Below are 72,089 nucleotides of genomic sequence, written 5' to 3'. Positions count from 1 at the left end.
AGTAGGAACTAAGCTTGGGGATGTTGATACGTCCATAACGTATCTATAATTTTTGATAGTTTCATGCTACTTTTATGCTTTTGATAAAAAAATTATATTAAGTTTATGATTTATTTGGACTAACCTACTAATATTTGCAAAAGTGCACAATGTTCTTGTTTTACACTTTGATGTGTAGGAACTATCAAAAATAGAAGAGGAAACCTTGTTGGAGTGGGACTGTGACTTTCCTGAAATTTGTCCCCCTACAGATTTTAGAGATCGTCTTTTTCTGCCTCGACGATGACGTCAAATGGAAAAATAATAGACGCGAAAGTTGTGGGGAATTTTATGATGATAATTCTAGACAGAAAATTAGGCCCATTTGGAGTACGGGCGCTCTAGGAAAACCCGTTTCACTGGAGGACAAATATCTGATTACAGGGAATCGGTGACGTGATTGAGTCCAACTCTTACCATATTAGATGGATTCAGCCAAGCCACGACTTGGGGACCTCAATAGGGCTGAGAGTGGTTCCTAGGAAGGTTTAGAGGTGTCCAAGAGCCCTTGGATCAAAGGGGCATCCATCAGAGAGCCAAGTATGATCTTCCCGACTCATATAAGGAGAGGAAAACGTGGTTTGTGGAGGGCCACCAAGAGCTATGAGATTTCCTCCTCCGAGGCAGCCTCCTTGGGGTGGAGAACCACCTCCATACCAGCACCATCTCCAAGGAATAAGGGGGGCCAAGGGCCGTGATACGTCCATTTTGCATCATAATACTTTCATGTTGATATTTCTCACTTTTTGGGCTATTATTACACTTCACGGTACAATACTTATGCCTTTTCTCTCTTATTTTGCAAGGTTTACATGAAGAGGGAGAATGACGGCAGCTGGAATTCTGGCTTGCAAAAGGAGCAAGTTTGAGATACCTATTCTGCGCAACTCCAAAAGTCGTGAAAATCAACGAGGATTTTTTTGGGATTTATAAAAATACTGGACCAAAGAAGTACGAGAGGGGCGCCAGCAGGAGGCCACAAGCCTGCTAGGCGCGACCTCCCCCCCCCCCCCCCCCGCTGGTCGCGCCTAGCGGGCTTGTGGGCTCCCTGGTGGCCCTCTGTCCCCCCTCTTTTGCTACAAGAAGGGTTTCGTTCCATAAAACATTAGGAGGAGGCTTTTGGGAGGAATCGCCGCCGCCACGAGGCGGAACTTGAGCAGAACAAATCTAGAGCTCCAGCAGGACGATCCTGCCGGGGAAACTTCCCTCCCGGAGGTGGAAATCATCGCCATCGTCATCACCAACACTCCTCTCATTGGAGGGGACTCATCATCATCAACATATTCATCAGCACCATCTCATCTCCAAACCCTAGTTCATCTATTGTAACCAATCTCCCTCTCACGACTCCGATTGGTACTTGTAAGGTTGCTAGTAGTGTTAATTACTCTTTGTAGTTGATGCTAGTTGGATTACTTGGTGGAAGATTATATGTAAAGATCCTTGATGCTACTCATTACCTCTCTGGTCATGAATATGATTATGCTTTGTGAGTAGTTACTTTTGTTCCTGAGGACATGGAATAAGTCATGTTATAAGTAGTCATGTGAATTTGGTATTCGTTCGATAATTTGATGTATTGTATGTTGTTTTTCCTCTAGTAGTGTTATGTGAACATCGACTACAAAACACTTCACCATTATTTGGGCCTAGAGGAAGGCATTGGGAAGTAGTAAGTAGATGATGGGTTGCTAGAGTGACAGAAGCTTAAACCCTAGTTTATGCGTTGCTTCGCAAGGGGCTGATTTGGATCCACTAGTTTAATGTTATGGTTAGACTTTGTCTTAATTCTTCTTTCGTATTTGCGGATGCTTGCGAGAGGGGTTAATCATAAGTGGGATGCTTGTCCAAGTAATGGAAGTACCCAAGCGCCGGTCCACCCACATATCAAACTATCAAAGTAGCGAACGCGAATCATATGAACGTGATGAAAACTAGAATGACAGAAATTCCCATGTGTCCTCGGGAGCGTTTTACCTCCTATAAGAGTTTGTCCAGGCTTGTCCCTTGCTACAAAAGGGATTGGGCCACTTTGGTGCACCATTTTTACTTTTTTTACTTGCTACTTGCTACGAATCATCTCACCACACAACTACTTGTTACCGTTAATTTCAGTGCTTGCACATATTACCTTGCTGAAAACCACTTGTGAGATCCTTCTGCTCCTCGTTGGGTTCGACGCTCTTACTTATCGAAAGGACTATGATAGATCCCCTATACTTGTGGGTCATCAAGACTCTTTTTTGGCACCGTTGCCGGGGAGTGAAGCGCCTTTGCTAAGTGGAATTGGGTAAGGAAACATTTATATAGTGTGCTGAAATTTATTGTCACTCGTCACTATGGAAACTAATCCTTTGAGGGGTTTGTTCGGGGTATCTTCACGTCGAACGGAAGCGCAAAGAGTTGTTCCTTGATGACCCACAAGTATAGGGGATCAATCATAGTCCTTTCGATAAGTAAGAGTGTCGAACCCAACGAGGAGCAGAAGGCTCTGATAAACGGATTTCAGTAAGGTAATAACTGCAAACACTGAAAGTAGCGGTAACAAGTGATTGTGTAGCGAGGTGAAACGTAGCAAGCAAAGAGTAACAAGTAACAAGTAGTAGCAATGGTGCAGCAAGTGGCCCAATCCCTTTTCTAGCAAGGGACAAGCCTGAACAAAGTCTTATAGGAGGAAAAACGCTCCCGAGGACACATGGGAATTTATATCATGCTAGTTTCATCATGTTCATATGATTCACGTTCGTTACTTTGATAGTTTGATATGTGGGTGGACCGGCGCTTGGGTACTGACCTTACTTGGACAAGCATCCACTTATGATTAACCTCTCTCGCAAGCATCCGCAACTACAAAAGAAGAATTAAGACAAAGTCTAACCATAGCATTAAACTAGTGGATCCAAATCAGCCCTTCACGAAGCAACGCATAAACTAGGGTTTAAGATTCTGTCACTCCAGCAACCCATCATCTACTTACTACTCCCCAATGCCTTCCTCTAGGCACAAATATGGTGAAGTGTTATGTAGTCGACGTTCACATAACACCACTAGAGGAAAAACACCATACAACATATCAAAACACCGAACGAATATCAAATTCACATGACTATTATCAGCATGACTTATCCCATGTCCTCAGGAACAAAAGTAACTACTCACAAGACATAATCATAATCATGACTAGAGGTGTAATGAATAGCATTAAGGATCTGAACATAAACTCTTCCACCAAATAATCCAACTAGCATCAACTACCAAAGAGTAATCAACACTACTAGCAACCTTACAAGTACCAATCGGAGTTGCCAGACGAAGATTGGTTACAAGAGGTGAACTAGGGATTGGAGAGGAGATGGTGCCGATGAAGATGTTGGTGAAGATGCCTCCCCTCCGATGAGAGGAGTGTTGGTGATGACGATGGCGACAATTTCCCCCTCCGGGAGGGAAATTTCCCCGGCAGGATCGTCCTGCGGGAGCTCTAGATTGGATCTGCTCAAGTTCCGCCTCGTGGCGGCGGCGAAACCACGAAAAAGCTCCCGATTGAATTTTTTTCCAGACCAGGACGCTTTATATAGCAAAAGAGGGGGGCTAGTGGGCCTTCAGGCAGCCCACAAGCCTGCCCTGCGCCACCAGGGGGGTTGTGGCGGTGGGCAAGCTTGTGGGGCCCTGGTGGCCCCCCTCCGGTAGTTCTTTCGCCCAGTAGTTTTAATATATTCCAGAAAAAATCCACGTAAATTTTCAGGGCATTTGGAGATGTGCAGAATAGTGGACTAGGATTTGCTCCTTTTCCTGTCCAGAATTCCAGCTGCCTGAATTCTCCTTCTTCAAATAAACCTTGCAAAATAAGAGAGAAAAGGCATAAATATGGTACCACAAGTAATATAACAGCCCAAGAAGCAACAAATATCAACATGAAAGCATGATCCAAAATGGACGTATCAACTTCCCCAAGCTTAGACCTCGCTTGTCCTCAAGCGAAAACCAAGTTCCATAAACATGTCCACATGTTTGGGGACGAAGGTATCGATAAAACATAATACGGACATGAGGGCATTATGATCACACATAGAACAGCAATATATCATAAAGATTCGTATGGGAAAGTAACAATTCCTTCACAAAGCAAAGCATGAAGCAAAAACCTTACCGAGAAGTAACCAACAATAGTCCATAGTCATTGAAGCAATTGCAATTTATCACAACATCAGAAAGAGTCAAATAAGAGCTTGTAAGGAAAACCCACATACTCAATCCTCTCTTTCGTTTTCCACAATTGTTACAACTCACGTGGTACTCATGGTGTCAAAGTTTCAGCTGGACACAAAGGAAGATAGGGGCTTATAGTTTTTCCTCCCAACGGTTTACCTCAAGGGTAAAGTCAACAACAATAAAGCATGAGTACTCAACTCCAAGGTTATGTATGAATATAGATCTTTCCAAAGCATGTGACGGTAGCCAAGACAAAGGCAAAAAGGGAATTGGTGATGATCACCATGACTCTTACAAGGGTAAAAAGTAAAGGTACAAGATAGGCCCTTTGCAGAGGGAAGCAGAGGTTGTCATGCGCTTTTGAGGTTTGAACGCATGTCCTCTTAGTGCGGAGGAACGTCACTTTATATTGCCTCCTGTGATAAAGAACTTTATTATGCAGTCTGTCGCTTTTATGTCTTCCTCATCACAGGTTCGTACAAAGCTTATTTTCCACACACTAATAGATCATACATATTAGAGAGCAATTTTTATTGCTTGCACCGATGACAACTTACTTGAAGGATCTTATTCAATCCATAGGTAGGTATGGTGGACTCTCATGGCAAAACTGGTTGGAGGTTTATGGATGCACAAGTAGTATCTCTACTTGGTGCGGGAGTTTTGGCTAATATGAGGTGGAAGCAATCGTCACATGCTAAGGGATCTCTAATCATATAACATTGTTTGGAACCCAGCAAACACAATTCATTATGTCGTCTTCCTTGTCCAACATCTACTCCTAGGCATGCAATAGTTTGGTGAGTGCTCACAATTGTAAAAAGTGTCTAAGATGATATATTTATATGTGAACCTCTCTTTCCTTATTACTTCTTATTAATTGCAACAATGACTGAGGTCTATGTTGATTTATTCTCAACAAGTTTCAATCATCGTACTTGTCATAAGTGAAGTTATCATTTTCCATAAGATCGTCTCATGATCTTTCATGCTATCATTCTTTTCATACTTTTGATCATGGCACAAAGCAAAGCCCTTGACTATGACACTCTTTATTATATAGCTCGTAAGCTCGAATACAACGGGGGAGAGACAAAAGCAAAAGACTCAAACAAGAACTAAAGACTTATTCCTCTAAAAGAAGAAATAAAAACTGAAAAGGAAAGAACTAAAACAAAGGTAAAAGCAAAAGATATAAAGGTGATACGATACCAGGGCAACTCCCCCAAGCTTGGCAGAAGCCAAGGGAATTGCCCATACCAATGCTTAGTTGTCTTCCTTTGGTGGTGATGGTGGTGTTGTTGGAGTAGTGTGATCCTCCGTCTTCCAAGGCATAGGTGCTCCATCATGGCAAGATGAACGAGTCACCGGAATCCTCAAATCTGCAGCCAACCTTATTGATTTAAATCTGTACTCATACTCACAGTTTTGATTCTGCAGGTCATAGATCTGGCCCTGAAGTTGGTCAACCCTATCGTAAAGCCTCGAGAGGTGTTTCCCAATATCAATGGCATCCATCTTGTGATTTCTAGTGAACTCCGTGATCATCGTGTGGTTGGCATTGAGCCCACGCTCAACCATACCTTGGCACTTGAAGACTTGTTGCTCCATTGCTCCGAGCCTCGTCTCCATGCTTCCGGTCTTCTTAGGCCCCTCAACATCACGGATGTGCAACATCCCCTCGCTCATCTTGATAGATTGAGGGTGTTTCAGTACTTCCATGAGGTAGGGATTGATGACCTTCTCGAAGATCTTGTCCTTAGGAGCGTTTGGGGAAGTCATGATGATCTAGATCTGCGGCAGAAACAAGCTCGAAATGAAAACGGAGGAAAACTACGCGATACTGAGATCAAAACCTTCGGGCGACTATATATTGATTTTTTCTGGGCCAGAAGGAGTCTTCCGCAAGAAAACGGAGTCCGGGAGGCACACGAGGTGCCCATAAGCTTGCCCACCGCCACCAGGGGGTGGTGGCGGAGTGGGCCCTTGTGGCTTCCTCGTTTGCTCTCCGGACTGCTTTTTATTTTTCTAATTTTCCAAAAATTCCAAAACTGAGGAAATTTCCTATTGGAAAAGTATCGGAGTCAAATTTCTTGCCGAAACAGATACATCTTTGTTTTCAAGGTCTGAAACAGGCTGATAAACATCCCTTATGTACTCCTCTGGAGTTATGACATTGATGATATTGGTCTCAACATTTATGGGAGTACCAGAGATGTAATGCTTGATTCTTTGCCCATTTACCACTCTAGGAAAATTTCCTTCCGTGTTATTGATTTTGATGGCACCAGAATGATATACTTCCTCGACAACATAGGGACCTTCCCATTTAGAGAGAAGCTTGTCTGCAAAGAATCTCAAACGAGAATTGTATAGCAAGACATAATCACCTACATTGAACTCTCGTTTCTGTATTCGTTTGTCGTGCCATCGCTTAACCTTATCCTTGAACAACCTGGCATTCTCATATGCCTGGGCTCTCCATTCATCTAACGAGCTGATATCAAACAACCGCTTCTCACCGGCAAGTTTGAAATCAAAGTTGAGCTCTTTGATTGCCCAATAAGCTTTGTGTTCTAGCTCAAGAGGTAAATGACAGGCCTTAGCGTAAACCATTTTATACGGTGACATGCCCATGGGATTCTTATAAGCAGTCCTATAAGCCCATAGTGCATCGTCAAGTTTGCTAGACCAGTTCTTTCGAGATATATTGACGACCTTTTGTACGATCAACTTGATCTCCCTATTACTCAACTCCACTTGACCACTAGACTGAGGATGATAAGGAGATGCAACTCTATGGTTGACATCATACTTAGCTAGCATCTTGCGGAAAACACCATGAATGAAGTGTGCACCGCCATCAGTCATCAAGTATCTAGGGACTCCAAATCTTGGGAATATGACTTCTTTAAGCATCTTAATAGAGGTGTGGTGATCAACATTTTTAGTGGGGATAGCTTCTACCCACTTAGTAACGTAATCCACAACAACTAAGATGTGAGTGTACCCATTGGAACTCGGGAAGGGTCCCATATAATCAAACCCCCAGACATCAAATGGTTCAATGACAAGTGAATAGTTCGTAGGCATCTCTTGACGCTTACTGATGTTCCCTATCCTTTGGCATTCATCACAAGACAAGACAAACTTACGGGCATCCTTGAAGAGAGTGGGCCAATAGAAACCTGATTGCAATACCTTATGGGCAGTTCTATCTCCAGCATGATGTCCTCCGTAGGCTTCAGAATGACACTTCTGCAGGATCTGTCCCTGTTCATGTTCAGGCACACAACGTCTAATAACACCATCTACTACTTCCTTATAAAGGTGAGGATCATCGCAAAAGTAGTGTCTCAAATCAAAGAAGAATTTCTTCTTTTGTTGATAGGTGAAACTGGGTGGTATGTATTTGGCTACGATATAGTTTGCATAATCGGCATACCACGTGCACTAAGTGAAGTGCGGATGACACTTAATTGCTCATCAGGAAAGCTGTCATCAATTGGTAGTGGGTCATCAAGGACATTCTCTAGCCTAGACAAGTTATCTGCTACAGGATTATCAGCACCCTTTCGATGAATGACGTGAAAATCAAATTCTCGTAGCAAGAGAACCCATCTAATCAGCCTAGGCTTAGCGTCCTTCTTCTGCATAAGGTACTTAATAGCAGCATGATCAGAGTGAATAATGACTTTGGAGTCAACTATGTAAGATCTGAACTTTTCACATGCAAACACAACTGCTAAAAATTACTTCTCTGTGATGGCATAGTTTCTTTGGGCACTGTCTAGAGTTTTACTAGTGTAGTGAATGACATTCAACTTCTTGTCAACTCTTTGTCCTAGAACAGCACCAACAGCATAATCACTAGCGTCACACATGATTTCAAAGGGCAAGTTCCAGTCAGGTGGTTGAACGATAGGTGCGGTTATCAAAGCCTTCTTAAGTATTTCAAAGGCTTCCTCACAATCCTCATCAAAAACAAAAGGAACATCCTTCTGCAAGAGGTTGGTAAGAGGCCTAGAAATCTTAGAGAAGTCTTTAATGAACCTTCTATAGAAACCAGCATGACCTAAGAAACTTCGTATACCTCTGATATCTGTGGGGCAAGGCATTTTCTCAATTGCATCAACCTTAGCCTTATCAACTTCAATGCCTCTTTCAGAGATTTTGTGTCCTAAGACGATACCTTCATTAACCATAAAGTGGCACTTCTCCCAATTCAAGACGAGGTTGGTTTCTTCGCATCTCTGTAAGACTCGATCAAGGTTGCTGAGGCAATCATCAAAGGAAGACCCGTAAACGGAGAAGTCATCCATGAAAACCTCAACAATCTTTTCACAAAAGTCAGAGAATATAGCCATCATACATCTTTGAAAGGTGGCAGGTGCATTACATAAGCCAAAAGGCATACGTCTATAGGCAAAGGTACCGAAAGGGCAGGTGAAAGTGGTTTTCTCTTGATCAGGTTGTGCAACAGGTATTTGCGAGAAACCTGAATAACCGTTTAGAAAGCAAAAGTGTGTGTGCTTTGATAGCCTTTCTAGCATTTGGTCGATGAACGACAAAGGATAATGATTTTCCTGGTTGCCTTGTTCAGTTTCTGGAAGTCTATCACCATTCTATAGCCGGTAATAATCCTTTATGGGATTAGTTCATCCTTATCATTAGGAACGACGGTGATACCTCCCTTCTTAGGTACGCAATGTACTAGACTTACCAAATCACTATGAGCAATAGGATAAATGATTCCTGCTTCCAGAAGCTTTAATATTTCTTTTCTAACAACCTCTTTCATCTTAGGATTCAATCTCCTTTGATGATCAGCAACTAGTTTAAAGTCAGGATCGGTTTTAATCTTGTGCTGACATAGAGTAGGACTAATACCCTTAAGATCATCAAGAGTATATCCAATAGCAGCGCGGTGCTTCCTCAGAGTTTTTAGTAACTTATTCTCTTCGCGCTCTGAGAGGAGAGTGCTAATAATGACAGGATATATCTCCTTCTCATCAAGATAGGCATACTTAAGAGTATCAGGCAACTGTTTAAGCTCGAACACATGATCACCCTTTGGTGGGGGAGGATCCCCAAGCAGTTCAACAGGCAGATTATTCTTGAGAATAGGATGTTGTTCTAAGACAATTCTATCTATCTCATCTCTCTCCTCCATATGCATATAATTTTCATGCTCAAGCAGATATTTCTCTAAAGGAGCCGTAGGAGGCACGACAATAGAGGCAAGAGCATCGTCATCATCGCGTCGTAGCATTCTCTGCCTAGGTTCAATTGAGCCCTCAGAGCCATTACTTGCGCGATGGCATCCAGCTGACAAAGCTCAGTCTGCTCGTGGAGAGGATGTTTTGAAGACTCCAACATTTCATAGAAGGCCTTTGCAGATTCCTCCATCTCATCGTCCGAATCCCGAGCATCATCAAAGTCTTGCACCATGTCTTCAATCCCGGTACCATGCTCGTCGGTGCGACGACGAATCACCTCAGCTCTGGCACGTTGGTCAGACTCACCATGAAAAGTCCACACCATATAAATAGGTGTAAAACCCCACTTCTGCAGGTGTTTACCCATTTCAAACTTTGTCTGCTTTTCCAGTTGTCGCAGTTGGGACAGGGGCACTGTCGTGGTTTTGTCACGGCAGATGTCCTCGAGAAAGGACTTAGTACTGGAGCCATCGCACCTTGGTGGCGACTCAAAGGGGTTGAACAGGAGAGACACGGCGATTTACCCAGGTTCGGCCCCTCGTGAGGAGGTAAAGGCCTACGTCCTGCTTTGATTTGTATTGATATGGTTTCGATTACAAGGAGGGCGTAACTCGCCAAACCTAGCACTCAATGATTTCTAACCTGCCCTCTGCTTCCCTGGGACTCGCCTTTATATACAGGTCGAATCCCTAGGGTTTACAAGGGTACTTTCCTTCCTACAAATCGTAACCTCTACGGTCTCCAAGTCGCCATCTTCCAAAGCTTGGAGACCTTCCGGAGATTATAAACCGCCACACGACTTTCGGCCTTGCCAGGCCAAGGCCCGAATCACGCTCAGATGAATCACCTGATTCGGTGACCCGGCCCAACTAGGGCGGGTTATTAACAGGGAATATCCCCAACATTAGGCCCCAGATTGACTTGAATTCTCTTCACGCCAATATTTTCGCTCAGTTAAAGGTGATTCATCCTTCATCCTTCTCCACACGTCAGAAACTTTAACCCGCCATCTGTCACGGAAGAACTTAAATCGCCAATCCATTTCTCGTTGGCATCTTCTTATCCCTTGGATTCCGGGAAGACTGACACAATCCTAACGGATCCTTTGATATCGTTATCCCAAAAATTTTGGAGCGCCATTATAGCAAATCTTTTTATCCTTCGGTGGTTCCCGCTCACGGCGCCTCGATTCCAGCGCCTACCCTTTTAAATAGGTGGGGGGGGGGACAGGACTGGTGCTTTCCACCTACCAGTCTCGTCAATCTCCTCCCATTATCACAGCGAGGAAACCTTACTGCCTTCTGAGGGCTCCGCCGCCGACCGCAGTTCCTGTCGTCGCCTGAAAGCTTTGGCGACGCCCACAGATCTTTGTCGCCGTCAAGCTCCGTACCGCGGCTGAGCTGCTCGCCACCATCGACCATCTCACCACCGTCGACCACCTCGCTGTTGCTAGGCACTCCGTCGCCGCCGAAGATCTCCGCGCCCAACCAAGACTTTCGTGCTCCGCCAAAAGCCACCATCGCCGTCGACCACCTCCGACCGAACACATCAGGTTAGGTCACCGCTTATTTAAGAACATATCCCCATCCCTATTCGAAGTTTCATCATCGCCATGTTCTTGATGCCTTCGCGAATATCTGTTGCCTGTCCTTGACTGATTAGAATTAATGACGACGAGATAGCTAACGTTTTTAATACCTTCACTTATACGCCCTTGATTTGCGTGTTTAGAGCAATATTTCATCAAACGAACAACATTATCTTATCCTGGTAGTAAGTTGCCGTGTCGAGTCATTTTTCTCATGTTTTTTCGGCTGTCCAGTAGATCCATAGTTTACCGTTCATCGCGTAAAAGCTGTTTGTAGTCTTCATGCTTCACCATTTTGAAAAAATGTCTCCGACGCGTTAAGACACAACTCTTGTGAGTAGCCAAACTTCGTAAATTGCCATAGCAACCCGACCCGGATCTTTATATGGCGGGTCAAAAATTTTCCTCAGTCCGTGAACAAATTACTTGGCGAGTCAAATGAACTTATTTCACCTCTTACGGTAGATGTTCAAGCGTGTAAACTCACCCGTACTTTACTCCTTTGTAGCATGGCCACCGTCTTCAAAAGTGACTGGCTCCCTACCAAAGTCGACGATACCATACTAGCAGATTATGTGAAATCGGGCAATTTGGATCCTCAGGATGTTATCGGTTGGCGTACCGGGTTCGGAGAGGATCTCCCCAACCCCAAAGAAGGGGAGATAGTCGTTTTCGTCGAACACATTGAGCGAGGTTTTAAGCCGCCTGGATCAAAGTTCCTTAGAGACGCCATGGCTTTCATGAACGTCCGCCTCCAGGATCTGGGACCTAATTCGATAAGTAACCTATGGCAGTTCCAAGTGTTCTGTGAGGCTTACCTGCGGATGGAACCCTCAGTTCCCTTATTCTCGTACTTTTACCACTTAAATCGCCAAACGGAATTTCACAATGGCCCCAGCCTGGAACTTGGCGGTGTAAATGTTCAGGGCCGCAGGGATAGCCCGTTTCCCTCACTCGCCATGCCAAGCCATCCCAAAGGCTGGGGCGAGTCTTGGTTCTATTGTCAAGTGACCTCGCCTGCAGGCGAAAACAACCTTCTGGGCTATAGGAAAGATCGCCTTCCAACGAATTTCAAGCTTCCGAACAAGCTCACCGAAGAGGAGGAATCAGATTTTATCGCGGTATTGTCCGAGTTAAGATCTTTGACAAACAACGGCCTTACTGGGGTCGACTTGATCCGCTGCTGGGTCGAATGGCGCATCCTCCCTTTGAGTCGCCGGGACGGGCTAATGTGCGAATTTGATGGCACCTTAGATCATCCTCAATGTTATTTCCATACAACTTTAACGGAAAAGGATATTGTCACCATCATCAAAAAGCTGACCGGTGAGCCCGCGGGAAAATGCGGCCAAATCGGCCTCAAACCCTTCTGCAAAATTAATCCGGCGCCCAAGGTAAGCAATTTTAACCCGCCTTTTGTCTTTACTTCTTATGTTTCATTCGAATTGTGGTCCTTTATAACATATGTCATTCCAGAAAGGTGATAAGTTTTGGTACAAGAAACCCAAAAGGCCAGCCATGAAGCAAGCTAAGCCGCCCCCAAAGAAAACCAAGGGCAAGGGCAAAGCTGCTGTGGCCGAGCCATCCGAAGCCGATGAATCTCAAGTCGGTGATGCACCTTCAAAGGTAAAAACCTATCCTCTTTTCACTCGCCATCCGCTACTGTTAACTTTGTATTTATGTCTCTGCCTCTCTTGAATAGAATGAAGACAACGAAAGCCAGGAGGATTCTATAGAGGTAATTTCTGTTTCCTCCTATTCATCTCCTTCTCCACCTAAGCCGGCCAGGCGAATTTGTGGGAAAGTTACCTTCTCACATCCAAATGCTTGTTTGGAGCCAAATTTTCTACTGAAGAAAGCACAACATACTTCAAATCGGAAGACCCGAAGTCATTCCGGTGATCTGGTGTCCGGCTTACCAGCAAAGAACAAGAGGAAACCAAATGAGGTACCCATGAACAACACTTCTTCATGTTTCTTTGGATCACGTCTGTAACCCGCCTATATCTTTGACGTATAATTCTTGCAGAATTCTCCTCCTACATCTGGCGATTCAGTAATGTCGACACTTCCGCCAATGATTCGAGTCCCTGGGTAAGTCCTTTGATAATTTTACTTTGAATCTGAGGGTGAGAAATTTTCAGTCTTTTAATGCGCCTCTCCCCTTTTTTAGGGCACATGCGAAGAAGAGGAAGACCAGCGGGTCAACTCCTATCATAATTTCAGAGCCCATCAAAGAGTCAATGCTGATCCAAGATAACCCGGATCAAGACGAGCCTGAGGATCAAATGGATCTTCCTAGCTCGCCCAAGGAAACAACGGATGCCCCTAAGCCGCCAAGTCCATTGACAACAGCAGAAGACCCGGATGCTGTAATATCATGGGTACCAGCTTCTCTAAACCGGCCAGAACGGTTTTGTCAAAGCATGTGCCATCAACCTCTCAAACCATTCCTGAGTCTGGACTCTCCAAGGCTAAGCTTTCTGAATATGAACATCTGGAATTCAAAGAACTCTTCTCTGGTTTTGCAAGTCGCCTGGAGGCGAGTTAAGAGATGGAGAAAAGCCTGCTTCGGATGCTAAAAATTAAACATGAGGTAAGCTTTGTTATAGATTATACTATGCCCATTAACCCCCAAGGGCCGGGTCATCAGTAAAAAGATGACCCGGGACTTGATTATTTAGAAAAACTTTCGACCAATAACCCCCAAGGGCCGGGTCATCAGTAAAAAGATGAGCCGGGTCTTGATCACATAGAAAAACTTTCGACCAGTAACCCCCAAGGGCCGGGTCATCAGTAAAAAGATGAGCCGGGTCTTGATCACTTAGAAAAACTTTCGACCAGTAACCCCCAAGGGCCGGGTCATCAGTAAAAAGATGAGCCTGGTCTTGATCACTTAGAATTTTTTTTCACCAGTAACCCCCAAGGCCCGGGTCATCAGTAAAAAGATGAGCCGGGTCTTGATGCTGTATAATTTTATCTAAAAAAAATTATACATTAGCCCGCAAGTGTCAGGGATATTGCTTGCAATAGTTCTGAGACTTGCCCCTTATCATGTACTTCAACTGGAAACTCTTATTCAGACTGAATCAGCACTTGGCGATTTAAAGAAAAACTTATCTGATCAACAAGATGCCCGAACCAAGTCGGAGGAGAAGTATCAATTGCTCTTAGCTGAGATGGAAAAACTAAAAGCCGATTTAAAAAGGGCTCAAGCTGACCAAGATGCTGCAACAAAAAGAGCAGAGAAAGTTGAAGCCAAGCTGGATATTGTGCAACAAGAGCTATCTAGCTTGAAACGTCATATCTCAAACATGGCGCAAGCCGTCTTTGGTAAAATACTCTAAACTTTGATCTTTGTTTAAACCAATAACTCTTATCCTGAGTCGCTGATTATCATTACCCCTTGCACAGGTCCAAGAGCCGCCAATCTTCAGGATGATTGCGTGCTGATGCTGAAGGCGATTTACACGCTGACAGAGCAGTTGTATACCGACAGTGTACTAACTGTTAAAGCAATGATGGGCGCCAAGGAGCCTATAACCTCCATAAAGAAGATGCTTGGCTGCCTATCCACGCTTCCTCCCCAGATTGGCGAGTTGACACATTCAGCCGCCCGGAAGGGAGTGCTGACTATATTAAGTCGCTGCTTAGCGTATGCTCCAGAGATTAACCCGGAAGAAGTAGCAACGGGCTTTCCTCAACTCAAGGATGACGGGTCAGAATTCATTGAAGAGGACTATCAGCGTGTCGTCAAGGACTTCCGGCTGGCGGCGACTCAACTTGCTGCAAGTCTGGACTTATCAAAGTATCAGGTTGCTTATGATAGCAAGAACAAGAAGGTCAACCCGCTAACCTTTGTGACGACCAGCGTAACTCCACGGCGACCCAAGAACCCTTTTGATTTGGATGCAGATCTTTCATCACTCCTGGCCGATGAGGATGACTTCGCGGCTCTAGCCAAATGTAACTGGGTTTTGGGCGACTTGCAAATTGAGGTCGGCCAAAGCTCGCAGCAAAACGATCCAAGGGCGCTAGCAGAATAAACTTCATTGATTTGGCCCTAAGAGATCTTCTTTGACTGAAGGAAGATGGAGGTGCTCGAGATAGACATCACTCAGGACTGGTCTCCGAGTGGATCCGAGTTTTGCCAACTCGTCGGCTGCTTGGTTCTTCAGTCTTGGAACATGATGAAGTTCTAGACCCTCAAACTTCTTCTCCATCTTCCTGACTGCATTGCAGTATGTCGTCATGGTGGGGTTCCTTACGTCCCACTCTTTCATCACTTGATTGACCACCAAATCCGAATCGCCGTAGACCATCAGGCGACGGACGCCGAGTGAGATGGCCATTCGCAATCCGTAGAGGAGAGGTTCATACTCCGCCTCGTTGTTGGAGGAATCAAAGTGTATCTGGAGCGCGTATTTGAGCTTGTCGCCTTTGGGTGATATGATCACAACACCAGCGCCGGATCCATTCAACATCTTAGACCCATCGAAGAACATTGTCCAATGAGCCGAGTAGATGTGAGTCGGTTGCTTTTGTTCTACCCATTCTGCTATAAAGTCAGCCATGGCTTGAGACTTAATAGCTTTCTTGGCCTCGAACTTGATGTCACAGTACATCATCTCCATTGCCCACTTCGCTACTCGGCCCGACGCGTCTCGATTGTGGAGAATTTCCGACAAAGGAGCATCAGAAACGACAGATACCGAGTGGTCTTGGAAATAATGGGCCACCTTCTTCGCAGTCATATAGATCCCATAGATAAGCTTCTGATAATGGGGATACCTCTGCTTGGAAGGGGTTAGGATTTCGGAGACGTAGTACACTGGCCGCTGAACTTTGTATGCTTTGCCTTCCTCTTCTTGCTCGACTGTAAGAACAGTACGAACGACTTGATTTGTGGCCGCGATATATAGAAGAAGGGGCTCTTTACTGAGCGGAGCAGTAAGAACCGGCTGGGTGGAAAGCAGGACTTTGAGGTCGTCGAATGCGACTTGGGCTTCGTCTGTCCACTCGAAGGTATCTGACTTCTTCATGAGTCGGTACAGAGGAAGTGCTTTTTCGCCGAGTCGACTGATAAACCTGCTCAAAGCCGCTAGGCAACCTGTGAGCCGTTGAACATCGTGTATTCTGATCGGCCTATCCATTCAGACGATGGTCCCGATCTTTTCGGGGTTAACATCGATCCCTCGTTCGGAAACGAAGAAACCGAGTAACTTTCCGCTGGGAACACCGAATGAACATTTGGCTGGGTTTAGCTTGATATCGTACCTACGAAGGTTGGCGAATGTTTCTGCCAAGTCAGTCAGCAGGTCGGAACCTTTGCGTGACTTGACTACGATATCATCCATATATGCCTCCACATTGCGACCGATCTGGTCGAGGAGACATTTTTGGATCATGCGCATAAAGGTAGCTCCTGCATTCTTCAGACCAAAAGGCATAGTGATGTAGCAGAAGCACCCAAACGGGGTGATGAAGGCTGTTTTCAACTCATCGGGACCATACAAACGGATCTGATGATAACCCGAGTAGGCATCAAGGAACGAGAAACGCTCGCATCCCGCAGTCGAATCGACAATTTGATCTATGCGGGGGAGCGAAAAATGGTCTTTCAGGCAGACCTTATTGAGGTGCTTGAAGTCAATGCACATTCGGAGTGACTTGTCCTTCTTGGGCACCATGACGACATTGGCGAGCCACTCGGAGTGGTGAACCTCGCGAATGAAGTTGGCAGCCAGCAGCTTGGCCACCTCTTCTCCGATTGCCTTCCTCTTGTGCATGGCGGACCGACGCAGGCGCTCTCGGACGGGCCGAGCGATGGGATCCACATGCAGTCGGTGCTCAGCCAACTCCCTGGGTACACCCGGCATGTCAGAAGATTTCCATGCGAAGATGTCCCAGTTCTCACGGAGGAATTGGGTGATCTCGGCTTCCTATTTAGGATCGAGGGTGGTGGAGATGTTCGTCGGGGCGGCAGACTCGTCCGTCGGGTGGATGCTGATTTTCTTCGTCTCTCCCGCCGACTGGAACGCGGATTCAGAAGCTGGTTTCTTCGAGCGCATCAGGTCGGCAGGGTCGACTGTCTTCTTGTATTCGTCGAGCTCGAGCACCGCCATCTGATGGTCGGTGATTCTTGATCCCTCTTGCAGACACTCCTCGGCTCGCTGGCGGTTGCCGGTGATGGTGATAACGCCTTTTGGGCCCGGCATCTTCAGCTTCAAGTACACATAGCACGGGCGTGCCATGAAACTCACGTACGCCGGGCAGCCCAGAATTGCATGGTAAGCACTCTGGAAATCCACCACCTCGAATGTGAGCTTCTCCTTGCGAAAGTTTTTGTCGGAGCCGAAAGTGACGTCCAACGCGATCTGGCCGAGTGACTTGGCCTTCCACCCGGGGATGACTCCGTGGAACTGCATATTGCTCTCGCTGAGTTTGGACATCGGAATGCCCATTCCCTTGAGGGTGTCGGCGTACATGATGTTCAGTCCGCTACCGCCGTCCATGAGAACTTTGCGCAGTCGGACTCCTTCCACCACCGGGTCGACGACCAGAGCCTGTCTTCCTGGAGTGGGGACATGTGTTGGATGGTCCGATTGATCAAAGGTGATCGCAGTCTGAGACCATCTAAGGAACTTGGGAGCAGTCGGAACGGCCATGTTGACCTCTCTGTTCACCAACTTTAGACGACTCTTGCTTTCGACATCAGCAAAAATCATGAGGGTTGCATGGACTTGGGGGAACGGATCCTCCTTGTCTTCCTCGTCCTGCTCGGGATTCTTCTCACTCGGTTGTCCTTCGCTGAACCCCTGGATCAGGAGACGACACTGCCGAGTGGTATGCTTCGCGTATATGGGATTGCCTTCTTCGTCCATATTCGTGTGTATTGGACAAGGCTGATCCAGGATGGGATTGTTGAACGGCTTCTTCTTGGGGGCAGACTGTGCTTTCCCCTTGCCCTTGAACTTGGTGGTGGTCACAGCTGCAGCTTCTGCCTGCGGTGTGGGTGGAACTTTCTGTTTCTGCTTCCGAGTGTTACCTCCGTCGGCATCGCCGACTGTCTTGTGTTTGCCGCTCCGGATGCGGTCTTCTTCCTCGCCATTTGCATAATGAGCAGCTATCTCCATCATCTTGCTCATGGAGATGTCGCCTGTCCGGTCGAACTTTAAGTACAACTCTCGGTACCGTACGCCTGCCTTGAATGCACAGACCGCTTGATGCTCGGTGACGCTCTCCACCGTGTGGTAAAGAGTCATCCATCGCTGGATGAAGTCGCGCAAGGGCTCATTCGGCTTCTGGACACAGTGCTGAAGCTCCACAAGGCCTGCAGGGCGTTTGCACATCCCTTCGAAGGTCCTGATGAACACTCGGGCAAGATCTGCCCAACTGTAAATGCTTGAAGGGGCTAACTGGTTCAGCCAAGCTCGCGTCGAGCCGTCGAGCATCAGAGGGAGGTGCTTCATAGCGACATAGTCGTCCCCTCCTCCGATCTGGACTGCCACTCGGTAGTCGTCTAGCCATGTTTCAGGCTTGGATTCCCCCGTAAATTTGCCGATTCCCGCTGCCAATCGGAAGTTGGGCGGGATGTCAGCCGAGCGGATGGCTCGACTAAAACACTCGGGGCCGGACACGATGGTCCTGCCACCACTTGGATGATCTAGATCGTGGCCATCGCGGTGGGCTCGACCCCTGTCGACTCTTCGCTGGGCGATTCGCCCTCTTGCGTCGGGTCTCGGGTCGTAAGTGTCGCCGACTGAACGCCGATCATCATGATGTCGGGACCCATAGGGCCCACCCCACGGAGGGGTGCGCGAACGGCGACGATCTTCACGGACCATGGAACGACTGCCTCCCCTGTGGTGCTGATAGGAGCCGGGGCTGTGAACCGACCGATGTGTGTTTGCATGGGCGGAACTATTGTGGATCCGATTGTGCGATTGGGAGACTGCCGAATTCTGCTGCTGCGCCGTGTGCAACAGAGCACGGATCTGCTCGATTCCTCTTCCTGCCTCTGAATCAGTCGGCTGGAGGGAATCGGCGATCTTGGCTGCCGCAGCCAAGTTGAGGAGAGGTGTGTGGAACAACTCTACGTTGCTCTGCCGGGTGTGCCGACTGGCAGAACGGCGAGGCGGACGGCGTGCACCGGATGCTTCACCGACTTCGCGCTCGTTCCGGCCGGCTTGATGGGGATCTTCATGGGTGTTGGCCATGTGAACTTCTGCTGCAGGCCCGCGGCCCACGTACTCGGAAGGGAACTCAGTCGGAACCGAGCCCGAGCACTGGGGACGCGGGGCAACCACAACAGACTCCAGAACCGCCACTTGAGAGGACGCGAACTGACGCGCTCGGGCACGCTGCACCCAACGTTGTAGACGCGGACTGCGAGATCACCTGTTGCGGCGCGTGACGAAGGTGCAAGCCGGCAATGGAGCCGATTGTTGGAGAAGAAGAACGCTGCGAGCGCCGGCACGGAAGTGTGTGGCCCCGCGACGGGGAAGCGCCTCGACGTCGAGAGGTGCCTCCCGAAGCCACGCCGAATCGTCGGCGACGAAGGAGAGAGCGCCGAAGAGGATCTGGTGACCCATGCTTGAACCTCCACCAGACGACATGACGAAAGGAAGTAGTCGCAAACTCGCCGGAAGTCGCTTAGACGCCTGCCCCACGGTGGGCGCCAACTGTCGTGGGTATAAGCCTGACAGTAGATGTGTAGGGTACGAATGAGATGGGCAGAGTCCTAGCTACGGCGAGGTTGTATGAGTTCAGGCCCCTCTGCGCTGGAGGTAACAGCCCTACGTCTCAGTGCTCTCGGAGCTTGTTACCGAGTGTGATATGGAGTACAAAGATTTGCTAACCCTTTTACCAGTGGGGGAGGGCGGCTTATATAGAGTGCGCTGCCCTCCACAACGGTTCTGATTCAAGGGTGGAGTAGTGGCGATTGAATGCATACGTTACAGGTAACGTATGCTCTAAATGCTAGTAAATGCACCCGGAAACGTACAACAGTTTCCCTCCAGAGAGGTTACGGCGCACCGAGTGTATCCAGTCGGTAGGCCCGGTGTTCTCCGAATGTTAGTCTCCGACTGGATGTATTGATCGTGTCGTTTTATTGCTATTGTTTTCTGCGTGTCAAGTATTTGTTCCTATGACCATGGGATCATATAACTCACCGGCACGGGAGGAATACCTTGTGTGCATCAAACTTCACAACGTAACTGGGTGACTATAAAGGTGTTCTACAGGTATCTCCGAAGGTGTCCGTTGAGTTAGTACGGATCAAGACTGAGATTTGTCACTCCATGTAACGGAGAGGTATCTCGGGGCCCACTCAGTAATACAACATCACACACAAGCCTTGCAAGCGATGTGACTAAGTGTAAGTCAAGGGATCTTGTATTACGTAACGAGTAAAGAGACTTGCCGGTAACAAGATTGAAATAGGTATGCGGATACGGACGATCGAATCTCGGGCAAGTAACATACGGAAGGACAAAGGGAATAACATACGGGATTGTATGAGTCCTTGACACTAAGGTTCAACCGATAAGATCTTTGGAGAATATTTAGGATCCAATATGGGCATCCAGGTCCCGCTATTGGATATTGATTGAGGAGTACCTCGATCCATGTCTGTATAGTTCTCGAACCCACAGGGTTTGCACACTTAAGGTTCTGCGATGTTTTAGTATAGTTGAGTTATATGTGTGGTTACCGAATGTTGTTCGGAGTCCCAGATGAGATCACGGACGTCACGAGTGTTTTCGGAATGGTCTGGAAAGAAAGATTGATATATAGGATGATTACATTTGGTTACCGGAAAGTTTCGGGCAATTCCGACAGTGTACTGGGAGCGATGAATGGGTTCTGGGAGTTCACCGGGAGGGGCCCACTCACCCGGGAGTGAGCCCAAGGCCATAGGGTGGCGCCACAAGTCCCTAGAGGGCTGGTGGATTCAGCCCAAGGGGCCCATGGCACCACATAAGAAAATACCAAAGAAAAAGAAAAGGAAAACGGAAAAAGGGGAGGTGGGAAGGAAGGAGTGGACTCCTTCCCCCAAACCGAATTGGGGTGGGAGTCCACCTCCCCCTTGGCCGGCGCACCCATGAGGGCTTGGCCCTCAGGCAACCCTCCTCCCCCTCCCTCCTATATATAGTGGTGTTTTAGGGCTGATTTGAGACAACTTTTGCCACGTGCAACTCAACCCTAAACCACATAGTTCTACCTCTAGATCGGATTTCTGCGGAGCTCGGGCGGAGCCCTGCAGGAGTAGATCATCACCACCACCGGAGTGCCGTCACGTTGCCGGAGAACTCATCTAATTTTCCGTATTGCTTTCTGGATCAAGAAGGTGGACATCATCGTCGAGCTATACGTGTGCTGAACGCGGAGGTGCCGTCCGTTCGGCACTAGATCAGAACAGATCGCGAGACGGTTCGTGGGACGGTTCGTGGGGCGGATCGAGGGACGTGAGGACGTTCCACTACATCAACCGCGTTTCTTAACGCTTCCCGCTGTGCGATCTATAAGGGTACGTAGATCTAAATCTCCTCTCATAGATGGACATCACCATGATAGGTCTTCGTGTGCGTAGGAAATTTTTTGTTTCCCATGCAACGTTCCCGAACATGAACATCATGGAGCATATGAGATGTTTCATGAATTGAAGTTTATCTTTGAGAAGAATGCCCGGATCGATAGCTTTGAAACCTCTGATAAGTTCTATGATTGCAAAATGGAGGAGAATGGGTCTGCTAGTGAACATGTGCTCAGAATGTGTGGGTACTCTAACCGTCTGGCTCAGTTGGGAATTGTTCTCCCACCAAAGCCAATCACTGACAGAGTTCTTCAATCACTTCCACCTAGCTATAAAAGCTTTGTGTTGAACTACAACATGCAAGGGATGAATAAATCAGACGCCGAGCTATTTGCGATACTGAAAGTCACTGAGTCAAAAATCCAGAAAGAAAATCAAGTGTTGATGGTCAATAAGACCACTAGTTTCAAGAAAAACAACAAGGGCAAGAAGGGTAGCTCCAAGAAGAGTGGCAAAGGTGTTGCCCCTCCCACGAAGAAACCCAAGGTTGGACCCAAGCTAGAAACTGAGTGCCATCATTGCAAGGGGACTTGTCACTGGAAACGGAACCGCCCTAAGTATCTGGCCGATAAGAAGGCGGCCAACACCAAACAAGGTATATTTGATATACATGTTATTGATATGTACCCCACCAACTCCCATTGTAGTGCGTGGGTATTTGATACCGGTTCGGTTGCTCTCATTTGCAACTCAAAGCGGGAAATACTGAATAGATGAAGATTGGCGAAGGACGAAGTGACGATGCACGTGGGAAATGGTTCCAAGGTTGATGCGATCGCCGTCAGCATGCTCTCACTTAAATTACCGACGGGATTAGTGATGAACCTAAATAATTGTTATTTAGTGCCTGCGTTAAGGATGAACATTATATATGGATCTTGTTTATTGCGAGACGGTTACTTAATTAATTCAGAGAATAATGGTTGTTCTATTTATATGAGTAATATCTTTTATGGTCATGCACCCAATGTGAGGGCTTTGTTCATGTTGAATCTCGATAGTGATGACACACATATCCATAACATTGAAGCCAAAAGATGTAGAGTTGATAATGATAACACCACTTTCTTGTGGCACTGCCGCTTAGGTCATATTGGTATAAAACACATGAAGAAACTCCATGCTAATGGACTTTTGGAGTCACTTGATTCTGAATCACTTGACACATCTGAACCATGCCTCATGGGCAAGATGACTAAGACTCTGTTCTCCGGAACAATGGAGCATGCACGTGACCTATTCGAGATAATACATACTGATGTGTGCAGACCAATGAGCATAGAGGCGCGCGGTGGTTATCATTATTTTTTCACCTTCACAGATGATTTGAGTATATATGGTTATATTTGCTTGATGAAACACAAGTGTGAAACGTTTGAAAAGTTCAAGCTATTTCAAAGTGAAGTTGAAAATCATCGTAACAAGAAGATCAAATTCCTATGACGTGATCAAGGAGGAGAATATCTGAGTTATGAGTTTGGCACTCACTTAAGACAATGTGGAATTGTTTCTCAGTTGACACCGCCTGGAACACCACATCGTAATGGTGTGTCTGAACGTCGTAATTGTAATTTATTGGATATGGTGCGTTCTATGATCTCTCTTACCAATTTGCCGTTATCATTTTGGGGTTATGCATTACAGACAGGTGCATTCACTTTAAATAGGGCACCATCAAAATTCGTTGAGATGACACCAAATGAACTGTGGTTTGGCAAGAAGCCAAAGTTGTCGTTTCTTAAAGTTTGGGGATGTGATGCTTATGTCAAAAAGTTTTAGCCTAAAAAGCTGGAACCCAAAGCGGAAAACCGCATCTTCATAGGATACCCAAAAGAGACAGTTGGGTACACCTTCTATCTCAGATCCGAAGGCAAAGTGTTTGATAAGAACATATCTTTTTTGAGAAAGAGTTTCTCTCGAAAGAATTGAGCGGGAGGAAGATAGAACTTGATGAGGTTATAGAACCTTTACTTCAACCAGCTAGCGGTGTGGCACACAAAGAAGTTTCTGTGGCGCCTACGTTAGTTGAAGAGGAAGCTGTTGATGATGATCATATAGTTTCAGATCAAGTTGCTATCGAACCTCGTAGTTCGACAAGGGCTCGTAGGGCTCCTGAGTGGTACAACAACCATGTTTTATCAATCATGTTGTTAGAGAACGATGAACCTACGAGCTATGGAGAAGCAATGGTGGGCCCGAATTCCAACAAATGGTTAGAGGCCATGAAATCCGAGATAGGATCCATGTATGAAAACAAAGTATGGACTTTGGAAGTATTATCTGAAGGGCGAAAGGCTGTTCACAATAAATGGATCTTTAAGAAGAAGACGGACGCGGACTGTAATGTCACCGTCAATAAAGCTCGACTTGTGGCAAAGGGTTTTTCACAAGTTCAAGGACTTGACCACGATGAGACTTTCTCACCCGTAGCGATCCATTTATTGACAAAGTATGATGACAAAGTATGCAAACTCCAGCGATATGTTGGTATCTGAAACTCATTATTATTTGCTCGCTAGCTGATTATGCGATTGACATTAGTTTACCGTGAGACCTTTGTGTCACTTGCTTATGTGGTTAACTTGTGATCTTGCTAAAATTCTGGTTATGAGTTAGACATAGTTGCAACAACAAGATCAAACATAGTTTGTCAAAGTTTTTCTTTCTCTTTCAGTTTTTCAACTGAGTTGCTTGAGGACAAGCAAGGTTTTAAGCTTGGGGGAGTTTGATACGTCTCCATCGTATCTACTTTTCCAAACTCTTTTGCCCTTGTTTTGGACTCTAATTTGCATGATTTGAATGGAACTAACCCGGACTGATGCTGTTTTCAGCAGAATTGCCATGGTGTTGTTTTTGTGCAGAAATGAAGGTTCTCGGAATGTCCTGAAAATTTACGGAGAATTTTTGAGGAAAATATGAAAAATACCTGCGCAAAGATCCACCGGACGGGATGGGCCAGTGGGCCACAAGCCCTGTTGCCGCGGCCACCCCCTGGCCGCGGCAACCAACTTGTGGGGCCCACGTGGCTCTTCCACCCCTAACTCCAGCTCTATAAATTCACTTTCGCCCAGAAAAATATCAAAAGAGAAGATTTCGTCGTGTTTGCGATACAGAGGCGCCGCCACATCCTGTTCTTCATCTAGAGGACAGATCTGGAGTCCATTTTTGGCTTCGGAGAGGGGAAATTGTCGCCATCGTCATCATCAACCTTCTTCCCTCTCCAATTCCATGAAGCTCTTCATCGTTCGTGAGTAATCTATTTGTAGGCTCGCTGGGCGGTGATGAGTAGGATGAGATCTATCATGTAATCGAGTTAGTTTTGACGGGGATTGATCCCTAGTATCCACTATGTTCTGAGATTTATGTTGCTACTACTTTGCCATGCTTAATGCTTGTCATTAGGGCCCGAGTGCCATGATTTCAGATCTGAAATTATTATGTTGTCACCAATATATGTGTGTTTTAGATCCGATCTTGCAAGTTGCAGTTACCTACTATGTGTTATGACCCGGCAACCCCGGAGTGACAATAACCGGAACCACTCCCGGTGATGACCATAGTTTGAGGAGTTCATGTGTTCACCAAGTGCTAATGCGTTGTTTTGGTTCTTTATTAAAAGGAGAACCTTAATATCCTGTAGTATCCTTTTGGACTCCGCTGGCACGGGAGGGATGGACAATAGATGTCATGCAAGTTCTTTTCCCTAAGCACGTATGACTACATACGGAATGCATGCCTACATCACATTGACGAACGGGAGCTAACCACATATCTCTCCGTGTTAGAACTGTTGCATGATGAATATCATCCAAATGAATCACCGACCCATTTCCTACGAGTTCGTCTCTCTGCTACTGTTACTGCTGTTACTTGCTCTGCACTGCTGCTGTTACAATTGTTGTTACTTGCTATTGCTGTTACTACTGTCGCTTGCTCTGCTGCTACTTGCTACTGTTGTTACTTCCTACCGCTGTCACTACTGCTGTTCCTTGACACTGCTGTTACTCGTTACACTACTGCTACCTGCTACAATTCTGGTTTGCTCGGCGTTGATGGGAAAAGACAATTTCCGTCAACGGGCAACTTCTGGCGCCATTGATACAACAGTTAGGAATAGTCTGCCGTCAACAGATCGTTTCTGACACCGTTGTTATCATACTACTTTGCTGCTGATACTTTGCTTGCAGATACTAATCTTTCAGGTGTGGTTTAATCTGACACATTCATCTGCTAATACTCGAGAGTATTCTCTCACCTCCTGACTGGCGTACCAACAAATTTGGGTCGAATACTCTACCCTCGAAAACTGCCGCGAACCCACGCGCTGGTGGGCCATTGCAAGACAATTGCTACTTGTTGAGCAACTGGGAGCAGTTCTGGCTCTGTTGTCGCGAAGGCATCAAGTCAGAGACTCATCAACAACATTCTTCTAGTGTCGTTGCCGGGGATTGCTAAGCATCGACAAGACCCAAACTATTGACGTAGCATGTGATCGTGTCATTTTATTGCTACTGTTTTTCTGCATGTCAAGTATATATTTCTATGACCATGAGATCGTGTAACTCACTGACACCAGACGAATACCTTGTATGTATCAAACGTCGCAACGTAACTGCATGACTATAAAGGTGCTCTACAGGTATCTCCGAAGGTGTCCGTTGAGTTAGCATTGATCAAGACTAGGATTTGTTACTCCGTATGACAGAGAGGTATCTCGGGGGCCACTCGATAATACAACATCACAACAAGCCTTGCAAGGAATGTGAGTAAAGATTAAGCCACGAGATTTTGTATTACGGAATGAGTAAAGAGACTTGTGGGTAATGAGATTCAAATAGGTATAGAGATACCGACGATCGAATCTCGGGCAAGTAACATACCGAAGGACAAAGGGGACATTATACGATATCAACTGAATTCTAGATATAGAGGTTCAACTGATTAAGATCTTCGTAGAATATTTAGGTTCCAATATGGACATCCAGGTCCTGCTATTGGATACTGACCGGAGAGTGTCTCGGTCATGTCTACATAGTTCTCGAACCCGCGGAATCTGCACACTTAGTTTTGTGATGTTTCGGTATATTTGAATGATGGATGTTGGTAACCGAATGTTGTTCGATGTCCCGGATGAGATCTTGGACGTCACGAGGAGTTCCGGAATGGTCTGGAGACGAAGATTGATATATAGGAAGTATCCACTTGGCTTTCGGAAGGATTTCGGGCATTACCGGTAAAGTACCGGGAGTGACGAATGGGTTCCGGGGTTCCACCGGGAGGGGCCACTCAATCGGAGGGACACCAAACAGGCCTAAGGGTGGCGCACCAGCCCCTGGTGGGATGGGCAGCCATCCAAAGTGGGCCTATTCGGCCGAAGTGGAGAAAGAGAGAGAGGTGGGACAAACCGTCGAGGAGGAGGAGTCCTCCTTCACCAAACCGATTTGGAGGAGGACTCCTCCCTCCTACTTGCGTCGGCCGAACCCTAGGGAAAGTGCCTAGGGCGCCACCCCTCCCTCCCTCTTATATATAGTGGAGGGTAGAGAGGCTTTTTCCACCACAAGCCATGGCACAACCCTCTCTCCCTCCACAACTTCGTGACACCCCTTAGTTATTTCGGTACAACACGGCGAAGCCCTGCCGGAGTAGCTCCACCATCATTCCCGTCACGCCATCGCGCTACCGGAGAATTCAGCTACCTCTTCGCCTCTCTTGCTGGATCAAGAAGGCAGAGATCATTCATCGAGTTGTACGTGTGCTGAACACGGAAGCACCGTCCGTTTGACGCTAGATCGTGATTGGATCGCAGGACGACTTGCGATTTGGATCGCGAAGACGTTCAACTACATCAACCGCATTTCTTAACGCTTCCCGTTTAGAGATTTACAAGGGTATGTGGATCAGATCTCTCCTCTTGTAGATGGTCATCGCCATGGATAGATCTTATGTGTGCGTAGGAAATTTTTTGTTTCCCATGCGATGTTCCCCAACACAAAGGTAGACTATACACGAGCATGGCACACGGTTAGAACGTGGGAACCGTGTCTATTGGCTCCACAATTGCACATGGTTGTCTCATTCGACTCGTTTGCTATGTAAGTTTAAAAAAGGACTCGTCTGCCATTTATATAGCAATATTTTAAAATAACGCGGGAAAGCAAGGGTCAAAGCACAGACACACCTGCATGTGCACTAAATATATGCATGGAAAGGTTGTTGTGGTGTTCAAACACGGAATGCACAACTTCCATCTGACACGCATGTCCAGCAAAGCGCATGGTATTGTTGGTCTGTGCGCCCCTCACTCCGAGTCGTCAAGAGAGAATGGTAGGTACAATATATGAACATATGCAAAATAGGTCTCTAATCTCACCCAACCATAACACAAAACCAATAGGAATACATCATGATCGTCCCTTGGTGATTTATCTAGGAGGTATAGACTATGTGGGCCCATGGATGGGAGCGTTTTGAAAACTTCAGGAGATGGGTGAGACCGCAACCACGTGCATGTGGCCCAAGTAGTTAAGCTGGTGTGATATATCAATACTGTATGCATAACTTTTTGATGTGGCACATGCCTCTCTCACAACTCAAATGTTACCTGACCTCGCGAAGGCTTTGTCCCGTCCGGCTCCACCCTCTCCCCCGCTCCACACACACTTTGAGCCACCGGGATGGCATGTATATCAGCACAACCTAGCTATATCGTAACACATACCAAGACCTAGATAACATGGTCAAATTACCCCCTCCCCCACCAACTTCGAGCCATCCATCGAGAGGCCACATATATGTGATCTATATATAGTATACTACCATTGATGACATGTAAAGTGACATGCCACATGAGCACATAGATGGTGTGTCGTCCATAACAACACATCATTTCCACTTCAAAATATCTACATGGCGTATTTATGAACGTGGTGTGGGATGTTTAAATACCAAATGTACACAACTTTGATGTGACACATGCACACATACATCCTTGCAAGTGAGAAAGTACAAGTACACACGTAAACGACTCGTATTATGCGTTGGTTTAAGTGGGAGGGTCGATGGTTCATCTATGTGTGTGTGTATGTGTGTATGTGTGTGTGTATATATATGTATGTGTGTGTATGTGCACGGTCAACATTTGTCTTGGCATATCATAATGCATATAAAAAAGGATCCACCTTGGTCAAAACCATAATAGGTCACAAGTGATTGACCACATGGGCATCATTTATAAGAGAACTTTCAAGCATGTTGATACGTCTCCAACGTATCTATAATTTTTGATGTTTTCATGCTATTATCTTGTCAAACTTTGGATGTTTTGTATACCTTTTATATATTTTCTGGGATTAACTTATTAACTCAGTGCCAAGTGCTAGTTCCTGTTTTTTCCATGTTTTTGACCCCTTTGAGAGGAGGATTTTGAACGGAGTCCAAATGGAATGAAACTGCAAAAAGTTTTTTTGCGGAACAGAAAAAGATTGGGAAGCCGGAGAATCAGGGCAGGGGGGCACCAGGGACCCCACAAGCCCTCATGGCGCGGCCAGGGGGAGCCCCCTGATGACCCACAAGTATAGGGGATCAATCGTAGTCCTTTCGATAAGTAAGAGTGTCGAACCCAACGAGGAGCAGAAGGATCTGACAAGTGGTTTTCAGCAAGGTAAAATCTGCAGGCACTGAAATTGTCGGTAACAAGTGATTGTGTGGTGAGATGATTCGCAGCAAGCAACAAGTAACAAAAGTAGCAACAGTGCATCGAAGTGGCCCAATCCCTTTTGTAGCAAGGGACAAGCCTGGAAAAAGTCTTATAGGAGTAAAAACGCTCCCGAGGACACACGGGAATTTCTGTCATGCTAGTTTCATCATGTTCATATGATTCACGTTCGTTACTTTGGTAGTTTGATATGTGGGTGGACCGACGCTTGGGTACTGCCCTTACTTGGACAAGCATCCCACTTATGATTAACCCCTCTAGCAAGCATCCACAACTACAAAAGAAGAATTAAGACAAAGTCTAACCATAACATTAAACTAGTGGATCCAAATCAGCCCCTTACGAAGCAACGCATAAACTAGGGTTTAAGCTTCTGTCACTCTAGCAACCCATCATCTACTTACTACTTCCCAATGCCGTCCTCTAGGCCCAAATAATGGTGAAGTGTTATGTAGTCGATGTTCACATAACACCACTAGTGGAAAAACAACATACAACATATCAAATTACTGAACGAATACCAAATTCACATGACTACTATTAGCATGACTTATCCCATGTCCTCAGGAACAAAAGTAACTACTCACAAAGCATAATCATATTCATGACCAGAGAGGTAATGAGTAGCATTAAGGATCTGAACATAAAGTCTTCCACCAAGTAATCCAACTAGCATCAACTACAAAGAGTAATCAACACTACTAGCAACCTTACATGTACCAATCGGAGTCGCGAGACGGAGATTGGTTACAAGTGATGAACTAGGGTTTGGAGATGAGATGGTGCTAATGAAGATGTTGATGGTGACGAGTCCCCTCCGATGAGAGGACTGTTGGTGATGACGATGGCGACGATTTCCCCCTCCGGGAGGGAAGTTTCCCTGACAGGATCGTCCTGCCGGAGCTCTAGATTGGTTCTGCTCAAGTTCCGCCTCATGGCGGCAGTGAAACCACGTAAAAGATCCTCTCTGACTTTTTCCTAGATGAAAACCTTCATATAGCAAAAGAGGGGGGCAAGTGGGCCAGCAGGTTGCCCACAAGCCCTCATGGCACGGCTGGGGGGGTGGCCGCACCGTGCAGGCTTGTGGCCAACCCCTGGCGCCCCTCTGGCACTTCTTCGGCCCAGTATTTTTGATAAATCCAAAAAAAAATCCTCGTTGATTTTTACGGCGTTTGGAGTTGCGCAGAATAGGTATCTCAACTTTGCTCCACTTTCAGGCCAGAATTCTAGTTGCGGGCATTCTCCCTCTTCATGTAAACCTTGCAAAATAAGAGAGAAAAGGCATAAGAATTGTACCATTAAGTGAAATAACAGCCAAAGAAGCGATAAATATCAACAGGAAAATATGATGCAAAATGGACGTATCAACTCCCCCAAGCTTAGACCTCGCTTGTCCTCAAGCAAAAGCCTAGCTCAATAAATATGTCCACATGTTTAGGGAGAGAGGTGTCGACAAAACAAGATACGAACATGCATGCATCATGATCATGATCAGAACAGCAATACCAACATATAATCTCTCATGCTAAAGTGATAATTCCTTCACAAAGTAAAGCATGGATCAAGAACCTTACCGAGAAGTAACAACTGATAGCCTTTAGTCACTGAAACAATTGCAATTTATCACAATATCAGAAAGAGTCAAATAAGAGTTTGTAAAGCAAATCCACATACTTTCATTCTCTACAATTGCTACAACACACGTGGTACTCATGAGATCAAAGTTTCAGCTCGACACAAAGAAAGATAGGGGCTTACAGTTTTCCCTCCCAACTACTTACCTCAAGGATAATGTCAATAGTAATAATTCATGAATACTTACCTCCAAGTTGACATATGAATATAGATCTTTCCCAAGCATATGACGGTAGCCAAGATAAAGGCGAAATAAGGAATTGGTGAAGATCACCATGACTCTTTCAAGGGCAAAAAGTAAAGGTACAAGATAGGCCATTCGTAGAGGGAAGCAGAGGTTGGCATGCGCTTTTGAGGTTTGGATGCGTGTCCTCTTAGTGCGGAGGAACGTCACTTTATATTGCCTCCTGTGATAAAGAACTTTATTATGCAGTCTATCGCTTTTATGTCTTCCTCATCACAGGTTCATACAAAGCTTATTTTCCACACACTAATAGATCATACATATTATAGAGCAATTTTTATTGCTTGCACCGATGACAACTTACTTGAGGGATCTTATTCAATCCATAGGTAGGTATGGTGGACACTCATGGCAAAACTGGTTTGAAGGTTTATGGATGCACAAGTAGTATCTATACTTGGTGCGGGAGGTTTTGGCTAATATGAGGTGGAAGCAAACATCACATGCTAAGGGATCTCTAATCATATAACATTGTTTCGAGCCAAGCAAACACAATTCATTATGTTGTCTTCCTTGTCCAACATCTACTTCTAGGCATGCAATAGTTTAGTGAGTGTTCACTATCATAGATGGTGTCAGAGATCATATATTTATATGTGGACCTCTCCTTCCTTATCACTTCCTATTAATTGCAACAATGACCAAGGTCTACGCTTGCCTACCCTCAACAAGTTTCAATCCTCATTATTTTTATATGTGAAGCCATCACTTCCCATAAAATCATTACATGAGCTTTCATGCTTTTGTTCTATTCTCACTCTTTTGATCATGGCAAGAGGCAAAGCCCTTCCACTAAGACACTCTTTATTATATGGCTCACGAGCTCGAATACATCGGGGGTGACACAAAGCAAAACTCAAGACTAAAACACTAAGACTTTTAAACTACTAGAGAAAGAGAAAACTGAAAAGGAAAACTAAAACAAAGGTAAAGGCAAAAGATGTGATGGTGATACGATACCGGGGCAACTCCCCCAAGCTTGGCACAAGCCAAGGGGATTGCCCATACCAATGCTCAGTTGTCTTCCTGTGGTGGTGATGGTGGAGTTGTTGCAACATGAGTTTGATCCTCCGTCTTCCAAGGCATAGGTGCTCCATCATGGAAAGATGAACGAGTCTCCGGAATCCTCAAATCTGCAGCCAACCGTATTGATTTAAATCTATACTCATACTCACAGTTTTCGTTCTGCAGGTCATAGATCTGGGCCTGGAGTTAATCAATCCTGTCATAGAGCCTGGAGAGATGCTTCCCAATGTCATTGGCATCAATCCTGTACTTGTTGGTGAACTCCGTGATCATCATGTGGTTGGCGTTGAGTCCACGCTCTACCATCCCTTGGCACTTGAAGACTTGTTGCTCCATTGCTTCAAGTCTCGTCTCCATGCTTCCGGTTTTCTTGGGCCGCTCAACATCACGGATGTGCAACATCCCCTCATGCATCTCGATAGATTGAGGTTGTTGCAGCACTCCCGTGAGGTAGGGATTGATGACCTTCTCAAAGATCTTGTGCTTCGGACCTTTTGGGGAAGTCATAGCAATCTAGATCAGCAACAGAAACATGCATGAAACAAAAAACAGAGGAAATCTGCGTGATGCAGGGGTCAGACCAAACGAGAGTATATACAATGATTTTTTTCAGACCAGAAGGAGTACCCTGCACAAAAACGGAGTCCGGGAGGCGCTCGAGGTGGCCACAAGCCCTCACGGCGCGGCCAGGGGGTGGGCCCGCGCCTTGCAGGCTTGTCGCCTCCTCACGCACTTTTCGGACTACTTCCAGATTTTTTATTTTTTCAAATATTCCAAAACGGAGAAAATTTCCTACTCGAAAAGTTTTGGACTCTGTTTTCTTACCGAATCACATACCTCTTCGTTTTCGGAGTCTGAAACAGGCTGATAAACATCCCTTAGGTATTCTTCCGGAGTTATGGTATTGATGATATTGCTTTCAACATTTATGGGAGTACCTGAGATATAATGCTTGATTCTCTGCCCATTTACCACTCTCGGACAATTACCTTCCGTGTTGTTGATCTTGATAGCACCGGAACGACATACTTCCTCAACAACATAGGGACCTTCCCATTTAGAGAGAAGCTTGCCTGCAAAGAATCTTAAATGAGAGTTATATACCAAGACATAATCACCTACGTTGAACTCATGCTTTTGTATCCTCTTATCATGCCACCTCTTAACCTTCTCTTTGAACAGCTTGGCATTCTCATATGTCTGAGTTCTCCATTCATCAAGCGAGCTAATATCGAATAACCTCTTCTCACCGGCGAGTTTGAAATCAAAGTAGAGCTCTTTGATTGCCCAATAAGCTTTATGTTGGAATTATGCCCTAGAGGCAATAATAAATGTATAGTTATTATTATAATTCCTGTGTCAAGATAATAGTTTATTATCCATGCTATAATTGTATTGAATGAAGACTCATTTACATGTGTGGATACATAGACAAAACACCGTCCCTAGCATGCCTCTAGTTGGCTAGCCAGTTGATCGATGATAGTCAGTGTCTTCTGATTATGAACAAGGTGTTGTTGCTTGATAACTGGATCACGTCATTGGGAGAATCACGTGATGGACTAGACCCAAACTAATAGACGTAGCATGTTGATCGTGTCATTTTGTTGCTACTGTTTTCTGCGTGTCAAGTATTAATTCCTATGACCATGAGATCATATAACTCACTGACACCGGAGGAATTCTTTGTGTGTATCAAACGTTGCAACGTAACTGGGTGACTATAAAGATGCTCTACAGGTATCTCCGAAGGTGTTAGTTGAGTTAGTATGGATCAAGACTGGGATTTGTCACTCCGTATGACGGAGAGGTATCTCGGGGCCCACTCGGTAATACAACATCACACACAAGCCTTGCAAGCAATGTAACTTAGTGTAAGTTGCGGGATCTTGTATTACGGAACGAGTAAAGAGACTTGCCGGTGAACGAGATTGAAATAGGTATGCGGATACTGACGATCGAATCTCGGGCAAGTAACATACCGAAGGACAAAGGGAATTACATACGGGATTATACGAATCCTTGACACTGAGGTTCAAACGATAAGATCTTCGTGGAATATGTAGGATCCAATATGGGCATCCAGGTCCCTCTATTGGATATTGACCGAGGAGTCTCTCGGGTCATGTCTACATAGTTCTCGAACCCGCAGGGTCTGCACACTTAAGGTTCGACGTTGTTTTATGCGTATTTGAGTTATATGGTTGGTTACCGAATGTTGTTCGGAGTCCCGGATGAGATCACGGACGTCACGAGGGTTTCCGGAATGGTCCGGAAACGAAGATTGATATATAGGATGACCTCATTTGATTACCGGAAGGTTTTCGGAGTTACCGGGAATGACGAATGGGTTCCGGGAGTTCACCGGGGGGGGGGGGGCAACCCACCCCGGGGAAGCCCATAGGCTTTGGGGAGACACACCAGCCCTTAGTGGGCTGGTGGGACAGCCCCAAGGGGGCCTATGCGCCAAGAATAAGAAATCAAAGGAAAAGAAAAAAAAGAGGGAGGAAGTGGGAAGGGAGGGGGACTCCTCCCACCAAACCAAGTCCAACTCGGTTTGGGGGGGGGGAGTCCTCCCCCCCTTGGCTCGGCCGACCCCTTGAGGGTCCCTTGGACTCCAAGGCAAGGCCCCCCTCCCTCCTCCTATATATATGGAGCAATTAGGGCTGATTTGAGACGACTTTCTCACGGCTGCCCGACCACATACCTCCATAGTTTTTCCTCTAGATCGCGTTTCTGTGGAGCTCGGGCGGAGCCCTGCTGAGACAAGATCATCACCAACCTCCGGAGCGCCGTCACGCTGCCGGAGAACTCTTCTACCTCTCCGTCTCTCTTGCTGGATCCAGAAGGCCGAGATCATCGTCGAGCTGTACGTGTGCTGAACGCGGAGGTGCCGTCCGTTCGGTACTAGATCGTGGGACTGATCGCGGGATTGTTCGCGGGGTGGATCGAGGGACGTGAGGACGTTCCACTACATCAATCGCGTTCTCTAACGCTTCTGCTGTACGATCTACAAGGGTATGTAGATCACTCATCCCCTCTCGTAGATGGACATCACCATGATAGGTCTTCGTGCGCGTAGGAAAATTTTTGTTTCCCATGCGACGTTCCCCATACACTAGCTCAAGAGGTAAGTGACATGCTTTCCCATACACCATTTTGTACGGAAACTTGCCAATGGGATTCTTATAGGCAGTTCTATAAGCCCATAGTGCATCATCGAGCTTCTTAGACCAATTCTTTCTAGACCAGTTAACAGTATTTTGCAGAATTAGTTTAATCTCTCTGTTGCTTAGCTCTACTTGACCACTGGACTTAGGGTGGTAGGGAGACGCAATTCTATGGTTGACATCGTACTTAGCAAGCGTTTTACGGAAAGCACCATGAATGAAGTGTGAACCACCGTCGGTCATTAATTATCTAGGGACTCCAAATCTAGGGAAGATGACTTCTTTCAGCATCTTGATAGAGGTGTTGTGATCAGCACTACTAGTGGGGATAGCTTCTACCCACTTAGTGACATAATCAACGGCAACAAAGATGTGAGTATACCCATTGGATTTTGGAAAAGGTCCCATATAATCAAAGCCCCAAACATCAAATGGTTCAATGACAAGTGAATAGTTCATAGGCATTTCCTGACGTTTGCTAATATTTCCTATTCTTTGACATTCTTCACAAGACAAGACAAACTTACATGCATTCTTGAAGAGAGTGGGCCAATAGAAACCTGATTGCAATACCTTGTGTGGAGTTCTATCTCCCGCATGGTGTCCTCCGTAGGCCTCAGACAGACACTTCTATAGGATCAGTCCCTGTTCATGTTCAGGTACACAACGTCTAATAACACCATCTACTCCTTCCTTATAAAGGTGAGGATCATCCCAAAAGTAATGCCTCAAGTCAAAGAAGAATTTCTTCTTTTGCTGGTATGTGAAACTAGGTGGTATATATTTGACAACGATATAGTTTGCATAATCAGCATACCACGGTGCACTACGTGAAACATTGATGACATTCAGTTGCTCATCGGGAAAGCTATCATCAATAGGTTGTGGGTCATCTAGAACGTTCTCCAACCTAGACAAGTTATCTGCTACTAGGTTATCAGCACCCTTTCTGTCGACAACGTGCAAATCAAATTCTTGTAGCAAGAGAACCCATCTGATAAGTCTAGGTTTAGCGTCTTTCTTCTCCATGAGGTACTTAATAGCAGCATGATTAGTGTGAATAGTGACTTTGGAATCAACTATGTAAGACCTGAACTTTTCACATGCAAACACGACTGCTAAAAATTCCTTCTCCGTAGTGGCATAGTTTCTTTGGGCACTGTCTAGAGTTTTACTAGCGTAGTGAATAACATTCAACTTCTTATCGACTCTTTGCCCTAGAACAGCACCAACAGCAGAATCGCTAGCATCACACATGATTTCAAAAGGTAAGTTCCAATTGGGTGGTTGAACAATAGGTGCAGTTATCAAAGCCCTCTTAAGTATTTCGAAGGCTTCCTCACAATCATCGTCAAAGACAAAAGGAATATCCTTTTGCAAGAGATTGGTAAGAGGCCTAGAAATCTTAGAGAAGTCTTTAATGAACCTTCTATAGAAACCAGCATGAGCAAGGAAACTTCTTATCCCTTTGATATCTGTGGGGTATGGCATTTTCTCGATTGCATCAACCTAAGCCTTATCGACTTCAATACCTCTTTCAGAAATTTTATGTCCTAAGATGAGGCCTTAATTAACCATAAAGTGGCACTTCTCCCAATTCAAGATAAGATTGGTGTCTTTACATCTCTGCAAGACTCGATCAAGGTTGCTAAGGCAATCATCAAAGGAAGACCCGTAAACGGAGAAGTCATCCATGAAAACCTCAACAATCTTTTCACAAAAGTTAGAGAATATAGCCATCATACATCTTTGAAAGGTGGCAGGTGCATTATATAAGCCAAAAGGCATACGTCTATAAGCAAAGGTACCGAAAGAGCAGGTGAAAGTGGTTTTCTCCAGATCAGATTGTGCAACTGGTATTTGGGAGAAACCAGAATAACCATCTAGAAAGGAGAAGTGTGTGTGTTTGGACAACCTTTCTAGCATTTGGTCAATAAAAGGCAAAGGGTAATGATCTTTCCTAGTGGCTTTATTCAATTTCCTAAAATCGATCACCATCCTATAGCCAGTAATAATCCTGTGTGGGATCAATTCATCCTTATCATTAGGGACAATGGTAATGCCTCCCTTCTTAGGAATGCAATGCACCGGACTCACCCAATCGCTGTGAGCAACAGGATGAATGATACCTGCTTCCAGGAGCTTTAGTATTTCTTTTCTAACTACTTCTTCCATCATAGGATTCAATCTCCTTTGATGATCAGCAACTAGTTTGAAATCAGGATCAATTTTAATCTTGTGCTGGCATAGAGTGGGACTAATGCCCTTAAGATCATCAAGAGTATATTCAATAGCACCACGGTGCTTCCTCCGAGTTTTTAGTTACTTCTTTTCTTCTTGATCTGAGAGGCTAGCACTAATAATCACAGGATATATCTCATTTTCATCAAGATAGGCATACTTAAGAGTATCAGGCAACTGTTTAAGCTCGAACACAGGATCACCCTTTGGTGGGGGTGAATCCCCAAGCAGTTCAACAGGCAAGTTATTCTTAAGGATAGGATATTGTTCTAAGACAACTCTATCTATCTCATCCCTTTCATCCATATGCATATCATTTTCATGCTCAAGCAAGTATTGCTCAAAGGGATGAGTAGGAGGCACGACAATAGAAGCTAAGGCAATAGTTTCATCCCTACTAGGAAACTCCTTTTCATGAGGTTGTCTACCAAACTTAGAGAAATTGAACTCATGTGACACACCTTCAAAGCCAACAGCGACAGTTTGCTTCTCACAATCAATATGAGCATTGATAGTATTGAGGAAGGGTCTGTCAAATATGATGGGACAAAGCTATCTTCTGCGGTGATAGCAATCTCTGGCGATAGCTAGACGAATGCTGATGACAACAAACCTTCCCCGGCAATGGCACCAGAAGAATGCTGCTAGCACTCCCCCGCAACGTAACTAGAAGAATGTTGTTCATGGCCCACCAGTGCATGGGTTCGCAGCAGTTTTCGAGGGTAGAGTATTCGACCCAAATTTGTTGATTCGCACGACGGGAGATGAGAGAATACTCTCGAGTATTAGCAGCTGAATTTGTCAGATTCAACCACACCTGAAAGATTAGTATCTGCAAGCACAGTAGTAACAGCAAAGTAGCGAGTAACGGCAGTGTAACGAGCAATAGCAGCGGCAAGGAACAACAGTAGTGACAGCAGTAGCAATTAGCAACAGTAGCAAGCGACAGTAATAGAAACAGTAGTAGCAGAGCAAGACAAGTAACAATAGTAGTAACAGTAGTAGCAGCAGCAACAGAGCAAGACAAGTAACAGCAGTAGCAACAGTAGTAGCAGCAGTAGCAGAGCAAGACAAGTAACAGCAGTAGTAGGACAAACTTGTAGGCAATGGGTCGGTGATTTGTTTGGATGATATTCATCATGCAACAACAATAACATGGAGAGATATGTGGCTAGCTCCCGTTCGTAGATGTGATGTAGGCATGCATTCTGTGTGTCGTCATACGTGCTTAGGGAAAAGAACTTGCATGACATCTATAGTCCATCCCTCCCGTGGTAGCGGGGTCTAAAAGGAAACTACGGGATATTAAGGTTCTCCTTTTAATAAAGAACCGGACCAACGCATTAGCACTTGGTGAACACATGAACTCCTCAAACTATGGTCATCATCGGGAGTGGTTCCGGTTATTGTCACTCCGGGGTTGCTGGATCATAACACATAGTAGGTAACTACAACTTGCAAGATCGGATCTAAAACACAGATATATTGGTGACAACATAATAATTTCATATCTGAAATCATGGCACTCGGGCCCTAGTGACAAGCATTAAGCATGGCAAAGTAGTAGCAACATCAATCTCAGAACATAGTGTATACTAGGGATCAATCCCCATCAAAACTAACTCAATTACATGATAGATCTCATCCTACTCATCACCGCCCAGCGAGCCTGCGAATAGATTACTCACGAACGACGAAGAGCTTCATGGAATTGGATAGGGAAGAAGGTTGATGATGACGATGGCGACAATTTCCCCTCTCCGAAGCCCAAGACGGACTCCAGATCTGCCCTCCAGATGAAGAACAGGTGGTGGCGGCGCCTCCGTATCAAAAACGCGATGAAAACTTCTCTTTTTATTTTTTTCTGGGACGAAAGGGATCTTATAGACCTGAGATTGGGGGCGGCAGAGCCGTGTGGGCACCACAAGCCTGCCCACCGCCACCAGGGGTGGTGGTGGCGGAGCTAGGGCTTCTGGCCCACTGGCCCACCCCCTGAGGCGGAACTTGGCGCAGGTATTTTTCTTATTTTCCAAAACTGCTCCCCGTAAATTTTCAGGACGTTTGGAGAACTTTGATTTCTGCACAAAAATAACACCAAGGCAATTCTGTTGAAAACAGCGTTAGTCCAGGTTAGTTCCATTCAAATCATGCAAATTAGAGTCCAAAACAAGGGCAAAAGAGTTTGGAAAAGTAGATACGATGGAGACGTATCAAGTCGCCCAAGCTTAAAACCTTGCTTGTCCTCAAGCAACTCAGTTGACAAACTGAGAGAGAAAGAAAAACTTTGACAAACTCTATTTGATCTTGTTGTTGCAACTATGTCTAACTCATAACTAGAATTTCAGCAAGATCACAAGTTAACCACATAAGCAAATGACACAAAGGTGTCACGGTAAACTAATATCAATGGCATAATCAGCTAACGAGCAAATAATAATGAGTTTCAAATACCAACACTTCAATCAAAACAAGCATGAAGCAATATGAATAGGTGGTATCTCGCTAGGTCTTTCTGAGACCGCAAAACATAAATGCAGAGCACTTTCAAAGATCAAGGGCTGACTAAACATTGTAATTCATAGCAACAAAGATCCAGTCATAGTCATACTCAATATCAATCAAAAGCAAAGCATAAAAATGACAGAGGTGCTCTCTAATTGGTGCTTATATAAGAGGAGGATGACTCGACAAGAAAATAAATAGACAGGCCCTTCGCAGAGGGAAGCATTGATTTGCAGAGGTGGCAGAGCTCAAGCTTTGAAAACAGAGATAATAATTTTGGGTGGCATGCTTTCATTGTCAACGCAATGACCAAGAGTTCTCAATATCTTCCATGCTACTCATGCTATAGGCGGTTCCCAAACAGAAAAGTAAAGTTTTACTCCCCCACCACCAATCAATCACACTCCACGGCTAGCCGAATCCTCAGGTACCGTCCATACTAACATCAATCTGGGGGAGTCTTGTTTTACAGTTATGTTTTCGATTTAAGCGTGCAACTCGACATTCCAAATACCGGCCCCTTTCTCGTGAATGACTGTGAATAAACACATGTCGAGGATAACACTCCTAGCATGGAAGATACCAATAGCCCTCTGTCACCACATGAGCGGTTCGGGCATGCAAAACAGATTATTTCTTGAAGGTTTAGAGAATGGAACATGCAAATTTACTTGGAACGGCAGGTAGATACCGTAAATAGGTAGGTATGGTGGACTCTCATGGAAAAACTTTTGGGTTTATGGAAGTGGATGCACAAGCAGTATTCCCGCTTAGTACAAGTGAAGGCTAGCAAAAGACTGGGAAGTGACCAACTAGAGAGCGACAACGGTCATCAAGATGCAATGAGTTTGACTAACATGGAATTCAAGCATGAACAAGATATAAATCACCATGAACACGAACATCATAGAGGCTATGTTGATTTTGTTTTCAACTACATGCATGAGCATGCGCCAAGTCAAGCCACTTGAAACATTCAAAGGAGAATACCATCCTATCATACTACATCATAGTCATTTGAAAATCTATGTTGGCATTCAAGACAAACCATTATAAGCTCTCAGCTAAATAAGCATGGCATCAGAAACTATGATCTCTAAGTTGTCATTGCAAACATGGTTCTCTCACAACAAAGCTTAATCTGGGTTGACAAGCTAGTCATATTTAGAAAAACAAAATAGATAGAGTTCATACCAGCTTTTCAGTCTTAGTCACTTCATCATATATCATCATTGTTGCCTTTCATTTGCACGATCGAACGATGTGAACAATAATAAGCGCATTGGACTAAGCTGAATCTGCACGCAAACACAAAGGAGAAGACAAAATAATATGGCTCTTTGAAAGCTAAACAGGTAAGCATGTAAGAACCACTAAACATTGTAACCAATATCTTCTACCTTGACTCAAAGAAAAAGAAAATTATTTACACGGGAAAGCTCCTAACAAGCAAAAGAAGAAAGAAAAATCTTTTTGGGTTTTCTCAAAAGGACACAAAACAAGAAAACAAGAAAACAAAAATAAACTAGCATGGATAATACAGTGGCAAAGTATAAACACCGGCTAACAAAGTGAAAGCATAAGCATGAATGTAAAGTCGGTGAGAACACGTACTCCCCAAGCTTAGGCTTTTGGCCTAGCTTGGTCTACTCCCATGGATGATCCTGGCGAAACCCAAAGTCATAATGGGTGTTATACGGGAGTGCTGCAGCCACTGCCTGAATAGCTGCCTCACGAATTCGAGCAGCAGTCGCCTCCCTCTCATACTCCTCTACCTCTCCTATGGTTATGTAGTATCTTCGTCTTACCTGAAAGTCAAAGAAAGCAGGAGCAGGAAGGGTAATATGGAAAACACGCTGCCGGTTAAATATCAAGCGGTATAGGAGGGATCCATGATCTCTCTCAAGGAACTGGTAGCGTTTTAGAGCGACACGATCAAGGTAGGCTGTATGGAGAGGAGGGTCTTCTGGACGGATGGATACCCCAAGAAAATTTGCTAAGCGTGTAGCATAAAGTCCACCAAAGAAATCCCCCTCGCTGGTATTTTTATTCAGCCTCCTTGCTATAATAGCTCCCATATTGAAGCTCATGTCACCTGTTACTGCGCTCTTAAGGATACTAAGGTCGAAAGCTCATATGTGACAATGTGCACCCTTGCCGTTAATGCACCTACCTATGAAGAGGGCAAGGTAGTGCAAGGCAAGGAAATGGATGCTTCCTATGGTGGCTTGCGTGATATCTCTGGTTTCTCCAACAGTTATACTCGAGACAAAGTCTCCGACCAAAGACTTAGGAGGATCATTAACACTACCCCAATCGGGTATCTTGCAAATCCTATTGAAATCCTCCAGATCCACGGTATAGGATTTATCGTACAGATCAAACAGTATGGATGATTCACGGCCAGCTAAAAATTTAAATCTACGCACGAAAGAGGCAGTGAGCATAGCATACTGTTCACATTTATCTGAGAGGAATTCTTCTAACCCGGCATTGCGGACAAGTGCATCAAACTCATCCTTGAAACCTGCTTCTATCATGAACTCATCGGAAGGCCATTCACATGGTTGTACCGGTGCGTCCCTTAGTTGAAAAGGTTCGCACCCTTCTTACTTGAGGAACCACCATGAAACTTCCCCTGAACATAATTTCCTTATGCTGAAATTTTTGAAGTTCAAGAGAAAAGTGAATAAAGACCCACCACACCTTGTAGCAACTACTCCTACTAGTGCATAGAGACCGTATCACGCGCTAAAACTACTTGGGACCAACTAAAATCAACATTTCTAGCTCAAGAACAGGGTCACCAAGGTAGCAAGAATACGCGAAGGATAAAGCACTAGAGCAAAAACTAATTGGACCAATGGAGGAGTCATTTACCAAGGAGTAATTTCCCCAAAACATTTCGGAGAATGGTGCTTTGAGCAAGGAGATCGAAAATCACAGCCAAATGAGCAAGAACACGGGTTTGAGCTGCGAAACAATTTTTTCTGGAGGTGGAAGAAGAGGCTGGGAGATGGAATGAGTGGAGGGGGTGCCTGTGGGCCCCACAAGCTTGCACCCTGCTACCAGGGGGGTAGGTGGCGGTGGCAGGGCTTGTGGCCCAATGGTCTGGCCCCCAGGCCAGCTCTCAGGCCCAGAAATTTTCAAAAAATTCCAGAAAAAATCATACTAAATTTTCAGGACCATTGGAGAACTTCTATTTTCGAGGTATTTTTCTCCAGGACGCTAAAACAGAAAACAGGAAAAACTAAACTAATTCCATCATTTTTCTTCTAAGCAATAGAAAATGAAAGCTTAAAACAGAGGTATGTGGCTCCTTGATTCATCCGTTTCATGGTCATCGAAAGAAATCCGTCAATGGGGTTGATGAAATCCTTATGACAAAAACTTTCTCGAATCGCAAGAAAGAACGGAGAATTTTCGAATAGCCACTAAGTCACCTCAATGGGGATATGTATCTCCCCGACAAGAAAATCATACTTCATCTTGACACGAGGAATAGGGCATTCAAAGCTCCCAATAAGAATCGATGAAGTCTTTTTGATAGCATTGATGCAATGTACTCGATAACGTTTCTTCGAAAAGTGCACTGTGTGCTCATTACCATTGACATGGAAAGTGACATTGCCTTTGTTGCAATCTATAACATCCCCTGCCGTGTTTAAAAAGGGTCTTCCGAGGATGATAGCCATGGCATCGTCCTCGGGAATATCCAAGATAACAAAGTTTGTTAAGATAGTGGTATTAGCAAACACAACAGGCACATCCCCGCAAACGCCGATAGGGAAAGCAGTTGATTTGTCGGCCATTTGCAGAGAAATTTTAGTGGGTGTCAACTTATCCAACTCAAGTCTACGATAAAGAGATAGCGGCATAACACTAACACTGGCTCCAAGGTCACATAAGGCTGTTCTTACGTAGTTTCCTTTAATAGAGCAAGGTATAGTGGGCTCTCCGGGATCACCAAGTTTCTTAGGAGTTCCACCTTTAAAAGTGTAGTTGGCAAGCATGGTGGAGATCTCAAGATCTGGTATCTTCCGTTTATTAGTCACGATATCTTTCATGTACTTGGCATACGACGACATCTTGAGCATACGAGTTAACCGCATCTGCAGAAAGACGGGTCTTATCATCTCAATGAAGCGCTCAAAATCCTCATCATCCTTTTTCCTGGATGGCTTAGGAGGAAAGGACATAGGTCTCTGAACCCATGGCTCTCTCTCTTTACCATGCTTCCTAGCAGTGGAGTCATTCTTGTCGTATCTCTTAGGTTGTGGATTATCAGGATTAACCATAGGTTCAATCTCCACATCCTCGTCATGGCTAGGTTGAGCATTATTATGAACATCACTGTCCATATTGTCACCAGGTTCATGTTCATCACCTGATTGTGTTTCTGCATCAGACACAGAAATATCATTAGGTTCTTCAGGTGTGACAGTATTTGGTGAACTGGCATGCAGGTTTCTATCATCCTTCTTATTCTCCTTAGGATGACTAGGTGTATCAGCATTGATTCCTTGAGAATCTTGATCAGTTCTTCTAGGATGACCTTCAGGATACACAGGTTCCTGAGTCATTTTGCCCCCTCTAGTAATTACTCTGACAGAGTTGTCATTTAATTCACTGAGCAGGTCATTCTGAGCTTTAAGTACTTGTTCTACCTGAGTAGTAATCATAGAGGCATGTCTACTCAGAAGCTTCAGATCATTGACATTTCTGTCTACACAAGCACTTAAATGGCTTAGCATACGAGCACTTTGTTCCAAATGTTTGCTAACATAATCATTGAAACACTATTGTTTGGCAACAAAGTTGTCAAATTTATCAAAGCATAGGCTAGCAGGTTTATCAAAAGGAATATCACTCTCATCAAACCTACGCAGAGAATTCACTTCTACTACTTGTATCGGGTTATCGAGACCATGGATCTCTTCGATAGGTGGTAGATTTTTGACATCTTCAGATCTAATGCCTTTCTCTTGCATAGATTTCTTGGCTTCTTGCATATCTTCGGGACTGAGGAATAGAATACCTCTTTTCTTAGGAGTTGGCTTAGGAGGTGGTTCGGGAATAGTCCAAGCATTATCGTTGATCAAGAGGTTATTCAGTAGAGTCTCAGCTTGTTCTACAGTTCGTTCCCTAAAAACACAACCGGCACAACTATCTAGGTGGTCTCTAGAGGTATTGGTAAGTCCGTTATAGAGGATATCAAGTATCTCGCTCTTCTTGAGAGGGTGATCAAGCAAAGCATTTTGTAGCTGGATGAGCCCCGCAAGCTTGTGCAAGACTCTCTTCTTGGAGTTGAGCAAAGTTGTATATTTCCTGCAAGGCAGCTTGCTTCTTATGGGCAGGGAAATATTTCTCACAGAAGTAATAGACCATCTCCTGGGGACTACACACACATCCAGGAGCAAGAGAGGTGAACCAGGCTTTAGCATCATCCTTTAGATAAAAAGGAAACCGCTTAAGGATATAGTAATGGCGGATCATCTCCTCATTAGTGAAGAGGTTGGCTATTTCAGATAGTTTGGCAAGATGGGCTATGACCGTCTCAGACTCATAACCGTGAAAAGGATCAGATTCGACTAGAGAGATTATCTCAGGGTCGACAGAGAATTCATAATCCTTATCGGTGACAAAGATAGGCGAAGTGGCAAACTTTGGGTCATTTTTCATCCTAGCTTCCCGAGATTTTTCCTTCCACTTGAGAAGTAATTTCTCAGCGTCATAGGCATCCTTACACGCAAGAAAATCCTCAGCTATCTCTCCCTCCATAACGTAACCCTCAGGTATATCAGGCAATTCATATCTAGGAGAGCTAGATCTAGCAGGAGCAAAAGCAGGTTCTATCTCAATAGTATCGGTAGTTTCAGAAGCATCACGAGCATTGGCAGTAACTCTAGCAATATGAGCATCAAGGAACACTCCTAGTGGAACATCATGCAAAGTAGCATCTCTAGCAGTATCAAGCATAACATCATCAGGCAAAATAGCATCTCTAGCATCATCAGGCAAAGGAGTATCAAGCATAGCATCTCTAGCAGTATCAGGCATAGTATCAAGCATAGCATCTCTATCAGTAGCATCATAAGCATCATCAAGCACAGGCGACATATCAAGATTTCTAGCAGGAGGTGATGTCGCAAACTTACTCATAACTGAAGGTGAATCAAGTGCAAAGCTAGATGGCAATTCCTTACCTCCCCTCGTAGTTCAGGGCAAGACTTTGGTCTTCAGATCCTTCAGATTCTCCATAGTGATCAGCAGATATAAATCCCAAGTGACTCAGAGAATATAACAATACATCCCCGGCAACGGCGCCAGAAAAATGCTGATTGCAATCTCTGGCGATAGCTAGACGAATGCTGATGACAACAAACCTTCCCCGGCAACGTCACCAGAAGAATGCTGCTAGCACTCCCCGGTAACAGAACTAGAAGAATGTTGTTGATGGCTGATGTCTACTCCGCAACCTTCTCCTTGTAGACGTTGCTGGGCCTCCAAGTGCAGAGGTTTGTAGGACAGTAGCAATTTTCCCTCAAGTGGGTGACCTAAGGTTTATCAATCCACAGGAGGCGTAGGATGAAGATGGTCTCTCTCAAGCAACCCTGCAACCAAATAACAAAGAGTCACTTGTGTCCCCAACACACCTAATACAATGGGAAGTTGTATAGGTGCACTAGTTCGACGAAGAGATGGTGATACAAGTGCAATATGGATGGTAGATATAGGTTTTTGTAATCTGAAATTACAAAAACAGCAAGGTAACAAATGGTAAAAGTGAGCATGAACGTATTGCAATGCGTGGAAACAAGGCCTAGGGTTCATACTTTCACTAGTGAAGTTCTCTCAACAATGATAACATAATGTTGGGGAACGTCGCATGGGAAACAAAATTTTTCCTACGCGCACGAAGACCTATCATGGTGATGTCCATCTACGAGAGGGGATGAGTGATCTACATACCCTTGTAGACCGTACAGCAGAAGCGTTATAGAATGCGGTTGATGTAGTGGAACGTCCTCACGTCCCTCGATCCGCCCCGCGAACAATCCCGCGATCAGTCCCACGATCTAGTACCGAACGGACGACACCTCCGCGTTCAGCACACGTACAGCTCGACGATGATCTCGGCCTTCTTGATCCAGCAAGAGAGACGGAGAGGTAGAAGAGTTCTCCGGCAGCGTGACGGCGCTCCGGAGGTTGGTGATGACCTTGTCTCAGCAGGGCTCCGCCCGAGCTCCGCAGAAACGCGATCTAGAGGAAAAACCGTGGAGGTATGTGGTCGGGCTGCCGTGGAAAAGTCGTCTCAAATCAGCCCTAAAACCTCCGTCTATATAGGTGGGAGGGAGGGGGCCTTGAATTGGGGTCCAAGGACCCTCAAGGGGGTCGGCCGAGCCAAGGGGGAGGACTCTCCCCCCCCCAAACCGAGTTGGACTAGGTTTGGTGGGAGGGAGTCCTCCTCCCTTCCCACCTCCTCCTTTTTTTTTCTTTTCCTCTTGATTTTTCTTCTCTTGGCGCATAGACCACTTGTGGGCTGTCCCACCAGCCCACTAAGGGCTGGTGTGTCTCCCCCAAAGCCTATGGGCTTCCCCGGGGTGGGTTGCCCCCCGGTGAACTCCCGGAACCCATTCGTCATTCCCGGTACATTCCCGGTAACTCCGAAAACCTTCTGGTAATCAAATGAGGTCATCCTATATATCAATCTTCGTTTCCGGACCATTCCGGAAACCCTCGTGACGTCCGTGATCTCATCCGGGACTCCGAACAACATTCGGTAACCAACCATATAACTCAAATACGCATAAAACAACGTCGAACCTTAAGTGTGCAGACCCTGCGGGTTCGAGAACTATGTAGACATGACCCGAGAGACTCCTCGGTCAATATCCAATAGCGGGACCTGGATGCCCATATTGGATCCTACATATTCTACGAAGATCTTATCGTTTGAACCTCAGTGCCAAGGATTCGTATAATCCCGTATGTCATTCCCTTTGTCCTTCGGTATGTTACTTGCCCGAGATTCGATCGTCAGTATGCGCATACCTATTTCAATCTCGTTTACCGGTAAGTCTCTTTACTCGTTCCGTAATACAAGATCCCACAACTTACACTAAGTTACATTGCTTGCAAGGCTTGTGTGTGATGTTGTATTACCGAGTGGGCCCCGAGATACCTCTCCGTCACACGGAGTGACAAATCCCAGTCTTGATCCATACTAACTCAACTAACACCTTCGGAGATACCTGTAGAGCATCTTTATAGTCACCCAGTTACGTTGCGACGTTTGATACACACAAAGCATTCCTCCGGTGTCAGTGAGTTATATGATCTCATGGTCATAGGAATAAATACTTGACACGCAGAAAACAGTAGCAACAAAATGACACGATCAACATGCTACGTCTATTAGTTTGGGTCTAGTCCATCACGTGATTCTCCCAATGACGTGATCCAGTTATCAAGTAACAACACTTTGTTCATAATCAGAAGACACTGACTATCATCGATCAACTGGCTAGCCAACTAGAGGCATGCTAGGGACGGTGTTTTGTCTATGTATCCACACATGCAAATGAGTCTTCATTCAATACAATTATAGCATGGATAATAAACTACTATCTTGATACATGAATTATAATAATAACTATATACTTATTATTGCCTCTAGGGCATAATTCCAACAGTCTCCCACTTGCACTAGAGTCAATAATCTAGCCCTCACATCACCATGTGAATTACATTGTAATAAATCTAACACCCATACAGTTCTGGTGTCGATCATGTTTTGGCCATGGAAGAGGTTTAGTCAGCGGGTGTGCTACATTCAGATCCGTGTGCACTTTGCATATATTTACGTCCTCTTCCTCGACGTAGTCGCGGATGAGGTTGAAGCGTCGTTTGATGTGTCTGGTCTTCTTGTGAAACCGTTGTTCCTTTGCTAAGGCAATGGCACCCATGTTGTCACAGAACAAGGTTATTGCATCCAGTGCACTTGGCACCACTCCAAGATCCGTCATGAACTGCTTCATCCAGACACCCTCCTTTAGCCGCCTCCGAGGCAGCCATGTACTCTGCTTCACATGTAGAATCTGCTACGACGCTTTGCTTGGAACTGCACCAGCTTACTGCACCCCCATTAAGAATAAATACGTATCCGGTTTGCGACTTAGAGTCGTCCGGATCTGTGTCAAAGCTTGCATCGACGTAACCTTTTACGGCGAGCTCTTCGTCACCTCCATACACGAGAAACATCTCCTTAGTCCTTTTCAGGTACTTTAGGATATTCTTGAGCGCTGTCCAGTGATCCACTCCTGGATTACTCTGGAACCTACCTGCCATACTTATGGCCAGGCTAACATCCGGTCTAGTGCACAGCATCGCATACATGATAGAACCTATGGCTGAAGCATAGGGGACGGAGCGCATATGCTCTCTATCTTCATCAGTTGCTGGGCACTAAGTCTTACTCAATCTCGTACCTTGTAAAACTGGCAAGAACCCTTTCTTGGACTGTTCCATTTTGAACCTCTTCAAAACTTTATCAAGGTATGTGCTTTGTGAAAGTCCTATCAGGCGTTTTGATCTATCCCTATAGATCTTAATGCCTAGAATGTAAGCAGCTTCTCCTAGGTCCTTCATTGAGAAACTTTTATTCAAGTAACCTTTTATGCTCTCCAAAAGCTCTACGTTGTTTCCAATCAGTAATATGTCATCCACATATAATATTAGAAATGCCACAGAGCTCCCATTCACTTTCTTGTAAATACAAGATTCTCCAACCACTTGTATAAACCCAAATGCTTTGATCACCTCATCAAAGCGTTTGTTCCAACTCCGAGATGCTTGCACCAGTCCATAAATGGATCGTTGGAGCTTGCACACCTTGTCAGCATTTTTAGGATCGACAAAACCTTCGGGTTGCATCATATACAACTCTTCCTTAAGGAAACCGTTAAGGAACGCCGTTTTGACATCCATCTGCCAGATTTCATAATCGAAAAATGCGGCTATTGCTAACATGATTCTGACGGACTTAAGCATCGCTACGGGTGAGAAAGTCTCATCGTAGTCAACTCCTGGAACTTGTGAAAAACCCTTTGCCGCAAGTCGAGCTTTATAAACGGTCACATTACCGTCAGCGTCCGTCTTCTTCTTAAAGATCCATTTGTTCTGAATAGCTTTGCGGCCCTCAGGTAGTATCTCCAAAGTCCACACTTTGTTCTCATACATGGATCCTATCTCGGATTTCATGGCTTCTAGCCATTTGTTGGAATCTGAGCCCACCATTGCTTCTTCATAACTTGCAGGTTCATTGTTGTCTAACAACATGATTGATAAGACGGGATTACCGTACCACTCTGGAGCAGCGCGTGATCTCGTCGACCTGCGTGGTTCAACAGAAACTTGAACTAGAGTTTCATGATCATCATCATTAACTTCCTCCTCAACCGGCGTCGCAATGACAAAGGTTTCCCCTTGCCCTGCGCCACCATCCAGAGGGATGAGAGGTTCGACAACCTCGTCAAGTTCTATCTTCCTCCCACTCAATTCTCTCGAGAGAAACTCCTTCTTGAGAAAAGCTCCGTTTTTAGCAACAAACACTTTGCCCTCGGATTTGAGATAGAAGGTGTACCCAACTGTCTCTTTTGGGTAACCTATGAAGACGCACCTTTCTGCTTTGGGTTCCATCTTTTCAGGCTGAAGCTTTTTGACATAAGCATCACATCCCCAAACTTTAAGAAACGACAACTTTGGCCTTTTGCCATACCACATTTCGTATGGTGTCGTCTCAACGGATTTTGATGGTGCCCTATTTAAAGTGAATCCAGCTGTTTCTAATGCATAACCCCAAAATGATAACGGCAAATCAGTAAGAGACATCATAGATCGCACCATCTCTAACAAAGTACGATTACGACGTTCGGACACACCATTACGCTGTGGTGTTCCAGGCGGTGTTAACTGCGAAACAATTCCACATTGTCTTAAGTGAGCACCAAACTCGAAACTCAGATATTCACCCCCACGATCAGACCGTAGGAACTTGATCTTCTTGTTACGATGATTTTCCACTTCACTCTGAAATTGCTTGAACTTTTCAAATGTTTCAGACTTGTGCTTCATCAAGTAGACATAACCATATCTACTTAAATCGTCAGTGAAGGTGAGAAAATAACGATATCCGCCGCGTGCCTCTACGCTCATTGGACCACACACATCGGTATGTATGATTTCCAACAAGTCACTTGCACGCTCCATTGTTCCGGAGAACGGAGTCTTAGTCATCTTGCCCATGAGGCATGGTTCGCACGTGTCAAGTGAATCAAAGTCAAGTGACTCCAAAAGTCCATCAGCATGGAGTTTCTTCATGCGCTTTACACCAATATGACCCAAGCGGCAGTGCCACAAAAATATGGCGCTATCATTGTTTACTCTAACTCTTTTGGTCTCAATGTTATGTATATGCGTATCGCTATCAAGATTCAATATGAACAATCCTCTCACATTCAGTGCATGACCATAAAAGATGTTACTCATAGAAATAGAACAACCATTATTCTCAGACTTAAAAGAGTAACCGTCTCGCAATAAACAAGATCCAGATATAATGTTCATGCTCAACGCAGGCACTAAATAACAACGATTTAAGTTCATCACTAATCCCGATGGTAGCTGAAGTGACACTGTGCCGACGGCGATTGCATCAACCTTGGAACCATTTCCTACGCGCATCGTCACTTCGTCTTTTGCCAGCCTTCGTCTATTCCGCAGTTCCTACTTCGAGTTGCAAATGTGAGCAACAGAACCGGTATCGAATACCCAGGCACTACTACGAGAGCCGGTTAAGTACACATCAATAACATGTATATCAAATATACCTGATTTTTCTTTGCCCGCCTTCTTATCTGCCAGATACTTGGGGCAATTGCGCTTCCAGTGACCCATACCCTTGCAATAGAAACACTCCGTTTCAGGCTTAGGTCCAGCCTTGGGTTTCTTTGGCGGATTGGCAACAGGCTTGCCGCTCTTCTTCGAATTGCCCTTCTTGCCTTTGCTGTTTCTCTTGAAACTAGTGGTCTTATTCACCATCAACACTTGATGCTCTTTACGGAGTTCAGACTCTGCGACTTTCAACATCGCAAACAACTCGCCGGGAGACTTGTTCATCCCTTGCATGTTGTAGTTCAACACAAAGCCTTTGTAGCTTGGCGGCAGTGATTGAAGGATTCTGTCAGTGATAGCTTCTTGCGGGAGTTCAATCCCCAGCTCAGCTAGACGGTTTGAGTACCCAGACATTTTGAGCACATGTTCACTGACAGACGAGTTTTCCTCCATCTTGCAAGCATAGAATTTATCGGAGGTCTCATACCTCTCGATCCGGGCGTTCTTCTGAAAGATAAACTCCAACTCCTGGAACATCTCAAATGCTCCATGACGCTCAAAGCGACGTTGAAGTCCCGGTTCTAAGCCATACAAGACTGCACATTGAACTATTGAGCAGTCCTCCTTACGTGCTAACCAAGCGTTCTTAACATCCTGATCAGCCGTAGCGGGTGGTTCATCTCCTAGCGCAGCATTAAGGACATAATCCTTCTTCCCAGCTTGTAAGATTAGCTTAAGATTACGAGCCCAGTCTACAAAGTTGCTTCCATCATCTTTCAACTTAGCTTTCTCTAGGAACGTATTAAAATTCAGGATGACTGTCGCGTGAGCCATGATCTACAACACAAATATATTCAAAAGTGGACTTAGACTATGTTCAAGATAATTAGAGTTCAACTTAATCAAATTATTTGCTAAACTTCCACTCAAAAAGTACATCTCTCTGGTCATTTGAGTGGTTCATGATCCACTTACACTATCCCAAGTCCGGTCATCACGTGAGTTGAGTATAGTTTCAGTGGTAAGCATCCCTATGCTAATCATATCAACTATATGATTCATGATCGACCTTTCGGTCTCATGTGTTCCGAGGCCATGTCTGCACATGCTAGGCTCGTCAAGCTTAACCCGAGTGTTCCGCGTGCGCAACTGTTTTGCACCCGTTGTATGTGAACGTTGAGTCTATCACACCCGATCATCACGTGGTGTCTCGAAACGACGAACTGTAGCAACGGTGCACAGTCGGGGAGAACACAATTTCGTCTTGAAATTTAAGTGAGAGATCACCTCATAATGCTACCGTCGTTCTAAGCAAAATAAGGTGCATAAAAGGATTAACATCACATGCAATTCATAAGTGACATGATATGGCCGTCATCACGTGCTTCTTGATCTCCATCACCAAAGCACCGGCACGATCTTCTTGTCACCGGCGCCACACCATGATCATCCATCAACGTGTTGCCATCGGGGTTGTCGTGCTACTCATGATATTACTACTAAAGCTACATCCTAGCAAAATAGTAAACGCATCTGCAAGCACAAACGTTAGTATAAAGACAACCCTATGGCTCCTTCCGGTTGCCGTACCATCGACGTGCAAGTCGATATTTCTATTACAACATGATCATCTCATACATCCAATATATCACATCACATCGTTGGCCATATCACATCACAATCATACCCTGCAAAAACAAGTTAGACGTCCTCTAATTTTGTTGTTGCATGTTTTACGTGGTGACCAAGGGTATCTAGTAGGATCGCATCTTACTTACGCAAACACCACAACGGAGATATATGAGTTGCTATTTAACCTCATCCAAGGACCTCCTCGGTCAAATCCGATTCAACTAAAGTTGGAGAAACCGTCACTTGCCAGTCATCTTTGAGCAAAGGGGGTTACTCGTAACGATGAAACCAGTCTCTCGAAAGCGTACGAGTAATGTCGGTCCAAGCCGCTTCAATCCAACAATACCGCGGAATCAAGAAAAGACTAAGGAGGGCAGCAAAACGCACATCACCGCCCACAAAAACTGTTGTGTTCTACTCGAGAAGACATCTACGCATGAACCTAGCTCATGATGCCACTGTTGGGGAACGTCTCATGGGAAATAAATTTTTTCCTACGCGCACGATGACCTATCATGGTGATGTCCATCTACGAGAGGGGATGAGTGATCTACATACCCTTGTAGACCGTACAGCAGAAGCGTTAGAGAACGCGGTTGATGTAGTGGAACGTCCTCACGTCCCTCGATCCGCCCCGCGAACAATCCCGCGATCAGTCCCACGATCTAGTACCGAACGGACGGCACCTCCGCGTTCAACACACGTACAGCTGGACGATGATCTCGGCCTTCTTGATCCAGCAAGAGAGACGGAGAGGTAGAAGAGTTCTCCGGCAGCGTGACGGCGCTCCGGAGGTTGGTGATGACCTTGTCTCAGCAGGGCTCCGCCCGAGCTCCGCAGAAACGCGATCTAGAGGAAAAACCGTGGAGGTATGTGGTCGGGCTGCCGTGGAAAAGTCATCTCAAATCAGCCCTAAAACCTCCGTATATATAGGTGGGAGGGAGGGGGCCTTGCCTTGGGGTCCAAGGACCCTCAAGGGGGTCGGCCGAGCCAAGGGGGAGGACTCTCCCCCCCAAACCGAGTTGGACTAGGTTTGGTGGGAGGGAGTCCTCCTCCCTTCCCACCTCCTCCCTTTTTTTTTTCTTTTCCTCTTGATTTTTCTTCTCTTGGCGCATAGACCACTTGTGGGCTGTCCCACCAGCCCACTAAGGGCTGGTGTGTCTCCCCCAAAGCCTATGGGCTTCCCTGGGGTGGGTTGCCCCCCCGGTGAACTCCCGGAACCCATTCGTCATTCCCGGTACATTCCCGGTAACTCCGAAAACCTTCCGGTAATCAAATGAGGTCATCCTATATATAAATCTTCATTTCCGGACCATTCTGGAAACCCTCGTGACGTCCGTGATCTCATCCGGGACTCCGAACAGCATTCGGAAACCAACCATATAACTCAAATACGCATAAAACAACGTCGAACCTTAAGTGTGCAGACCCTGCGGGTTCGAGAACTATGTAGACATGACCCGAGAGACTCCTCGGTCAATATCCAATAGCGGGGCCTGGATGCCCATATTGGATCCTACATATTCTACGAAGATCTTATTGTTTGAACCTCAGTGCCAAGGATTCGTATAATCCCGTATGTCATTCCCTTTGTCCTTCGGTATGTTACTTGCCCGAGATTCGATCGTCAGTATCCGCATACCTATTTCAATCTCGTTTACCGGTAAGTCTCTTTACTCGTTCCGTAATACAAGATCCCGCAACTTACACTAAGTTACATTGTTTGCAAGGCTTGTGTGTGATGTTGTATTACCGAGTGGGCCCCGAGATACCTCTCCGTCACACGGAGTGACAAATCCCAGTCTTGATCCATACTAACTCAACTAACACCTTCGGAGATACCTGTAGAGCATATTTATAGTCACCCAGTTACGTTGCGACGTTTGATACACACAAAGCATTCCTCCGGTGTCAGTGAGTTATATGATCTCATGGTCATAGGAATAAATACTTGACACGCAGAAAACAGTAGCAACAAAATGACACGATCAACATGCTACGTCTATTAGTTTGGGTCTAGTCCATCACGTGATTCTCCCAATGACGTGATCCAATTATCAGGTAACAACACTTTGTTCATAATCAGAAGACACTGACTATCATCGATCAACTGGCTAGCCAACTAGAGGCATGCTAGGGATGGTGTTTTGTCTATGTATCCACACATGTAAATGAATCTTCATTCAATACAATTATAGCATGGATAATAAACTATTATCTTGATACTGGAATTATAATAATAACTATATATTTATTATTGCCTCTAGGGCATAATTCCAACACATAATTGGATCATATAACTAGCCCTCAACATGCAACAAAGAGTCACTCCAAAGTCACTAATAGCGGGGAACAAACGAAGAGATTATTGTCGGGTACGAAACCACCACAAAGTTATTCTTTCTGATCAATCTATCATAGAGTTCGTACTAGAATAACACCTTAAGATACATATCAACCAAGACCCTAATGTCACCTAGATACTCCATTGTCACCTCAAGTATCCGTGGGTATGATTATACGATATGCATCACATAATCTCAGAATCATCTATTCCACAACCTCTGTGTTTCTGTGCCATCCCTGGATCAGTATGCTGGCACACACAGTACATCAATGTATATATCAAAGTGTAATCACATGTAAATAGCGTAAAACTGATATATACCTTAAATATCTCAGCGGAAGCAGTCAAGGGAGTGGAGTCCCAATAAACACCAACGACAAGTTGAGTGTAGACCGTAACCCTGAATCATACTCTTACTCGTCGAAGAAAATATCTGCAACATAAGACGTTGCAGCCGTGGAGGTCAGCATATTGAATATGCCGGCAAGTCACATATGAGAGGGGGTAAAATATCATCTATACTATATGCATATATGGCAGGTTGTGTTGTAAGTTTTAGCGTAAAGCAAATTTTCTCCTACAACAAGAGGGGCTAAAAGCAAAATATTACTACGCTGTTGGTTGTTAATGAGATGATTCCGCCAACCAGTTCTCATACCCAAGTTATCAATATTACCCTCATCAAATATATATATAATGGTGTTGAGAAATCCAGATAACTTCAGTTCCTTTGGCTCAAGTTGTCCATGACCGTGGACACGGCTAATCGATTAGGTTTGAGTACTCTGCAGAGTTTTGCACACGTTCCCCACAAGATTTGATCGCCTCCGTGCATGTCCTCGCACTTCAGGGTGTTTGAAGACTGATGATCAAAACATGGTCTTTCAACGGGTCCCTCTGAATCCCTGTCGGTGCCCATCCATTCCTACCGTTCTTCTACATCTGCTAGCACCGCCTGTCCAGAGTCGCCGCGTTGTCCAACCAAGCGAGAGCCCATAATGACTTGTGTCTGTGCAGGTAAGCCTTGGGTGTTGAAAATATCCTTCCGTCTCTTTGAGCCTGGGTGACGCTTTCCGCAGGATGTCATGGCCGTCTCCAACATCCCGGGTCATCCACTGGTTTCTCCAGGGAGCCGATCAACCGTCCTTCACCCAGAGTTGCATTGCATCACGAGGTCTTGAAAAGTCTTGACTTAACCGGTCTTGGTTATTAAATTATTCTCGCATCACTCGTGGTAAACTCTCAACCAGAATCCCGTCTACTCAAGCATAGCAATATGAAATTTGTCGTCCCGGGCCAAGTAACGGGGTTGTTGGGTGCCTACCGCATGATACTACAATATGTAACCATAATTTCCAAGTACCTACTCAGCATGCAATTGGGCATAGGATGGTAGAACTACGATGCATAAAACATAGGTGATACATGATCAAATGACTTGCCTGATGATGTTGACGAAGAAGAATTTCTCGAGAAATAACTTGATAGACTACTCGTCACTCTCCGATGAAATCTATATAACAAACATATCATTCACATAAGCACTCACAATAGCAATCATTCTAGCAATCAATTAACAAACAGCAATAAAAGTTGATGCAATCAAAAATCAATAAGAGAGAGCGGATAAAAATCCAAAGAAAACTTCAAAGAAGCTAGGAAGCCTTCTACTACATCAAACACTATATAGTTTTTGTTCTAATCTGAAAATAAAACACTAAAATAGAAAAAATAACAGAAAACAAAATATAAAATAACTAAGACAACAGAAGTAAAACTTACAAAACAATATTATTTTATAAGTATTTTCAAAATAGGAAATCAAACTAGCAATGCAACCAATTCGCAAGTTAGTATAGAACTAGAATTGATTCCATGCAAACAAATAAGAACAAATAAAATAAAATTTTGTTGTTATTGAAAAGTTACTGGTAAATATCAAAAACAAAATATAACTTGTCACAATTACAAAAAAAACAAATTAAGAACAATTAATACAAAAGAAATAGCAAGAAAACAAAAAAGGCTAAAACAGAATCTGTTTTGCCTAAAACCCTAAGTAAAAATATTTTAAAAAAGTTGAAACTTAAACTACTGAAAGATATGATCAATAGGAGGTAGCAGCAAAAAGAATCAAATTAAAAGCTATTTTTGAATTCCCGGAATAAGCAAAACAAGCTTTAAATCAAATCTGATCTAATTCAAATTTTATAAATCCAAACATAGACAAATTATATATCTACAGAAGCTACAAATTTTTTTTGATCCAACGCAAAAAGAATCACCTAATTCGGAGTTATAGACTAATAGATATGAATTTTCTAAGATTGCAATTTTCTGAAAAAACTGCAATGCGGGATTTCGTGAATCTCACCATGGGTGACAGAGAGGAAGAACTCCGGCGAGGTAGCTGCTCCGGCGAGGTGGGGAGGTCGCCGGCGGGGGTGGGGGTGCGATGGAGGAGGGTGGCGGCGAGTCTCCTCCGTCGAACGGCGTCGTCGGCGAAGCGAAGGGGAGTCGGGGCGGTCGGGGAAGCGCCCGGGGAGTTCCTATCCGACCGAACTCCGGCGAGGCGAGGGGAGTGGCGAGGAGCGGCGAAAGCTTGGGCTAGGGGCAAAAATGAGTTGCGGTGGACGAGGGGGTGCTTGTGGCGGCGTCGGTGGGGCGGGGAGGCGAGTGATGGCGCGGGGGTGGCGAGGTGTTTTCCTACTGGAGGTTGGGCTCCAGCGAGGTGCGAGGGAGGGCGAGGTGGCTCTGGCGTGGGAGGAGGGGGCCGAGGGGGCGAGGGGGGGCGGTTTATAAAGGGGGCGAGGGAGGCCGAGAGAAGGAAGGGGAGGGGGGATCAGGAGGGGGATCCCGTGATGCAGGGGGCTCACGCCATGAGAGGGCTGGTCGCTGGGAAGGAAGAAGTCACGTGGGGAAGAAAAGGAAAGGAAGAAGAAAGAAGGAAAGAAAAAAAGAAAGGAAAGAAAAGAAAGAGAAAAAAAATAAAGAAAGGAAGAGGGGTGCGCTGGGGGAGAGTGTGCTCGTGACGGTTAGGGAATTCTCTCCCAGCGATCTGGGGAGGATCTGGCCCCCGATTTGTTTGTTTTTTTTTTGTTTTTTTAAACAGCAAGGGAAAAAGAATAAAAGGAAACAGAATAAAAAGATTTATATGGGGTATTATATAGCAAAATTTCCAGAAAAAATATTTTCTAATTCATTATCATTTTTCCAAAACCAAAATAAAAACTTTTAAAAAATGTTTTTTCAGAAAAATCCCTAAGGCTTTATTTTCTTTTGGCAAAATACTTTCTCCATAAAACTTGGGTCTTCTTGGCTCAAATTATTTCAGAAATGCCTCACATTTTGGAGGGTCATTTTCCTCCGCTCTTTCTTGCGTGCAAGAATTTTTTCGGGGCATTGCCTCGGGAAAGACAAATATAGAAGCAAGGGCAAATATTTTGAAAGGATTTCAAATGCAAACTCCGTTCAAATTCTATATAGTTGAAGAAGTCATGTCATCTTCTCTTTTTGCTTTTAAAAGACTGAATTTGAATTCATCGGAGATGGGGAAAGTCATTTTATTCCCTCTCATTCAAAAGTTTTGAAAAGTTTCAAATTTCACTCAAGTTTCAATCACTCAAGCAAGCAAATAAACAAACTAATAATTATTTTAACATTCCAAAATTTGGGATGTTACAGTTCCAATGTCACGAACCCGCAAGTTGATCACCAAAACATACATCAAGTACTCACATGAATCCATGTGTGCCAACCCATATGCATAGGTTCCCAATTGTCACAAACCCGCAAGTTGATCACAACAGATAGACACGTGCAAGACATACATCAAGTGTTCTCAAAGACTCAATCCGATAAGATAACTCCAAAGGGGAAACTCAATTCATTACAAGAGGGAGACGGGGAAGAACATCATAAGATCCAACTATAGTAGCAAAGCCCATGGTACATCGAGATCAAGACATCTCAAGAACACGAGAGAGAGAGAGATCAAACACATAGCTACTGGTACATACCCTCAGCCCCGAGGGAGAACTACTCCCTCCTCGTCATGGAAATTGCCAGGATGATGAAGATGGCCACCGGAGATGGATTCCCCCTCCAGCAGGGTGGCTACAGAGGCTTGCGGCGACGGAACTCCCGATCTAGGTTTCTTTTGGGGGGTTTCTGAATTCATAGGAATTTATGGTGGTGGAATTGCGTCAGTTGGGCCCACGAGGAGGTCACAAGCCTGCTCGCCACCACCGGGGGGGGGGGGTGGTGGCGGCGTGAGGGCTTGTGGCTCCCTCGTGGCCCATCTGGCCTTCTCCCAAAGCTTCGGGGGTCTCTTTTGGTCCAACAAAAATCATCATAAAAATCGTCTAAAAATGGGCCAAAAACACGGAAAAAACAGAAACTGGCACTTGGCACTGAGTTAATAGGTTAGTCCCAAAAAAGATATAAAAGGTACATAAAACATCCAAGGATGACAATATAACAACATGAAACCATCAAAAATTATAGATATGTTTGAGACGTATCAAGCATCCCCAAGCTTAACTCCTGCTCGTCCTCGAGTAGGGAAGTGATAAAGAATGAATTTTTTATGCTTTCATGCTACCTAGCATAGATGTCCTTTGTAACTTCTCTTATGTGACGTGAGTGTTCAGATCCATTAGATTCAAAACAATAGTTTGCTATTGACGTGGAAACAATAATAATTCAAGCAAACTAGCAAGGTAATCATGAACTTTCAAAACAACAAGTCCAAAAGAAAGTTATCCCTACAAAAGCTTATAGTCTGGCTATGCTCTATCATCATTGCACAACGAATTTAAATCATGCACAACCCCGGTATTGGCCAAGTAATTGTTCACACCTTTACTTCCTCAAACCTTTTCAACTCTCACGCAATACATGAGCGTGAGCCATGGTTTTAGCACTATAAGTGGTGGGGAGTGTGGTGGAGGTTGCAAGACAAAAAAGGAGAAGATGATCACATTAACTAGGCATATCAATAAGCTATGGAGATGCTCATCAATAGATATCAACATGAATGAGTAGGGATTGCCATACAAATGATGCACTAGAGCTAGGAGTATGTGAAAGCTCTTAAAGAAAACTAGTGGGTGTGCATCCAACTTGCTTGCTCACGAAGACCTAAGGCAATTTTGAGGAAGCCTATCATTGGAATATACAAGCCAAGTTATATAATGAAAATTTCCCACTAGCTATATGGTGGTGACAAAACGAGAGACTCTCAATAATGAAGATCATGGTGCTTAATATGCACAAGTGTGGAAAAGTGGTAGCATTGTCCCTTCTCTCTTTTTCTCTCATTTTTTTATATATATACATATTTTTTTGGTGGGCTCTTTGGCCTCTTTTTTTATTTTTTTTATTTTGGTGGGCATCTTTGGCCTCTTTTATTTCCTCACATGGGACAATGCTCAATCAATGATGATCATCACACTTTCAACTCAAAACTTAGAGCAACGATGACTCTATATGGAATGCCTTCGGTAGTGTACCGTGACAATGATCTAGCATGCCATAGACATTAATGGAAACATCATGCTAGCTATCTTACGATCATGCAATGGAAATGTAGACGTGGTGGCACATGTCATGGTGGTAGTTGCATGGCAATATATCTCGGAATGGCTTTGAAAAAGCCATAGTAGGTAGGTATGGTGGCTGTTTTGAGGGAGCCTAATGGTGGGTTTTGTGTACAGGCGAAAGTTGCACGGCACTAAGAAGATAGTGATGGTGGAAGGTGAAAGTGCATCTAAACCATGTACTCAACATTAGTCATGAAGAACTCATATACTTGTTGCAAAAGTTTTATTAGTAATTGAAACAAAGCATTCAACGCATACTCCTAGGGGAAGGGTTGGAAGGTATAAACCATCGCGCGATCCCAACCGCCACGCAAAGGATGACAATCAAAAGACTAATCATGCTCAGACTTCATCACATAGCGGTTCACCATACGTGCATGCTACGGGAATCACTAACTTCAACACAAGTATTTCTAGATCCACAACACCTTACTAGCATGACTTCAATATTACCACAACCATATCTCAAAACTAATTGAGAGGAATCAAACTTCTCTAACTATTCAATGCACATGAAGGTGGAAGTTTTCATATCCCTTTGGATAACTACCCCTTTTGAGACTACCTTCAAAGCTTAGATAAACTACCAAGCCACGCACTGCTGCGCTCTAAAAGATATTAGTGAAGCACATAGAGCAAAAGTATCTAGCTCAAAAGATATAAGTGAAGCACATGTGAGCTGAATTGTCTACCAAAAGATATAAGTGAAGCTCAACAAAATCATGGTGAGTGCATGTCTCTCTCTCTAGGTGTGCACAAAGGATGATTGTGACACAACAAAAATAAAAGACTCCTACGATTCAAGACGCTCCAAGCAAAAACACATAACATGTTGTGAATAAAAATGTAGCCCCAAGTAACGTTACCGATGGATTGAAGATGAAAGAGGTGATGCCTTCCCGGGGCATCCCCAAGCTTAGGCTTTTACGGCATCCTTGAATATCTTGGGGTTCCTTGGGCATCCCCAAGCTTGAGCTCTTGCCACTCTTTATCTCTTTGTCCATAAGAACTTCACCCAAAACTTGCAAAATGCACAACACGAAACTTAAACAGAAACTCGTGATAACATTAGTATGAGAAAGCAAACCACCACTTCCTTAGGTACTGTAGAAAACTTAAATTCTACTTATGCTGATGTTGGGTTACTGTATTTTCAATCTTACATGGCAAATACCCCCTGATACTATCCATAGTTTCATCAAAATAAGCAACCCACACAACAAAAACAGAATCTGTTAACAACATACCAGTCTGTAGAAATCTGTATATTTCGTATACATCTGGTACTTCAAAAAATCAGAACAATTACGACAGTCTTAATAAATTTCATAGAAATCAGCAGCAAAAAGAATCAACTCAAAATAGCTTACAGAATAAAAATGAAATTTCTTTTCGTGAGCAGAAAGTTTCTGTCTTTTCCCAGCATGATCAAAGAATCATCACCAAGACTAATCATAACGGTTTTGCTTGGCACAAACACAAAAAGAAACACAAAAGACACAATCATAACAGAATTATGATGGTGTGGAGAAAACAAAACGGGAAGCAAAAAGCAAAGAAAAAATTATTCATTGGGTTGCTTCCCAACAAGCGCTATCGTTTAACGCCCTTAGCTAGGCATTGATTTGAATGATGCTCACATAAAAGGTAAGGATTGAAACACAACGAGAGCATCATGGAGCAAATGGCTAGCACATTTAAGTCTAACCCACTTCCTATGCATAGGGATTTTGTGATCAAACAATTTACAGAAGCAAGAATCAACTAGCATAGGAAGGCAAAACAAGCATGGCTTCAAAAATTTCAACATATGGAGAGGAAGCTTGATACTATTGCAATAAGTAGAAGCATATGATCCTCTATCATAGTAATTTTCAGTAGCATCATGAATGAATTCAACAATATAACCAGCACCTAAGGCTTTATTTTCATGATCTACAAGCATAGAAATTTTACTACTCTCCACATAAGGAAATCTATTCTCAATAATAGTAGTGGGAGTATCGTAAACGACTTGAGCACTACCAATTGTGTCCACAATGAAAAAGAAAGGTTTAGCAAAGGGGTTCTCGAGAGTATGACAAGTTTTATCATCCCTCTTATTTAAAACATAAGTATCCTCACAATAATCATCATAGATAGGGGGCATGCTTTGATCAAAATGATTTTGATCATTCAAAGTGGAAGAACTAAAAAGATCATCATTATCAAATATAGCATCCCCAAGCTTGTGGATTTGCATATCGTTAGCATCATGGGTATTCAAAGATTTCATGCTAATAACATTGCAATCATGCTCATCATTCACATATTCTATGCCAAGCATTCTATGTAATTCTTCTTTGAGCACTTGAGCACAATTTTCCTTCCCATCATGCTCACGAAAGACATTGAAAAGATGGAGCATATGAGGCATCCTCAATTCCATTTTTTTGTAGTTTTCTAGCGAAAGAACAAGAAACAAAAAGATTCGATTGCAAGATCTAAAGATATACCTTCAAGCGCTAACCTCCCCGGCAACGGCGCCAGAAAAGAGCTTCGTTGACGGGATGTTAGCGCCGCTTACCTACCCTCCCCGGCAACGGCGCTAGAAAAGAGCTTGATGTCTACTACGCAACCTTATCCTTGTAGACGTTGTTGGGCCTCCAAGTGCAGAGGTTTGTAGGACAGTAGCAATTTTCCCTCAAGTGGGTGACCTAAGGTTTATCAATCCGCAGGAGGCGTAGGATGAAGATGGTCTGTCTCAAGCAACCCTGCAACCAAATAACAAAGAGTCTCTTGTGTCCCCAACACACCTAATACAATGGGAAGTTGTATAGGTGCACTAGTTTAGCGAAGAGATGGTGATACAAGTGCAATATGGATGGTAGATATAGGTTTTTGTAATCTTAAATTACAAAAACAGCAAGGTAACAAATGGTAAAAGTGAGCACGAACGGTATTGCAATGCGTGGAAACAAGGCCTAGGGTTCATACTTTCACTAGTGAAGTTCTCTCAACAATGATAACATAATTGGATCATATAACTAGCCCTCAACATGCAACAAAGAGTCACTCCAAATTCACTAAAAGCGGGGAACAAACGAAGAGATCATTGTCGGGTACGAAACCACCACAAAGTTATTCTTTCTGATCGATCTATCATAGAGTTCGTACTAGAATAACACCTTAAGATACATATCAACCAAGACTCTAATGTCACCTAGATACTCCATTGTCACCTCAAGTATCCATGGGTATGATTATACGATATGCATCACATAATCTCAGAATCATCTATTCAACCAACACATAGAACTTCAAAGAGTGCCCCAAAGTTTCTACTAGAGAGTCAAAATGTGTGCCAACCCCTCTGCATAGATTCGCAATGTCACGAACCCGCAAGTTGATCACCAAAACATACATCAAGTACTCACATGAATCCACGTGTGCCAACCCATATGCATAGGTTCCCAATTGTCACAAACCCGCAAGTTGATCACAGCAGATAGACACGTGCAAGACATACATCAAGTGTTCTCAAAGACTCAATCCTATAAGATAACTCCAAAGGGGAAACTCAATTCACTACAAGAGGGAGATGGGGAAGAACACCATAAGATCCAACTATAGTAGCAAAGCCTAAGGTACATCGAGATCAAGACATCTCAAGAACACGAGAGAGAGAGAGATCAAACACATAGCTACTGGTACATACCCTCAACCCCGAGGGGGAACTACTCCCTCCTCGTCATGGAGATCGCCGGGATGATGAAGATGGCCACCGGAGATGGATCCCCCCTCCAACAGGGTGCTGGAACGGGCTCTAGATTGGTTTTTTGTGGCTAAAGAGGCTTGCGGCGGCGGAACTCCCGATCTATGTTTCTTTTTGGGGGTTTCTGAATTTATAAGAATTTATGGCGGTGGAATTGCGTTAGTTGGGCCCACGAGGTCACAAGCGTGCTCGCCACCACTTGGGGGGGGGGGGGGGTGGCGGCGCGAGGACTTGTGACTCCCTCGTGGCCCATCTGGCCTTCTCCCAAAGTTTCGGGGGTCTCTTTTGGTCCAAAAAAATCATCGTAAAGTTTCATTCCATTTGGACTCCGTCTGATAATGGGCCAAAAACACGGAAAAACAGAAACTGGCACTTGGCTCTGAGTTAATAGGTTAGTCCCAAAAAAGATATAAAAGGTACATTAAACATCCAAGGATGACAAGATAACAGCATGAAACCATCAAAAATTATAGATACGTTTGAGACGTATCAATGGCTCGCCAATGCGTGGGTTCGTAGCAGTTTTCGAGGGTAGAGTATTCGACCCAAATTTGTTGATTCGCACGACGGGAGATGAGAGAATACTCTCGAGTATTAGCAGCTGAATTTGTCAGATTCAACCACACCTGAAAGATTAGTATCTGCAAGCACAGTAGTAACAGCAACGTAACGAGTAACGGCAGTGTAACGAGCAATAGCAGCGGCAAGGAACAACAGTAGTGACAGCAGTAGCAATTAGCAACAGTAGCAAGCGACAGTAATAGAAACAGTAGTAGCAGAGCAAGACAAGTAACAATAGTAGTAACAGTAGTAGCAGCAGCAGCAGAGCAAGACAAGTAACAGCAGTAGCAACAGTAGTAGCAGCAGTAGCAGAGCAAGACAAGTAACAGCAGTAGTAGGACAAACTTGTAGGCAATGGGTCGGTGATTTGTTTGGATGATATTCATCATGCAACAACAATAACATGGAGAGATATGTGGCTAGCTCCCGTTCGTCAATGTGATGTAGGCATGCATTCCGTGTGTCGTCATACGTGCTTAGGGAAAAGAACTTGCATGACATCTATTGTCCATCCCTCCCGTGGCAGCGGGGTCCAAAAGGAAACTACGGGATATTAAGGTTCTCCTTTTAATAAACAACCGAACCAACGCATTAGCACTTGGTGGACACATGAATTCCTCAAACTATGGTCATCACCGGGAGTGGTTCCGGTTATTGTCACTCCGGGGTTGCCGGATCATAACACATAATAGGTAACTACAACTTGCAAGATCGGATCTAAAACACACATATATTGGTGACAACATAATAATTTCAGATCTGAAATCATGGCACTCGGGTCCTAGTGACAAGCATTAAGCATGGCAAAGTAGTAGCAACATCAATATCAGAACATAGTGGATACTAGGGATCAATCCCCATCAAAACTAACTCGATTACATGATAGATCTCATCCTACTCATCACCGCCCAGCGAGCCTATGAATAGATTACTCACGAACAACGAAGAGCTTCATGGAATTGGAGAGGGAAGAAGGTTGATGATGATGATGGCGACGATTTCCCCTCTCTGGAGCCCAAGACGGACTCCAGATCTGCCCTCCAGATGAAGAACACGTGGTGGCGGCGCCTCCGTATCAAAAACGCGACGAAAACTTCTCTTTTTATTTTTTTCTGGGACGAAAGGGATCTTATAGACCTGAGATTGGGGGTGACAGAGCCGTGTGGGCCCCACAAGCCTGCCCACCGCCACCAGGGGGGTGGTGGCGGAGCCAGGGCTTGTGGCTCACTGGCCCACCCCCTGAGGTGGAACTTGGCGCAGATATTTTTCTTATTTTCCAAAACCGCTCCCCGTAGATTTTCAGGATGTTTGGAGAACTTTGATTTCTGCACAAAAATAACACCAAGGCAATTCTGCTGAAAACAGCGTCGGTCCAGGTTAGTTCCATTCAAATCATGCAAATTAGAGTCCAAAATAAGGGCAAAAGAGTTTAGAAAAGTAGATACGATGGAGACGTATCATGCGGTAGCAAGACCGAGGAAATCAGCAGGATACTTTGTTTTACCACACAAGACTTCAACATCCCTAACAATTCCCACAAGGCAGATAGTACCTCTATTGGCAAGCTGAATAATGACATCAATGGGCTCTATCTCAACAGGTGCAATCTCATGTTTGATTTCATCGTATAGGGATTGAGGTATTGCACTAACACTAGCACCCACGTCACATAAACCATGATAACAATGATCTCCTATCTTAACAGAAACCAGAGGCATGCCAACAACAGGCCTATGTTTGTCTCTAACGTGAGGTTTAGCAATTCTAGCAGCATCTTCACAGAAGTGAATATTATGTCCCTCAACATCGTTGGACAGAAGATCTTTGATAATGGCAATGCTAGGTTCAACTCTAATTTGCTCAGGGGGTGTAGGTGTTCTAATATAGCCTCTACGTATCACAGTTGAAGCTTTAGAATGATCCTTTATCCTAACAGGAAACGTAGTTTCTCAATGTAAGCACTGGGAACAACAGGATCATTATAGGCAATGACTTTCTCTTCAACTTGAGTGGGTTTAACTACATTGACTTCTAAAGGAGGATGATATTTAAACCACTTCTCTTTAGGGAGATCAATATGAGCAGCAAAGGATTCACATAATGAAGCTACTATCTCAGAGTCAAGTCCATACTTAGCGCTAAAATCACTAAAGGTATTTGTCTCAACAAAGGATTTAACGCAATCAAACCTGAAATTCATACCTAACTCCTTACCTTCTTCAAGCTCCCAATCTTCAGAGTTGCATTTAATTCTATCCAATAAATTCCATCTTAAGTCAATATCTCTCTTCATAAAAGAACCGGTACAAGAAGTGTCAAACATGGTGCGATCATCATGAGAAAGCCGAGCATAGAAGTTCTGAATGATAATATCTCTCGATAGCTCATGATTGGGGCATGAATATAGCATTGATTTAAGCCTCCCCATGCTTGAGCGATGCTTTAGCTGTCACGAGGCCAAAAATTGTAAATATAATTCCGATCACGATGCACTAAATGCATAGGATAAAACTTTTGATGAAATTCCAATTTCAACCGATTGTAGTCCGATGATCCAGTATCATCACATAGCCCATACCATGTCAATGCCTTATCCTTCAAAGATAAAGGAAATAACCTCTTCTTGACCTCATCCTCGGGCAAACCTGCAAGCTTAAATAAACCACAAACTTCATCTACATAGATTAGATGCAAGTCTGGATGTGATGTTCCATCTCCTGTAAAAGGATTAGCCAGCAGTTTCTCAAGCATAGCCGAAGGAAATTCAAAGCAAATATTTTTAGTAGGTGCAGTAGGTTGAGGAGCAACTATTTGTGCTTCTGTTCGAGGTGAAGATACCCCGAACAAGCCCCTCAAAGGATTAGTATCCATAGTGACAAGTGACAATAAATTTCAGCACACTATATGAATGTTTCCTTAGCAAGTTCCACTTACTAGAGGCGCTTCACTCCCCGGCAACGGCGCCAACAAAGAGTCTTGATGACCCACAAGTATAGGGGATCAATCATAGTCCTTTCGATAAGTAAGAGTGTCGAACCCAACGAGGAGCAGAAGGATCTCACAAGTGGTTTTCAGCAAGGAAAAATCTGCACGCACTAAAATTGTCGGTAACAAGTGATTGTGTGGTGAGATGATTCGTAGCAAGCAACAAGTAACAAAAGTAGCAACAGTGCAGCAAAGTGTCCCAGTCCCTTTTGTAGCAAGGGACAAGCCTAGACAAAGTCTTATAGGAGGAAAAATGCTGTAGAGGACACACGGGAATTTCTGTCATGCTAGTTTCATCATGTTCATATGATTCGCATTTGTTACTTTGATAGTTTGATATGTGGGTGGACCGACGCTTGGGTACTGCTCTTACTTGGACAAGCATCCCACTTATGATTAACCCCTCTCGCAAGCATTCGCAGCTATGAAAGAAGAGTTAAGACAAAGTCTAACCATAGCATTAAACTAGTGAATCCAGATCAGCCCCTTACGAAGCAACGCATAAACTAGGGTTTAAGCTTCTGTCACTCTAGCAACCCATCATATACTTAGTACTTCCCAATGCCTTCCTCTAGGCCCAAATAATGGTGAAGTGTTATGTAGTCGACGTTCACATAACACCACTAGAGGAAAAACAACATACAGCATATCAAATTACCGAACGAATACCAAATTCACATGACTACTATTAGCATGACTTATCCCATGTCCTCAGGAACAAAAGTAACTACTCACAAAGCATAATCATATTCATGACCGGAGAGGTAATGAGTAGCATCAAGGATCTGAACATAAAGTCTTCCACCAAGTAATCCAACTAGCATCAACTACAAAGAGTAATCAACACTACTAGCAACCTTACAAGTACCAATCAGAGTCGCGAGACGGAGATTGGTTACAAGTGATGAACTAGGGTTTGGAGATGAGATGGTGCTGATGGTGACGAGCAGGGCCGGCCCTGAGGGGGGCAAACGGGGCGGCCACCTCGGGCCCCCAAAAATTAAGGGCCCCCTCCAGTATGTGTACGTAGAGTGCAACACAAGTATATACTTGGAGCGAAAAAAATGAAGCCAAACTCAAAGATGCATCAGCCTCTCGCGACTCTGCTGCTAGGCCTAGGAAAGAATAGGAGAGATGGTGAGCCTGACCCATATTTACACGTACATGCAGCAGAGGAAAAGAATTTTTGGATTCGATTGAAGGAATCGCTGGACTCACGGACGATTTCCTTTTTCGTCGGATCGTTCGGTGGCCTTATTCCCTGCCCTTTTTCATGTTTCATTGACCGATCTTCAACTAATCGCCTTTAAGATTTCAACTCCGCCTCCTGACGAACGACGCGATGGCTGCAGCAGGCACGTCTCCTCGCGCGCGCCTTCCCCCCTCCCGTGTTCTTCTTAATTTTTTTTCTAATCCCGATTTCTGAATTCTATATCGATCAAAGATATAAATAGGGAATTGTTGTCGGGGTGATCAAATCATTGCGCACATATTGCCAGGTTAGACTACAGAGAGAAGGTATTGTACTACGCCCTAGCAGATTTTCTCATGATATTATATGAAGATCTCCTGTAATTAATCTAACTAGCAAGGTTGCGAGCGCATTGCTCTATACATTATTGAATATACCTTAGAAACAAAACCATATTACCAACATGAACTCTTGGAATGAAGTGAGAAAGCATGAAACAAATTGACAAAGAGTTACCAAAGCTTGGTAACATTATGCATTGAGAAAAAAATGTTTCATGACATTGATATTGATACTATCATCAATGATTTTGCATTTTGACATATTAGGAGAAAATTGTGAAGGTATATGTAATACAATATTTGGTACACACTTAATAGTTTTTTTTGATACAAAAGATATCTACATATAATGAATCATAACTAGACATTTATACTAAGGGCCACAGAGGGCCCCCAGTAATAGTTTCGCCCCAGGCCCTTGATATCTCAGGACCGGCCCTGGTGACGAGTCGCCTCCAATGAGAGGAGTGTTGGTGATGACGATGGCGACGATTTCCCCCTCCGGGAGGGAAGTTTCCCCGACAGGATCGTCCTGCCGGAGCTCTAGATTGGTTCTGCTCAAGTTCCGCCTCGTGGCGGTGGCGAAACCACGAAAAAGCTCCTCTCTGATTTTTCCTGGATGAAAACCTTCAAATAGCAAAAGAGGGGGGCAAGTGGGCCAGCAGGTTGCCCACAAGCCCTCATGGCGCGGCCTGGGGGGGGGGGGGGGGGTGGCCGCGCCGTGCAGGCTTGTGGCCAACTGCTGGCACCCCTCTGGCACTTCTTCGGCCCAGTATTTTTTATAAATCTGGAAACAAATCCTTGTTGATTTTTACAGCGTTTGGAGTTGCGCAGAATAGGTATCTCAACTTTGCTCCACTTTTAGGCCAGAATTCCAGTTGCCGGCATTCTCCCTCTTCATGTAAACCTTGCAAAATAAGAGAGAAAAGGCATAATAATTGTACCATGAAGTGAAATAACAGCCAAAGAAGCGATAAATATCAACATGAAAACATGATGCAAAATGGACGTATCACCCGCGCCCCCTGGCTCGTGGGCTCCTCGAGGCTCCTTTGACCTAGGTTTTGCGCCTATATATTCCCTAAAATTCCATAAAAATCAGGAGATCATCGAAAGTACTTTTCCACCGCCGCAAGCTTATGTCTCCGCAAGATCCCATCCGGGGCACGTTCTGGTGCCCTGCCGGAGGGGGGATTCGGATACGGAGGGCTTCTTCATTAACACCATGACCTCTCCGATGATGCGTGAGTAGTTCACCATAGACCTATGGGTCCATAGCTAGTAGCTAGATGGCTTCTTCTCTCTCTTGGATCTTCAATACAAAGTTCTCCATGATCTTCATGGAGATCTATCCGATGTAATCTTGTTTTGCGGTGTGTTTGTCGAGATCCGATGAATTGTAGATTTATGATCAGATTATCTATGAATCTTATTTGAGTTTCTTCTGATCTCTCTTATGGATGATTTCATATCCTTGTAATTCTCTTCGAGTTGTGGGTTTTGTTTGGCCAACAAGATCTATGATTCTTGCAATGGGAGAAGTGCTTGGTTTTGGGTTCATACCGTGCGGTGACCTCACCCAGTGACAGAAG

Source organism: Hordeum vulgare, chromosome 4H, assembly GCF_904849725.1.
Source record: "Hordeum vulgare subsp. vulgare chromosome 4H, MorexV3_pseudomolecules_assembly, whole genome shotgun sequence".
NCBI classification, from domain to species: Eukaryota; Viridiplantae; Streptophyta; class Magnoliopsida; order Poales; family Poaceae; genus Hordeum; species Hordeum vulgare.
Note: the sequence above shows the minus strand (reverse complement) of the source record.